The 56,687-nt window shown below is 37.5% G+C and overlaps 3 protein-coding genes and 1 long non-coding RNA gene across 7 annotated transcripts; 2 read left to right on the forward strand and 2 right to left on the reverse strand.

Moving 5' to 3' along the window:
* Nucleotides 1–8,659: 8,659 nt before the first annotated feature.
* Nucleotides 8,660–13,873, reverse strand: LOC131196805 (uncharacterized). Of its 2 annotated transcripts, none has more exons than XR_009154821.1 (3): nucleotides 13,753–13,873; nucleotides 9,077–9,287; nucleotides 8,660–9,003 (listed from the first exon to the last, which is right to left on the reverse strand). It is a non-coding gene; the product is annotated as an uncharacterized LOC131196805 (long non-coding RNA). The 2 variants fall into 2 exon arrangements; XR_009154822.1 differs by lacking the exon at nucleotides 13,753–13,873 and adding an exon at nucleotides 12,334–12,385.
* A 5,839-nt stretch (nucleotides 13,874–19,712) lies between these two features.
* SCRN2 (secernin 2) lies at nucleotides 19,713–36,309 on the forward strand. 2 transcript variants are annotated; one of them, XM_058181992.1, is made up of 9 exons: nucleotides 19,713–19,857; nucleotides 21,441–21,619; nucleotides 22,737–22,918; nucleotides 24,868–25,067; nucleotides 27,818–28,033; nucleotides 28,901–29,066; nucleotides 31,016–31,196; nucleotides 32,356–32,510; nucleotides 36,186–36,309. In XM_058181992.1, exons 2-9 carry the CDS (start codon nucleotides 21,446–21,448, stop codon nucleotides 36,307–36,309), a joined length of 1,398 nt encoding a protein of 465 aa, XP_058037975.1. In that variant the 5' UTR covers nucleotides 19,713–19,857; nucleotides 21,441–21,445. The 2 variants fall into 2 exon arrangements, with proteins under 2 accessions (XP_058037975.1, XP_058037976.1); XM_058181993.1 differs by lacking the exon at nucleotides 19,713–19,857 and adding an exon at nucleotides 20,290–20,411.
* On the reverse strand, nucleotides 36,289–44,665 carry LRRC46 (leucine rich repeat containing 46). Of its 2 annotated transcripts, XR_009154999.1 has the most exons (7): nucleotides 44,355–44,665; nucleotides 40,584–40,683; nucleotides 40,231–40,339; nucleotides 39,323–39,369; nucleotides 37,499–37,679; nucleotides 36,831–36,900; nucleotides 36,347–36,412 (listed from the first exon to the last, which is right to left on the reverse strand). XR_009154999.1 is itself a non-coding variant. In XM_058181995.1 (6 exons), the coding sequence occupies exons 1-6, from the start codon at nucleotides 44,362–44,364 to the stop codon at nucleotides 36,381–36,383; spliced, it is 408 nt and encodes a 135-aa protein (XP_058037978.1). In that variant the 5' UTR covers nucleotides 44,365–44,665; the 3' UTR covers nucleotides 36,289–36,380. The 2 variants fall into 2 exon arrangements, 1 of the variants encoding a protein (XP_058037978.1); XM_058181995.1 differs by lacking the exon at nucleotides 36,831–36,900 and having other exon boundaries at nucleotides 36,289–36,412; nucleotides 37,570–37,679.
* A 437-nt stretch (nucleotides 44,666–45,102) lies between these two features.
* On the forward strand, nucleotides 45,103–52,036 carry MRPL10 (mitochondrial ribosomal protein L10). The gene is made up of 5 exons (XM_058181994.1): nucleotides 45,103–45,262; nucleotides 46,624–46,793; nucleotides 48,271–48,435; nucleotides 49,185–49,329; nucleotides 51,002–52,036. The coding sequence occupies exons 1-5, from the start codon at nucleotides 45,220–45,222 to the stop codon at nucleotides 51,229–51,231; spliced, it is 753 nt and encodes a 250-aa protein (XP_058037977.1). The 5' UTR covers nucleotides 45,103–45,219; the 3' UTR covers nucleotides 51,232–52,036.
* The last annotated feature ends 4,651 nt before the right edge of the window (nucleotides 52,037–56,687 follow it).

Genomic DNA, 56,687 nt, shown 5'->3' on the forward strand with positions numbered 1-56,687 from the left:
ACTTAAATTCTCTGCAGAGAGATAGAGTACATTAGATAGGTGTCCAGAGATGGGTGAGACAAGTGTTCCTATCAGTGGAAGAATTCACTGACAACAAATTTGGCAGAGCTGCAACATTGCAAAGACAAGAATAGCTTCCTGAGAGCATCACTGTGTCCACAGTGATGTATCCAAGGTGCTGCAATGCCAATTCCATCCCTTAGTTTAATAGATTGTGAGAATAATCTTGAAGAACAAGAGGAACACAAGCAAGATAATGATCAGATAAACTACACATGTCCAAAGCAGAAATGTAATCTGAAAAAAATATCTCTGATATGATCCTTCCTAGTTCACTTGTAGATAAAGGTAGGAAGTGGGGAGTAGTTTTCAGACATACAAGATTCTGTTACTGTAACCCCGTAATAAAAATAGTTTTAATATTCATAATTTTGCTTTCCCAAGTTTGATTTACCTCAAAGGGCCAAGACTTAAATACGTACAAGCAACATTGGGATTGAAAGTCTGAAAATGTGAAGCTTGTTTTCCAACATTACATTATATGTTTCATCATCTGGGCATCTTTGTGGTTAAGAAAGGACACCTATACTTCAGTGACAAAGGAAAAGTCACTTGGTACGTCCTTAAAAACACAGTTTTCTTTTAACAATACTTTGATATTTTAAACACAGAGTAAATATTGTATATAAGCTGGCTAATATGATATTTAAAAATCACCAAATGATTACATAAATATATACATGAGGGTGGGTGGGTATAGGTGTACAATCCTCAAAAAAAGATTTAAAAATAAATACACATTCATCCATGAAGTCCCATAGACATATTAATAATTCTAAGCCAAACAATACTTTTTAGCCACAATTACATTTTTTTTAATGTAATTTCACATTGCTAAAAGATATGCAGCTGTCATGATGTGTCCATGTCTACAAAAATCAGAACAGTGCAAGCAAAGATTTCCCTGTGACAGTCTATGGAAACAAAAGTTGGACTCTAAAGAAATAGGGTAGAAAGGGTACAGGTTGTTTTCGACTTACAACCACAAACGATCCCAAAATTTCTGTTAATGGAGACATTTGTTAAGTGTGTTTTGCCCCATTTTATGACCTTTCTTGCCACAGTTGATAAGTGAATCACTGTGATTGATAAATTATAGCACAGTTGTTAAGTGAATCTGGCTTCCCCATTGACTTCGCTTGTCAAAAGGTTGCAAAATGTGATCATATGACCTTGGGAAACCATAACCATTATAAATATGAATCAGTTGCCAAGCATCTGAATTTTGATCTTATGATCATGGGGACGCTACAAAGGTGGTAATTGTGAAAAATGGTCATAAGTATCTTTTTTCAGTGCCATTGTAACTTTGAACCAGGGGTGAAATGCTTCCAGTTCGCACTGATTCAGATGAACCTGTAGCGGCAATGGCGGGTGGTTCGAAGAACTGATAGTGGTGGCAGCATCTGGCTCCTCCCACCCACCCAGACATCATTACTTCCTGATTTTAACCAGGAAGTAACCTGTTTTTTACTCTCTGCACATGCGCAGAAGGCTTTGAGAATCTGCAGAGGGTCCAAAATTGCACCTGATGTGTGCGAGCGAACAAAGTGAGTTCCGAACCTATAGGGAAGGTAAGTAGATTTCACCCTTGCTTTGAACAATCACTAAATGAACTGTTGTAAGTCAAAGACTACCTGTATTCATGCAGTTAAATTTTGGAGAAGATTCCTGAGGATACCATAGACAGCCAAGCAATCAAAGAAATGGATTATTGAACAAATCAACCCAGAATTCTCACATGTGCCACAAGTGATAGATCCAATTAACCTAATTCATATACATTATGTGAAGAATAGAGTCTAGGAGAAGATTTTAATGCTGGGAAAGGTAGAAGTTTTCCTTAGAAAAGGATGACCAAACAAGGTAGATGAACTCAGTTACGTGGGGATGAGTGCACTAGAAAGAAAAAGTCAGGGCTAGTTCATCATGAAGAAAACCTATGTATGTAAATGCTAAAAGTTGATACTGTCATTATGAATTTATTGACATAAAATTGAGTTAATAGTAGAAGCTTTGCTTGGAATTCCATTTCTGCAAAACTGAAATTTATTATAGTGGTTACATTCATTCATACATAAACTAAGCCATTATATTTGTTTTCACAAATGCCAAACCAACAAATCCTATACAACTTTATTATTAATGTTACTTAAGAAATTACAATGAATGGCCTTGTAATACAGGTAGTCTTCACCTTACAACCATTCATTTTGTGATTGTTCAAAGTTACAATGGCATTAAAAAAAGTGCCTTATGGCCGTTTTCCACACTTATGACCATAGCGCATCTCCATAGTCATGGGATCCAAATTTGGATGCTTGGCAACTGGTTCATATTTATGACAGTAGCAATGTCCCTGGGTCATGTGATCACCTCTTGCGAACATCTGACAAAGTCAATGAGGAAGCTGGATTCATTTAACAACCATGTAACTAACAACTGCAATGATTCACTTAACAACTATGGCAAGAGAGGTCATAAAATGGGGCAAAACACACTTAACAACTGTCTCACATAGCAACAGAAATTTTGGCCTCAATTGTGGTTGTAACTTGAGGGCTGCCTGTATGAGGGCTAATCCACACAACACACTGAGCCATGAACCAAAATTTATGCACTGTGGTTTTGGGACACAATTACACTAAGCCAAAATCAAATAAACCTCATGATGGCTCACTGCAAAATATAAACTCAAGCAATTTTTTTCATGGTTTCTGAGAATATTTGGGAACAAGGGAACAGTGTTTTGAACTAGCTTCTGTGGAACTAGAATTACAAAGGTTTCCAACATTTTCTTGATGCTTTGGAATCCACAGATGCAAGCTTTGTTTCATACTCATCTTCAAAGCTCAGTATGATTATTTAACTTGTCATCCAACTTGAACCAACGGAGAATGGTCAAACTGGTTTGATGTCATACCACTATGGCAAAGCATTAAAAGACAGAAGTTTTGCTGTATGGGATATGATGATCATGATGACTTTACTATGCTAACTCATTCCCACCCCCACAAAAAAGTCTTCATAATAGGGAAAAAAAATACTCAGAAAAACAATTTTAATGCAGCATCTAAAGCTAAAAATGATGCTAAAATAGGAGACTATGCCATGGAAGAGCACTTTCTTTTAATTATAGAAGTGGGATGGGTGGCTGCTTTGGTGGAGATGGCTCCAAAATACACTGTATATGCACAAAATTACACTCGTTAATATGTTTCTCCAAAAAAGGAAGTAATTTTTGGGGTTTTTTAGTTGAAAAATACTAAAGAACATTTGTAAATCTTTTTTGAAAATTCCTGCTATTACAAGACATTCTTGACTATAGAACTTTTTGGAATGCACCATTGCCCCGTATGAATCTATGTGAAAGTATGAGTTCACATAATATGATCAAAATGTGGTTACTTGTTTGAGAGTTAGGATATTGTGTAAACTGAATCACTATTGATTATACATTATGATTATGGTGTAACCTGAAGGATCCTAGATGACTGTAGTTCAATCAGACAAGTCATAGTTAAGCATTCAACAACTTGATATGATACATAAACACAACCAATGGCTGTGTATGCACAAACTAGCCCATTGTTAACTAATAAGTATTTATTAAACTAATTCAGTTGCTTGAATTCTCATGGAATATTACTAAAAACTTGAGGACATTGGTTAGGCTTGCTAATTATATTGAGCAATGAACTAGTGAATGATATTTCAGCTGAGCATCTTGGGTAAATCCAGCCAATAAAATGTCATCCAGACTTAATGTCAACCCACCAAAGGCATAAGTCACAAGTCATTTTGAACCCCTCCATTTCATTAAGTCTACTTCAAAGATGATAGTGAGGATCAAGTTCAGGGAAGGATACTAGAAACCTATGGGTTCCACTGTAACTATTTGGTGTAAAATGAAATTGACTATGATGGGCAAATCATTTTTCCCAACTTCCTTCACCCTGACAAAATTTCTAATTAATAATTTTCTCAAGCTTCTTGGGGAAAATACCTAAAAATACTTTGAAAATTTGCATAGGAGGGATAGGACTATTATACCTGGTCAGCGAACATTTAGATGACTTAGGTATTAGCAAACTAATGGTTTTAATTAGCAAATTAATACCCAGATTTTGTAGCCTTAGAAGGTCTTTGGATGATATATAGTCGTGATGACGAACCTATGGCATAAGTGCCCAAAGTGGTACGCGCAGCCTTGCCTATTTATGTTCCGGGTTTTTGGCGCACATGCGTGTGCAACAATCAACTGTCTGTGTGCACGGCAGTGCCGAAAACTGGTGTTTGCATGTGCACCAGCCAGCTGATTGTCAGGTGCACATGCACGCCAAAATCTGGAAGTTCAGCTTTTCTGGAGTGTGATCCCTTTGCGCATGCAGCAGTGCTGAAAACTGGCCTGCGCATGTGCACCAGCCCGTTGATCATCAGGCGTGCATGCATGGTAGAATCCAGAAGTTTGGCTTTGCCGGAGTGCGGCCCCGACAAGCCCACGCACTCGCATGATGTTTCCACACAACCTTTTCGGCACTGAGTGCTGAAAAGGTTCTCCATCACTGATATATAGGTTGTCCTTGACTTATAACCACTTGATCAGCAACAGTTTAAAGTTAGATGGCACTGAAAAAGTAACTTATGACTGGTTCTCGCACTTATGACTGTCACAGCATCCCCCGTTCCTTTATCAAAATTCAGATACTTGGCAATTAGCATGTATTTAGGATGGTTACAGTATTCCAGGGTTATGTGATTGCCATTTGTGATTTTCCCAGCCAGTTTCAATAAGCAAAGCCAATGAGAGAAGCCAGATTCACTTAACAACTACAACTAATTGCTTAACAACCGTGGCAAAAAAGTCATAAATTTGGATATGACTAATTTAACAACCTTCTTACTTAATAATGAACATTCAATCATTACATCCATCTACTGTGGATCTTTCATACTTTCTTCTTCATCAAATAGGTTAGGTTTAGTGTTATTGATAATGGTTCAGTTACCTCAGTGAACTTATATAGTTCTACGATAATCACAAGGATACCACATCAATCAATTATATTCATAGCAGGCAAAATCTTTGGGGGCATGAGATTTTAACACTGGTAGACTGCAAAAAAAAAAGAAAAAAAAGCAAGAGCTGAGTGTTTCTGTGACCTTGAATCATTATCAGAGGGAATTTCAGCAGGTAAAGCTTGTCATTCAACTAAATGTGATTTTAATTTCTTGTCTGCAACTCTTAAATTTGGTAGAGCTTGTCCTTTCTTGCATCTGGCTATCCCAGTTAATCATCATATTTTCATTAAAAATGTCAATTTCATATGAAAAGAAAAATGAAATTGACAAAGATCTTGATAATCAATTATTGTGTGAACTTATGGCTGAGATGATTGGTTCAGGGTGCTGAATTAAACTATCTACTTTAGCATTTAGTGCTCTTTTGCAAGTAGACAGAAACTTCTGGAGGCTAATATGTATATTCAAAGCTCTGCAAACATTACTTCAACCAAACCATAAATGTTAATATATTGGCTGTATTTCATACCCTTTAATCATCTCATTATCATATATTGTGGTACTGAACTCAAATTATATAAGGGAATGGTCCCTTCAGGCTACCATAAATTTATTACAAACCAGCAAGCACACATTGAACTGGTTTACGGTATGCTTACTAACTTGGAAGTAAGCCTACTGAATGCAATGGGACCTAGCAGACATAGTATTGTGATGTCTCTTAGACAGCCTGAATTCTAATTTGATGAAGGAATGGGTAAAAGATAAGATAGCTGTATTCACTTTGACATATACCATAAATCATTATGAAGGGAAAATCCCTATTTGAGCAAGACACTTATTTGTTACTTTAAAAAGGGGATAGTGAAACAAAGATAGTGAAAGTGATGACCTGCCTCTCACTAGAGATTTCCTAGGGATTAGTCAATAGGTGCCTGCAACTTGAAGCTACATTCCATCTAATGATCACTATCAAGCGAGGATGTGCAAATCATGTTTGTTCAAGAACACAAAGAAAAAAAATGTCATTTCTTTCCAAAAGAAAATCCATTCACAGGATTTACCATACAAATCATCTTCAAAGTTATCATTTGGAAAGTCTGTTCTGACCTTGAGAATCATCTATTATCACACCCTTTTCCAAGCTCTGTATAATTCCGTTGAAGTGTAACTGGAGATACAATCTCCATTGCCCAATGTATGTGTGGAAGATCTTTTTTCCCCTCTAGCTTGTTATTTCAAAACAAATATAGGGAGGAATCAAAGTAACTCCCTTGATCAGCCGGTTGGGCAGGACCAAAATACTTCCGACCTAGAGCCTATGCTCACTGTTGGCCTGCATTCTTCTCCTAGGCTTTTTTTGTAGACTTAATGGAGGGAAAAAACATTAATGTAGTGACTTAAAATCTTTCCTCTCCTCCCAAACAACTTCAGCTCACTCATTTCAAAATCAAACAACTCCATCAGACCAACTGGTACTATCTTGAACTTTAACTTGCATAAATAAGTCTGATTGATTGAGAACAATGTCTTTATGTGTTTCTTTTAATTCATTTAACAATATATTGGCGTGTCCCAATGCCTGAATTTCCTGAAGAAGGACTGGCTAATACAGAAATGTAGTTCCCATCACCAATCTCTTTCCACTTATGACTGTATGACTATAACTTGTTGCTGGCAATCCTTATGATTTATATTGATATATTGATCATCAATTGTGTTGTAAATGTTGTACCTTGATGAACGTATCTTTTCTTTTATGTACACTGAGAGCATATGCACCAAGACAAATTCCTTGTGTGTCCAATCACACTTGGCCAATAAAATTCTATTCTATTCTATTCTTTTCCCACCCTTATTTTAACTAAATCACCTTTTCCTGAAAAATGGCAAAAACTGTGGTTAAAAAGCACTCAACCAAAAAGCTCTCCATCCCATATGCCTTTAATCAGAGCACTGGCATATTCACAACCAACAGCTAGTTTTAAATAGAAAGGGTTAAAAAAATTCCATACTCCAGATTTATAATGAGATAACTATACTTTGTTATGAAGACTTTTGTGGGCTCTGTATTGTATCATTCAATTGTTTCCCTCTTGTATAGATAGTTCTTGACCTATGACTTAGGGAACATTTGAAGTTACTGCAGACCTCCCAAAGGTATCTACAATCCAGTTCTAAAGTTCCGACAGATGCCTTCCCTGGTGGTTAAGTGCCTCTACACCACTTGCAGCATCCCATGATCATGTGGCTACAATTTACATTTTTGCCAAAAACCAGTATTTATTTCCAGTTTGGGCAAAAAATGCCTCCTAATGAATAATGGGTTCACTTAATGACTGCAGCATTCACTTAACAACTGTTGCAGTTGCTTTATGGCCATAGTGTACGCTTCATGATTGCTGCAAATAAAAATTGTAAATTATATCAGCCACATGATGACCCACTTTACAACAAAACTTACAACCATAATGGGCAGGCTCCACGTCAGTAGTAAGTCAAAGATTATCTGTATTTTCCTTTATACATCTTCGTTTTATATTTAATGCCTTCATTTCTGTTAGTCTGTAAACTTTTTCTTTGAAAAGATAAAAACAATATAAAAAGGCATAAAACGTTAAGTAAAAATAAACTCCACAAAAGAAATCCAGAATTGGTCTGGTGTTGTATCGAATACATAAATAAAACTAAAACATCCGGCTGAAAGAACAGCCATGAAATAAAAATCAAATATATTTAAGAGTAAAACAAGTTATCAAGATCAAGCAGAAGAAAATAATATATAGTATTTTAGCAGGTATAGTCTGAAGAGACTCTTCCATCAAATTGCTACCATATCTAAAAAGCTGTCCACTCCATTCCCAGATGACATTGGTTTGCTGCAAGGTCTGAAACAAAATATCCTACTTATTCAGCTTTGGCTGCCCTGAATCTCATTCCTGAGCCACCTGCATCTCAGTCTTTAAACTTATTTTTATTCCAATTTCTTGAGGACTAGGAAGATTCACCCATGCCCCAAATCATCAAGATTTGAAAGTTGCACAGTTAATGACTGTCCAAGATCTACCAAAAAAATTCCCCCTGGAATAACAAAAACGGGCAGAAACTTGGAAATGAGAGAACTCACAGGAGGCAGAAATAATCAACAAAATATTGACCTGTGCAGAAAAGGACAGGTTAACAATGGAGCTCAGAGATAAAGATGAATCGTAATTCTATGTAACCTGGAATATGTTTTATAAATGGCTAGAGAAAAGGAGGAATGTAGGGATAGAGAATTAGGAACAAAGTGAAAAATGGGGGGGGGGGATAAATAAAATATTATAAGAAATATTAGAAAGGAGTAAACAGGATTTGAATAGATATGAAGGGAATATGTATGTAACTGGAGTGTGATTGAATGTACGAAAAAGTATATATGGAATAAACATGACATTATATTGCAATCTACACAAAAGAAAAAGTGTTAGAAAAGTATGTACCAGACTAGTCGCACCATGTCCAATGTTTTTAAATTGTATATTTAATAAAACTTCTTTGAAAAAAAAAATGGGCAGAATTTTCTCAAAAGGCAAGGCTTCATCATCTATAACAGCTGGAGGTGGAGGTTTCAAAGCATGGCCCAGAAAGCTAATGCTAGAGTGAGTTCCGGCCTGAACCAACCGGTTGTAAAGGAGGGAAACCTGTAGATGAAGCAACAGGGTGTAACACCATCCATATGCCTTGGGTACAATCAGAGGGAGGAGGCTACTGGAATGGGGGAGTGTTGCTCACTATATCTCGCATCCTCCACCCTCTTCCATGGTGCATTTAAAAAAAAAATCAAGTGGACACTTTCTCTGCTGCCAAACAACTTGTTCAAACTTGATTCAAGTGGGTGCAGTCCTCTGTCCAGTCTCCAAGGCAAAATCACAGCAACATCTGAAAGAGAATGTCAATTACAGGCCAGTTGAGAAATGGGTGTGTGTCAACCAGGAAAATCACTCGCACCCACCTGGCAACACTCAGAGGGCATGAGCCAGGAGCTTGGAATTCAGACGCCCAGGAGCAAGGCAGAAGCTTGTTGCTCCATGGATATGTTGCTTCTGGGATGAACCAACTTTGGCTCACTGATTTTTTATATGGTATGATTTTGTTAACAAATATTGTTCTTGCAAGATTGTTTTCCCCCATTTGACCTTCACCGGTTTTCAGCTGCAGGAAATCTGATATTAGAGGAAAGAACAGCACAATTACTGGTTGTCTTAACACAAGAAGGAACAACTCATACAATGCTCCTTGAAATTTAGTTTTTGCAACCCCTTCCTCATTTATTGTCAAAATACTGCCAAATTTTAGCATCAAACTGCGTATTAAGTTGCTTGAAAGGGTTAAGGTAAACACAACAGACTAGAAACAAAAAAAGACTTTGTATGGTTGCTATGCTGCCTTGAATTTTTTAACACATCCCCACTCCTTGCAGATTAATGAAAATTACCCAAGATTGTTTATGTATAAGCATTAGGAATAACTGCATGTATAATTTGCAATTATTTAGGAACTGAATCCTCCCTCCCTCCCTCCCTCCCTCCCTTCCTTCCCTCCGTCCCTCCCTCCCTTCCCTCCCTCTTATCTTTCCTGTTAGTTTGCCTATTTATTTATTTCAGTTTCAATCAATTTCTCAAAGCGGTGTTCAATATTTTTTAAAAAAAACCCACACACAAAAATAATACTATTAAAATCATGATTGAAACCAGTCTCATTAAAATAATTAAAAATAAAAGAAGCAGTGGAAATAGTGTTGCTATTATCTTGTATATTGGAGGGCAGAGCTTCTGTTGGTGCAGGCACCTTTAGAAAGGCATCTCGCACTGATGCAGGGAGATGAGCAGGTTATGGGGGAATACAGGTAGCTAAACCTGTGATCAATTAGGAAAGTGTGTTTTGGAATATTAGCATGACTAATAGAGCCATCAGATCCATTTTATAATATATTAAAATAAGTAATGACTTGTCCATATTTATCTGTCTATATAAAATATTTGCATTTTACTAATCCAAAAATATTGTACAATTATTCCATTATTCTCTAATAAAACATTTTGTTTCCAGGAGAGAAGGGAAATTGGAAAGGATAAATTGTTATAAATGGAGTATGATGGTATCTAGACTCTGTGTCAATCTATGATGAGGAAGAGAATTGCCCAATAAAATCTTTGTTTGGGAGCTTCTGTAAAATATGGAGCGTCTTCTGTATCAAGATAACTTCCAAATAAGGTTTATTATTAAGTAATCTTTCTTTCCTTGCTAGTCAGTTTGCTGATATGGTTCACATATCATGCCAATGGAATTATTCAATTTGATTAATGGCTTAGCCTGTTGTATGAATCAGGGCACTGTGGTTTATTAAACCTTGGTTTCTGTGAACCAGCTTTTTAATATTTTCACAGCGGTTTTCATTTCATTTTATCAATTTCATTTATTTTGAAATTACTGTCTGTCATTAGGTGGACTGTGATGCTGATTGGTAAATTTGACAACCAACAAATGGCATGCAAACATTTCAGAATCAATCTATAGTAGAGTTCCCCAACCATTCCGGCCTTGCAGACCAGGTGGTGGGGGAAGGGAGAGAAGGGATGATTTCATGCAAGCAGTGGGCACGCTTGCATGCCGTTTGTGCAAATGGAGTCTGTGTGCATGTGTTTATCCACTGTTCACATGAGTGGGGATGCGCACACACGCGCATGCCTCTTCTGTGGCCCGGTTCCAAAAGGCTCAAGGGCCAGCTGCCCGAAGGTCGGGGACCCCTGATCAACAATATTTCAAATTGGAAAGGCATCCTATTAAAAATGTGCAGATCCAACTTATGTATGCCTGGCCAATTTTTTTTTTAAAAAAACCTTTTTAAAGCATTTTTTTTTACTACTGGCTCGGGCAAATAGGTAGTAAAAAATGCTTTTAAAAAGTTAAAAAAAAACAGTTCCGACAATTGCACAGCACAACTGTGATCATTGGAACCATTTTTTTTACTTTTTAAAGCATTTTTTTACTACCAGTTCACCTGAACCAGTAGTTTTTATTCGCTACTGGTTCGCCTGAACCGGAGCAAACCGGTAGCATTTCACCCTGGTCTAGTCTGACATGGAAATCCCCTACAATGACTATATGGGCAGTGGGAAAGTATAACTGAAGAGCATTGATGTAATGTTCCACTTTCCCCCAAATTTCCACAAAACATGGTTGAGAGATGTTGGGAGATATATAGAAATGAATGAGAAGTAATTTCTCATTAGCTTTTGTTCAAGGCTCTCAAATGAGTCTAAGATAACAATCTCAAGGTTGAGATATGGATGCTTAGACCAGCATGAAATTTCCCTCCTCTGATGCCAGGAATTGCTGAGAGGGATCGTGATTTATAGTCCTCAAAAAAAGAGAGCATTTGTTGACCTCATCTCTTGGAACATAAGGATGTTTAATTGGCATACATAGCTTATAAAAACTAGGTCTCTATTTCTGGCTTCCCATCCAGCACTGTTCCAAGAGAGCAAGGATAGTGATTCTGGTGCAGAACCTCCTTGCTTGCTTTCACAGGGGGTGACTGGGAATGTACTGAGGTCTATAAATGAATGATATGGCTCATGCAGTCACTCTAAAGATGAAATGAAACCCAAAGCTTCTTCAGTATGTATGAAGACACATTGGTTTGTAATTTGGTCTGCTTTTGCCATTCTCATGCTGCTGTATAGAGTCAGATAACGTTTGTGGTGGTTTGCACTTGGTAACCATTAGCAAATTGTTGTTTCATCTCAGTATAATTCATTAGAGTGGTTGGTTCTGCCCAGCGATGTTCTTCCTGCCTCAGGGGCTGCCATTGTTATGATTTCATGTGATTCTTGGGGCAAAACTTTGCCTGGAAGACTGGAGTGTGTGGCAGTTATTGGGTATGTTAAGCTACAAATACCCATCTCATGTTTTTGGTGCAGCCACCACCTGACTCAGGTTGTAGTTCCCAGAGTTTTCAGGCAATCAAAACCTTCCTGTTAACTGTCAGCAGCATCAGCTTTTTATTCTTTGAAGTTTCTACTTTGAAGTTGTGCTACTTCGACAGGGGGCAGGGTGGAGGGATTTGAACCTTCTGTGCCAATATAAACACAATATAAATAATATACATAATATACATAATATAAACAATATACATAAACAAAATAGAACGAGTCCAGAAATATTTTACTAGAAGAGTTCTTCACTCCTCCTAAAACAACAAAATACCTTATACCGACAGACTTGAAATCCTGGGATTAGAAAATTTACAACTCCGTCGACTTCGACATGACCTGTGTTTAACACACAAAATCATCTATTGCAATATCCTTCCTATAAAAGACTACTTCAGCTTCAATCGCAATATTACAAGAGCAAAAAATAGATTAAATGTCAATCGCTTCAAACTTTATTGCAGAAAATATGACTTCTGTAACAGAGTTATTAATGCTTGGAACTCATTACCTGACTCCATAGTCTCTACTCAAAATCCCAAAATCTTCTACCAAAAGCTGTCTACTATTGACCTCACCCCATTCCTGAGAGGGCTATAAGGGGCGTGCATAAGAGCACAAATGTGCCTACCGTTCCTGTCCTATTGTTCCCTTCATCATATCCAATTAATATAGTTGATGCATAATTTTAATTATATATATATATATATATTCTTCAAGATATGCTGTTTTATCTATGACATTTGTTTGTGTATGTGACAAAAATAATAATAAAAAAAATCTGCCTATCTAAATTCCATAGGACAGCGGAGGGGGACCAACAGGTCTTCTCTCATAGTAATGGCAAGTGTCTTGGGTAGTTTGTAAAACCAGATCAATAAAAGATTTGGCTACTTTGTGCATTGCCATTGGAGTTTCTCTCAAATCATCCAGACTTTTAATATTAGCTTGTTATGAATTTGGCAGGGCATTGAATTTGGCATTAACTAAAAGAGTTAATCAGATTTTTTTCTCCAGAAGGTCATCTGTATACTCTCTTGCTGGAGAGAGAGTGTGGGTGTGTTATCTCTCAGAGACAGAATTGATGAAGTGCCCTTGGAGTGGCAATACTCTCTTGGTCAGATTGACTTAGGAATGGGTTGAGTTTCTGAGCAGAACACATACTTTAGAACAGGGGTCTCCAACCTTGGTCCTTTAAGACTTGTGGACTTCAACTCCCAGAGTCCCTCAGCCAGCAAAGCTGGCTGAGGAACTCTGGGAGTTGAAGTCCACAAGTCTTAAAGGGAGCAAGATTGGAGACCCCTGCTTTAGAAGATTGGAAATGAAGCAGAAATTGCCTCATTTAACATACTAGGAATTGTAAATAAAATTTGTTCTCAGCTTCTGCTACAATTCAGGGGTATCAAACTGACAGCCTGCAGGCCAGATGCATCACGCGCCGGCCACACCCATCCTAGCTCCACAAAGGGAAAAATGTCACAAAACACCACGTGATGGCAACATGACGTGGCTAGTTTGACACGCGTGTGCTAGATAGAAGCCACGTAGCCTACTGTAAATCAATCAGCTGCTTCTCATCAGTGTAACAATTGGCTTTAAGATAATTGTTCATCAGCCTCTATTTACTCTATTATTTAATATTTGTAAAATGATTCGTTTAAACTATACCAATCTAAACTGTAATAGTACTTACAATTTAAATGTCTCTCTCCTTTGGTTACACGCCCACTGGAGATTTGTTTCTTCCCCTTTCTCAGGAGGGTGTTCAGCTCTCTTGGATTGCTGCTTTTTCTTTTCCTAGGTGTAAAGATAAGGTTTCTCTGGCTTCCCTACTGGCTGCTTTTTTGGCAAACTTTATATAGAAGATCTGTATTTTAGCAGAGTTATCATTTGGCTGGTTCTCAATATCTAAGGAGTGCACTTTGATCTTAACTATGGGCAACAAGTCAAAGATAGAACAGTTTGTGCTGTCAGCAGATTTTGCCTAGTTAGAAAGTCAGGTACATTTTCATTCTTTAAGTTTATCAGGTTAGTATTCACACCCTCATCCTGTATTAACTGTGCAGCTGCAGAGCAGATTGCATCAGTATGTGTGTATATGGGAGGGTGGGGAGTTCTTTTCCACTGAAGAGGAGATCTATAATCTCTTGATTTTCAATCTCTGCTTATAAATCTATTCTAAAGCAGGGATCTCCAACCTTGGTCCCTTTAAGACTTGTGGACTTTGCTGGCTGAGGGACTCTGGGAGTTGAAGTCCATAAGTCTTAAAGGGATCAAGGTTGGAGAGCCCTGTTCTAAAGCATCTTATACGACAGAGGAATTTGAGGGAATAGGAATGTTTACAGGAGTCGGCTGCCTGCTTGTTAGGTAGCTGTCGACTTTGTGGAATTGGATCTACCTCCATTGCAGAATGTGTACCATGTCTCCTCCTTCTTTTTCCTATGATGATTAGCAATGTCCTGAGATTTTTTAAGCTCTTTCTTGAGGCTTCCAATATTTATTTATTTATTTATTTATTTATTTATTTATTTATTTATTTATTTATTTTGTCACAACAATATATGTAGGTATCATATAAAAAGATTATATAGTGTAAAAACATATATGAGTAAATATAAGGCGGTATAAGCATATATATAGAAAGAAGAAAAGAAAAACAATAGGACAGGAATGGTAGGCACGTTTGTGCGCTTATGCACGCCCCTTATGGTCCTCTTAGGAATGGGGTGAGGTCAATAGTAGAAAGTTTTTGGATAAAACTTTTAGGATTATGGGAAGAGACCACAGAGTCAGGTAAAGTATTCCAAGCACTGATGATTCTGTTACAGAAGTCATATTTTCTGCAATCTAGATTCAAGCGGTTAACATTAAGTTTAAATCTATTAGTTGCTCTAGTAAGGCAGCAGAAAGTGGTATTTGAAATAAGGCAGCAGAAAGTGGTATTTGAAACAATAGACACAAAAAAAATTCCAAATAATTGTTTTCAAGTATCAGACAGGAAAATAAACTGGTTCAATCCCATTTTGAAGATTTCAAGCTTAAAAACATTGTTTACCAGTCAACACTTCCAAAATGACCAAAGGAGTACATATCAAATGTAAAACAGATGTTTCTATTCAAAAGGGGATCCTTTGGTCTTAAAACAGTTTGAGTTAGAAATTTTTTACATGTTCTACTTTAGACGATCACAGCAACTTAAAACTCCTACTTCAAAATACAAAAGCAGCCACATTTCCTTTCAAGATCCTCCTACTCTGCTGAGTGAGGACCAGAACCTTTGCTTCAGAGTTCTCTCTGGATGGTACATATGAAGCACTAACCAAGATCCTGTTATGAGGACAAAGTGGGATAAAAGAGGACAAAAACCAAGATCTAGCCATGGGGCCATCTCCTTCTTTGTAAACCTGATTGAAACTAATGTTCAAAAATGACATGGCACAGGTGTCACTATCCTGGTGCTTTGTAGTATGTTGGAATCATAACTGTCAGATTTCTTAACTAGCATTCTAAAGCAGAGGTCTCCAACCTTGGCAACTTTTAAGACTTGGGGACTTCAACTCCCAGAATTCCTCAGCCAGCTTTGCTGGCTGAGGGATTCTGAGAGTTGACGTCCACAAGTCTTAAAGTTGCCATGGTTGGAGACCTCTGTTCTAAAGAGCATGTTGAATAAGACTACTTTGCAGTTTGCACACGATGTTAGCAAATGGTTGACTTTGAGGTTTGCTTCAAAAACCATGAAACAGAAATAGGTTAGAATGGGAAGAAAGCTTGGGAAAATGTAATCATTATTTTATTGATCTATCTATCAGTATTTCTTTTCTCTATGACTTAAAGCAATGTCAGTGAATACATGACTTTTCATCCTTACAACACTAATTCTGGATAATTAGGCTGAAAGGTGATAAAGAAAAATCACCTACCAAATTCCATGATCCAATGACTACCATGGTTGAAACTAATCCCCACCCCCCATCCACCCCCAGGAATATGATGGACAAATGAGAAGGTACATCTTGAAGTACCTTTTTCTAACTTCATGCTTTTCAGTTGGATTGGGCTTCAGCTTCTAAAATTGGCACAATTCATCCAACATATCTGAAGCTCACTAGTTGAGACATGGGTGGTTTGAACAAATTAGTGCAAAGTGATGGTTAGAGCACCAGGCTGAGACCAGGGGGCATCCATGGGGTGGCAAAGGGGTGTCTTGACATTACTATGTAAATGACAAATGAATTTATATCAGACATTATGGTATCAATTATTTGTGGAATGATGTCAGGACATATGCATCATCATGTTAATATAATTGTTCCTTGATACTTGTCACTGTTATGGATAGATTCTATGGAACTCACTGCTGGTTGTACACAACATGCCAAGCCCAGATTAACAAAACACATTTTCTGTGTTAACATGCAATGCCCAAATAAATCAAGTTATGATTTATTGTAATAACTTGATTCTCACAATATGCTAAGAAAAGGGCTACATCCCTACAATATTAAACATCCCAAACTATTCAACTTCTCTTTATCCTATCTAACTACTTATCTCCCTTTTAGCCAATCTAAGTGAGTTATGCCACTATTTTTGTGGGGGATATTGATGCAGATATTCTGAATTGTGGCCCCTGTAGAAGTGGTGCCTTCTGATTTCGTGTCAAAGGGAGATTTAGGGGTGATGGCCTGCTCTGCTGTATTGACCACTTGAGGCTATGTCCTGCCACAGTGCCTGGCCCTTCATTTTCAGGCTTTTTTTTCTTTTGCACTGTATCCTTTTGCTCTGTCTTATTTCTCTGATGAATTTTTAAATGGTAGAAGTGGGGAGATCAGGGGAATGGGCCTTTGGGATCCCTGTTGCCCTGCTACCCCAAGATCTAATTCACAGACAGAAGGACTAAAGAGCCATTTTCTCCACTTTTCTTTCTGTATGCACTGAGAATACCCCCACAGTTTAGGTATTGCAGTGTCTATCCCACAGGAATGTGATTTCAACATAAGCTCTGTGTTCTTTTGAAGACCACTGGACACCTGTCACTTTAACACCTGTCAGGTGCTCTTCTTGAAAACTTTGTAATCATGTGTCACAAATAACCCCTTGCAGCTTTGAGACTGGAGCGCCAAAGCCAGAAGGGTATTTTTAACATGACTTCAGAAATCTACCAATTTAACCTTATACCAAAAGAGCAGAGGTCAGCCATATTGTACAGAAAAGTAGCATCCTTGCTGTACAACAGCTCCTCATAGCTTTGGCACTTTTGAGAGCCTTCCAAAAGACTTGCAGACATGGTTACAAGATACAAGGCACTTGTGGCTGAGGCATTGCAACATTTAAGCCCAGTGATGAAGTCATGGCAGTTTTACTATAGAGGAGCTGGTTTGAAAGCAGCTTTTCAGCTGCCGCGATAAAGAGTTGGGAGTTAATCTTTGTATAGTACAGTAGTACTTGACTCAAAACTACAATTGAGCCCAAACTTTCCATTCCTAAGCAAGACAGTTATTAACTGAGTTTTGCCCCATTTTATAACTTTTTTTCCCCAACAGCGAATCATTTGGTTGCTAAGCAAATCTGTTTTCTCCCATTGACTTTGCTTGTCAGAAGCTGGCTGAGAAGGTTACAAATGATGATCACATGATCCCAGGACAGTGCAACTGTCATAAATATGTTTCCAAGGGCAAATTTTTGATCACATGACCATGGGGAGACTACAATGGTCCTAAGTGTGAAAACTGATCATAAGCCATTTTTTTCAGTGCCATTGTAACTTCGGTTATTAAACAAATGTTTTTTATATCTAGGATTACCTGTATATGGCAGCTTTATGAAAACATCAGTTTAGCCTAGAAAAACAGGGCAAAAAACCCCTCATGATTACTCCATGGGGGCTCTTTGGGGTAAATCAGAGGGAGAGAGAAACTGTGTCAGGCTTTCAACATTCTGTTTTGACGCCTCATAATAGTATTCCTCAATCTGATCTACTTGAGTAGATCAGGGCTTAGAAGTAGGGCTTCAATTACTTAGTAATTCTACTTACTTAGTAGAAGTAGGGCTTCAATTCCCAGAATTCCCCAGCCTAAATCTTCAAGGCTGAGAAACACGGCCCTATAACTATAGTTTCAGGAGTTCACGTAGCTTGACATTCACAATATGGAGAGGAGTAATCTTTCTCCTCCTCCTATTTCTAAGATAGATAGAAACCTTACTCTGTTTCATTCCCAAGGAAAAACAGCGGCCGGCAATGCAGCTAAGCTGTTTTCCACCGCTAAGCAATACATATCTCCTTGAAGCAATATAGAAGTGAAGGATGTGAGGGGCAACGCGGTGGTCCATTTGCTACAGGGAGCACATATACATATGTATATATGTATATGTATATATGTATTTATTTTATTTATTTTATTTATTTTATTTATTTTATTTATTTATTTATTTTGTCACAACAATATATGTAACTATCATACAGAAAGGTTATATAGTATATAAAGGTATAAGCATATACATATAGGAAAAAGAAAAGAAAAACAATAGGACAGGAACGGTAGGCACGTTTGTGCGCTTATGCATGCCCCTTATGGTCCTCTTAGGAATGGGGTGAGGTCAATAGTAGAAAGTTTTTGGTTAAAGCTTTTAGGATTATGAGAAGAGACCACAGAGTCAGGTAAAGTATTCCAAGCACTGATGATTCTGTTACAGAAGTCATATTTTCTGCAATCTAGGTTAAAGCGGTTGACATTAAGTTTAAATCTATTAGTTGCTCTAGTATTATTGCAATTAAAGCTGTACATATATATGTCTTTGGTTATGCGGGTTTTCTCCTGCATAAAATTGTAAGTGTCTTGGCGATGTTTCCACGAAGTCTCATTCGTCATCTTCAGGCTGGGTGTTTACAGCTTCGTGCTTGAAGCACGAAGCTGTAAACACCTAGCCTGAAGATGACGAATGAGACTTCGTCGAAACGTCACCAAGACACTTCCAATTTTACATGGGAAAAAACCCGAATAACCAAAGACCTACATACAAACTCCCGCAAAAACCTCAGAAAACACACACACACACACACACACACACACACATGGTGTGCATAAGAGCATAAGGGGCGTGCATAAGAGCACAAATGTGCCTACCGTTCCTGTCCTATTGTTTTCCTTCGTTATATCCAATTAATATAGTTATTTACAGTTATTACTCATACTCATATATATGCTTATATATTGTATAATTATTTCATGCTTATGCTTATATATACTGTGTGACAATAAGTAAATAAATAAATAAAAATAAGTTCTCTTGCCCATAGACCGGAACGGGAGTCAAGTCCAAAGAGAACTTCGTTTGCCGCGGAGCTGCTTAAGAGATCTGACTTCTCAAACATCAAGAACAATTTAAGCTGCAGTGCCAGACTCTGAGCCTGTTGGGTGACTGTAGTTTAGGATATCGGCAAGCATAATTTTCTTTCATTAATATTTTTTCTTTTAATTTTAATAAAAAATTAAAAAAAATAATTAAAAAAATATTTTTTTTAAAAAAAAATATCAGAGCACTAAGCAGCACGTATCGCCTGACCAGTTTGGGAAGGCTCGGTACTGAATATAGTCTGCCGGCGCCACCTGGCGACCCTCTCACGGACTATCTCATTAAAACAAAAAAACAAAAAAACTTTTTGCAACTTCCGGCCAGATCGCAGGACAATTCAGTTTGATGGTCAACGTAGCCAAGTATTTCCTTCACCTGTTTCTGTGACCGTGATAGATCCAGAAAGCCCAAAGAAAGCAGAGTCCCGGAGTTGAAGGGACCTTCGGTGAGTTGAAAACGCTAGAGAGGAATTGGGGCTGGGAGAAAATGTAATCGAGAAGGCGTGGGTGCTGTGGAAGGAACGTGAGGACACGCAGACGTGAAACGACTTTTTGTAATCTTTGCTTGCTTTATCTCAGCAGTTTGCATTGATATGAGGGTGGAATGGAGGGGGAGGCTATCTCCTAATAAACAAGGACCATTATTTCAAAAATAGATGAATGAGCGGCTTTTTCATTGCAAAAAAAGGTTGCAAAAAAAGTTGCAAAAAAAGGAAAGGAATTTGAAAGTCCAAAAAGTATGCTTGCAGAACTGGTATACCTAAGATTAATTACGGTAAACCACTTATATTCCAATTCACTGTTCTCGCGGGACTCCTGAAGGTAAAATAACCATGTGATCCGAGTTCGCGCAAGACAGTAGGCTAAACTGTGATTGGCTCGCTAGTAGCTTGGTTTATGGCGCTAAGGCAGTTTGACAGCCGCAAAATATCAAAGGAAGCCTGGATTATCGTTGCAGGGTAACTTTAAGGAGAGACCTTAGATCTGCTGAACAAAGCAGGTGCGTCGCATTGCAAAGGAATATCCAGTCATATTCTCCACAAGGAAAGGATAAACAATAGAAAGAAGGGAAACAATGCAAACAGTGGGTGAAGGATTTAGGGACCTCAAAGCGATTGTTGTTGTTTGATGCAGTGCACAAAGTCTAAGATGCCCAAGGAACAGGAGGTCTTGGCAGGAGAATGAAGAAAGGTTAAGAAGAAAGATTGAGGCTAAAGACAAATATATAATTTATTCCTGGTACCAAACGAAGAAATTGTGGCAAACCCTATTTAGAAAGATGGTTTTGAAGAGTATTCGAAAGGAAATACTGCCTAATGTAGTTATATAATTTCTTTGTCTATATCTTTTAGTTTAAAGCTCTAGGAATGTAATGAAAACCATGTGGTACAGATAACACAACCCAGTAATAGCTATTTTAAAAATCCTTTCACATAGAAAACTTTCCCCACAATGCAGTCTGGAACATGCTAAGTTAAAGAAGTTGTGGCCAATTAATTCATGACTTCAAAAAGTTCAAGAAGAATTGAGTCACTATTGAAAAGGCCCTGGATGGATATGTAGCTGTTCTAAGTGTAGAATGAGTTGTTCTCCCTACTGTGATATAAAAGTATTTTACTATTTTTGAGTAACGCGTTGTCATTATCCTAGTCTAGACCAGAGGTCTCCAACCTTGGCAACTTTAAGATATATGGACTTCAACTCCCAGAGTTCCTCAGCCAGAAAAGCTGGCTAAGGAACTCTGGGAGTTGAAGTGCACAAGGGCACAAGTCTTCAAGTTACTAAGGTTGGAGACCCCTGGTCTAGAGGCCATTGTCAGTTGTTCTGTTTTGATAGTGATGGTTTCCTTCTTTCAATCAAAACATGGTATGTAAAAATCTGAGACAATCAATTAGTTTTGAGTAATTTTTTATTGGTTGTGGAAGAAGAGTTGGTCCTCCTGTCATGTAGGAAAAAAGGATTTTTATTTTTTAAAAAACCAGAAAATAAAGATTGCAATGTTCACCTTTGTCTCTGTACCTTTATGCAGATACAATGGCCAGCTCTCACCCCCCTGAACCATCCTCCTGCGATTGCTTTGTTTCACTTCCCCCAGCCTCTTTTGCCAAAGAAGTCATTTTTGGCAAGAATTCAGATCGGCCAAAATATGAAGTTCAGGAGGTTGTCTATTTTCCAGCTGGATGTCATGTCAAAGGGACAAAGGTTCAGGTGAGTTGAAGTCAGTCACTGGGAAGAAGGTTGGTTGGAAGGGCTGTTTAGGCCTCATTGGCTCTTAAGTATAGGAATCCAAATAAAAAGCACAGGTTACCATCTTCTGAATAATTAGTTCATTTACCATAGATTGACATGCTTGTCAAGTTTGATGCATGAAATCTCCAAGATGAGGTAAAAATGCAGTACATTCCAAGTGTGCCTCAAAGGTTTGAGGCCAGACCTGGGTAGAACTAAAGCAAGCATGCTCAGGAACTGTCAATGAGTTCAATATGTGTGAATAAAGTCTGTTGCAAAGTCAGCGCTGAGAGCTTCTGCCTCCCAGCATACTCAGCAAGGGTCCACACCCTCCGGCTGGCCAGACATGTTCCCGCCTTGTAGTTACCATCAGGTGAGTGGTATCCCGGATCCCGGAAGGCGAGAGCGGCATCTGCACATGGCACCCAAGGAGTCCAGATCCTCCTTTGGCAGCAGCAGTCCTTCCCTTTGATCATCAGCAAACCGGGCAGAATGCTCAGCTGGTGAATGGGTGGGACATGGCCTCCCGGCTGCCCTACAAACAGTTGTTCGCCACAGCTGGAAGCAGCCTGGGCACCCGACAATAGGTGGTTGGCACAGCCGGAAGTAGCTGCCTCCATAGCCTTGCTTGCCACCCACTCCACTCTCCGCTTGTTGCTCGCTCCACTCTGCCGTCCGTCCAACCTCCCCTCAGGTATGGGGAATCCCAGACTGTGGTTCGACAGTGCGATCAAGAAAAAAAATGAGATCCATCCAGAGCAGTCTTGTAAGAAAACACATCCCATCCTGAAAGGAAAGCTGCATTTAAATATAAAGATAAGCATTGTTGTGTCCAAAGATAGTACATCCTCTTTCCTTGTATTTGTATATCACAGTAAATAGCTGTTTGCCTAATCATGTAAAAAGAGTAAAGGCATCCCCAAATTAGTACAGCTCTTTATGACATATTTTATGACATTTATGAGGTTTTCTTGACCTTAGAGAAGTTTGTAATTTCATTCTCACAAGTAGGACTTTGACTTTCATGCTGTGGTAAATCAGGCTCGGAGATAGAGCAAGAATTAAACCTCTGGAGTTCTGATGTCTTTCTCCATAGTGCACATATATTGAAGTGGACCAGGTAGAAAAAACACATGCAGTGATCCTAAGTCGCCCTGCCTGGCTGTGGGGAGCTGAAATGGGTGCCAATGAACATGGTGTCTGCATTGGCAATGAAGGTGTGTGGAGTCGAGAGCCAGTTGGGGAGGAGGAAGCCTTACTGGGCATGGATCTTGTCAGGTAGGAAGCAATGTGATCTGTTGTGTAACTTGTAGAACCCACACCCAACACCTGCATATTCTCTGCCACTTTATAACTGTGACATTTAGGCTCTTCACCACAATGCTGCATCGTCACTGAACATTATGTAGTAACATTGCCATTGCTTCTGGCCTCTTATCAAGTCAGCATCAGAACTCGAACTGCTTTATTACCGATCTGATAGGAAGACAGGCTCAGGCAAAGGCCACATTCATACAGTAACCATGATATCTGAATAAAGACTGAACTGTAGGTTCAGAAGAGTAAGTTTGTATTTCGGGGTCAATTTCCCATCTTTGCTTCTCCAGGCAAATTATTTATTTTCTAGTCTTGCCATTTGGCCTTTCAGTAGAATAAGTTTTTTCAACTAGCTGCATCCTCTTAACAGCCATATTGTGAAATTTTCTCTACCCTAAAAGATTGAAGTATGGAGGAGTGGCAGGAGTGGCAGGCTAGCAGTGAATTTATGATCGTCAAGTATATTCCTGCATACCTCAAGGTATGCCTTTTGCTTCTTTAAGGATTGAGATATTTTTCAAAACATCGGGAACAGATTTTAATCTTTGGCTGATTCCTTCCCTTCCCTAAATTTGATTTTAAAATATATGAATTTTCTTGAACTTTATGCCCCACGCAAGCATCTTCATGTCTTCCTGGATTAAGAGGCTTTGTTTGACATCACTCATGCTTTAATCACCCTCTGGTTGATGTTGCAACATCTCCTTGAAGATCATCTGGAAGCTGCACTTGGCCCAGAATGCAGGGTGTAGATAGTTATGGATGCAATTGAGTACATCCACGTAATATCACTATTTGTCAGCTGCTTGCTGTAGGTTTCCAGGTGCAATTCAAAGTGTGGAGTTTCATCTATAAAACTTACATGGCACAAAATTAAGTTATTTGCAGGGTTACCTTTCTTCAATTATTTTTGCTTGTCTGTGGGCTGACACCATCCCATATATTTAATAAGATAGGCACACTTCAGGTCCTTTCCTTGAATCAATGAGGAGGTGTGCCTTTTTTAGTTGTTGAAACACCCTCTGAAATGATCTCCCCAACCTGTTAGCTTTTAGAAAAGCCAGGATGATAGGTGATCCTGCCTTCTTGGGTATGATGTATATTGAGGAGAGATTTTTTTTTTTAAATCAAGAAATAAGGCAGAGCAAATTTAATAAGAAGCTCTATGGTTGTATTCATGAGGTCACTGACAGTTAATTTCAATTTGAAGACTAAAGCCATATGGATTTTGGAAGGTGTTTTAAGATGTAGTGGGTTGCTATAGAATGCAGGGAAATCTCTATTCCTCAACAATGGGAACTAAGAAAAGTTTAAAATACTGTTGCTGTCTTAATTTATTGATCAAATTTATACCCCAATGACATTCTATCCTGATCCTATCTTCCTCCTTCCCCCCAAAAGACCCTTTACCATATATACCGTATATACTCGAGTATAAGCCGAGTTTTTCAGCACGTTTTTTGTGCTGAAAAACGTCCCCTCGGCTTATACTCGGGTCTATACGGCTTATACTCGAGTTTTTTTTTTTTTTTAAGCCCCTCGGCTTATACTCGAGTATATACGGCTTATACTCGAGTTTTTTTTTTCTTTTTCACATTTTACGGACGGAAGCCCTGCCGGTGCAGTGAGAGGCGGGCGGGGAGCCGCCAGCCTTCTCAGCTGAGGGAGGGAGGGTTTCCCCAACCGGTAGGTGCCTCATTTCCCACCCTCGGCTTATACTCGAGTCCCCAGTTTACCCCAGTTTTTGGGGTAAAATTGGGGACCTCGGCTTATACTCGGATCGGCTTATATTCGAGTATATACGGTATATTGAAGTAACAGATTGCTTTTTAGAAATAACAATTAATACATTAATTAAACAATTGCTAAACACACTTGAAATGTTAATAGCAATGACGGCTATATTTCAGACTGGGTCTGGAGAGGGGCAGTAGTGCCAGTGAAGCAGTCCAAGTCATAACAGCTCTTCTGGAAAGCTATGGTCAAGGGGGCAGCTGCAAGGAGGTGCCAACTCCTTTTGTCTACCATAATACCTTTCTCCTGGCGGACCGCACTGAAGCCTGGGTGTTGGAAACAGCGGGACGGTTTTGGGTGGCCCAGAGGATCCAAGGTGGGCATTTAGTTTACTTGTGTTTTTTTTAAATAAAGAATGTACTATGACATATTAGAAGAATGCAAAGGATTTTGAGTTTAAAATAGATATTTCAATCTCATCAGATGTATCCTAATTTTGTCCTAAGCTTGCTACTAGTGATTTGAATGCCAAAGAGCTCCATTTCAAGTTGGTTTAACCATGAATTATAGCTGTTTTAAGTGTAGAACATTTCCAGTAAGGTTAGGAAGCAGAGATGTGCAAACTCCATCTACCACCTTATTTGACATGAAACAAATATAAATTTAATAACAATATAAGAGAAAAACTATTTTGACTCTAAACTTCTTGCTTATGTGAGAGAAAGTTCCACTTCATTCGATGGCCTTATTTCTAAGTAGCCATGCATAAATTTAGGTTGTAAAATGATTGCCTGCTCTTTGCCAAAACAGGCTTTTTCAGCTGTAATTTGACATTCATTTCCTAGGTTAAAAAGTTCTTCCTGGGCCAGGGGTCTTTTTAAGCTGGTTGAAAATTGAGAATCATACAGAATCCTGTTTATGCAGTCCCAGGGATCAATCTGACAAAATTACAAACATTCCTCAGCATAGTTGCCAAATTTGTACTGTGACTTCCTGCATTTCAAGAAGGAAAATTATTTAAGATTTAAAACTTACGGGAAAATCCAAATACCCCTTCACACAGAGATGAAAACAAAAAATTCTTTTCCCATATGTGGTATGTCATCTATCTATTTCTTATCCTTGTTCTACTTTGATCCCCTCCAAGGTTTGCTTCTGTATCCCACCAGCAAAATGTTAACCTCCTCAGTTGAAAACATGTTTGTATGAGCTTCCTGGCAAGCTACCATAAAGATAAATTAAGATCCCCATCTCTTTTGTCAGTTACCTCCTCCTTTGATTATAAAGGATGCTGTATGTGGGATCTTCCCTGGGAGATTCCATTATTTTGTAAGAATGCTCTTTCAAGAATTAGCATTGATTGATTTATATTCTTCATAAATATTTTTCTGCTCTCTTTTGGGACTTTCTGCTACTTGAACTTGAGATTTCAATGTGGATTTCTGGTAGAATATAAGAGAAAACAACTCTTCCTATCCATATAAGCTGCTTAGACATTTCTTCAGGCTTAAGCCAAAATGTTATTGGTGTCCAGCTCTCATTAGTTTTACAGATTGTTGATCTGGAAGATTAGGGAATGGCAATTATAGGTAGTCCTCGACCTATGATCATTTGTTTAAAACAGTTTGAAGTTACAACTGCCTCACAAAAAATGAGTTACAATCTAGCCTCAAAATTACGACTGTCAGATCCCTTCCTCCATGGTCACTAGGTCACAATTTGGGTGCTTGACAATCCATCCACATTTACAATGCTTTCAGCAGCATGCAGTCATGCGATTGCTATTTTCAACCTTCCCACCGGGGTGTGGTAGAAGGTAGTCCAGATTCTCAAGAGAGAGGGGCTGCATTCCAGAGGAGGAAGAGACAATAAAGTTTAGATCATGGGTGTTAAATTCACCATGTCACGTTGCCGTCATGTGACATTTTGCAATGTTTTTCCCATTTGCGGAGCTGAGGTGGGTGTGGCCTAAGCATGATGCATCTGACCCATGGCCCATCAGTTTGATACCCCTGGTTTAGATAGTTGGGAGGAGGAGGGTCAAAACAGCTCCCTAATAATTTTCAGGGAGATCTTTAATGATTCAAATACTTTGCTTTAATTTGGCAAGATTTCTGCCTATAGTTGAGAAACAGTAAAAGGAAACTGCTTAGAAGAAACTCAGCATGTCTTTCTTGATTTTTGAAACTTGATACTGGGTTCTGACAAGCAAAATCAATTGGGGAAACCTAATTTGTTTAAAGACCATGGTACAAATGTTGTAAAATTAGGTCCGGTCACATGATGGCTCGCCAACAACTGCATCACTTAGCAACTGTAATTCCAGTCCTGGTTGTAAGTTGAGGACTACGTGTATTCCAAGTGAAGCTATTGACAAATGAATAATGGCAATTATGCCATGGAGCCCTAGTGGTGCAGTGGTTAAAGATCAGTATTGCAGGCTGACTCTGCCCATAGCCTGTAGTTCGGTCCTTACAGGGCTCAAGATTGAATCAGTCTTCCATCCTTCCATGGTCATAAAATGAGAATTCAGATTGTTAGGGGCAATATGCAAATAATGCTTATATTTTACACCACCCAGACAGTGCTGCAAAGCACTATGGGGCAGTATGTAAGTCTAAATGCTAAATTCTATTACTATCATCTAAAACCAGCTTAACTAATGAAGTAATTTAAGCATATTTTAAAGAGTTACTTATTCTTTCTTCCCAATACTTATAAAACTTCAGATGTCAGAGATCCACTGTAGAAGAGGTATTTCTAGCTGTGAGAGAGCTGTGGTGGCTCAGTGATTAGAATGCAGTTTGCAGGCTAATTCTGCTGAATGCTAGTAGTTCGATTCTCACCAGCTCAAGACTGATTCACCCTTCCATCCTTCCAAGATTGGTAAAATGAGGACTCAGATTGTTGGGAACAATATTCTGTAAGCCGCTTAGAGAGGGCTGTAAAGCACCATAGTGGTATATAAGTGCTATTTCTATTTCTTCTGTGTGAGATGAGGGGAAAAGAGAATGCCTTTTCTAAAAAGGACTATCAGAACTTATCGTATAAAAAAAAGACTCTGCCAGCAATAGAGAAAATTCTAACCTTTTAGTAAACAGTATTATCTTTCCTCCAACCACACAGAAGGTGCCCGGAACATTTCAAACCAGTTAACTATTGGTACCGACATTACCAGTGAACACACGGGTCTAAGACAACATGCTCAAGAACAAGGATGGTGGAATGGTCAAGGAGAGTTCAATTTCACAGAAGTGTTTTCACTCATCCATCAGCCTGTCCGCATGGAGGCAGCCAAAGCTCGGTATTGTGCTGGCCAGAAGCTGCTGCATCAACACTCAGGTGGGCTTTCAAAATATATGAAGAGAAGGACATTGGAGGTCAAACTCATATGGAAATGAGGATCTGAAGGAATGGTGTTGCTTAGGGATTTCTTCAAGCAACATTTCCTAAGCTTCTCCTTCAATGCTTCAACTCCTAGAATGCTGATTGAATCAGTCTAGGTCAGGGGTCACCAACCTTTCGGACCTCAGGGACCACTAAATTCATAATTTTAAATCCCACTGACCACTAATATGAATTTTTTAAAAAGATAAATAGTATTTAGTGCAATATAAAAAATGCAAATAATTTTTCTGCGGACCACCAAAATTTTCTTGCGGACCACTGGTGATCACTGGTCTAGGTGGTTCGAAGGCAGCTTCTAGTACTCTCCACATGTGTGAAATTTCAATTCAAAGAATTCCCAGCATAACCAATTCCGGGGGTTGATGTCCAACACATCCGATGGACACCATGTTCACGGAAAGGTGCTTCAGCAACATTTAATTCACTCAATCCCAGTTCAGCAAAACACTGGGATAGTGCAGAGCATTTTTCCCCCCTAATTTCTACCTTCCAGCTTCCATTTTCAATATTGGCTACTGTGAATGGTAATCCTGGGAGTTGAAGTCTTTCTTGTTTGGACGTCTTTTGAAGTCCATTGCCGTTGGAGGAGGTTGTTGTTGTTGTTGTTGTTTTGTTTTTTTCCCAGTTTTGCAGTTTTGCAATTGTTCTCCAAATCTACCATGGTGCCTTTACAAGTGGTACCTTCTTTTCAGGATATCTATGAATTCTAACAAATCTAAAAAATATTTTAAAAATTAAAATGATGGGACAATTGATGATCTTTCTCCTTTGGTTTTCATGTAACATTCTTTATCATTATAGGACAGATTACTGCTGAGACAATTATATCCATTTTAAGTGACAAAGCCAGTGGGATCTGTGTTGATTCTGAAGGTTTCTCTACCACAGGAAGTATGGTATCCATCCTTCCTCAAGATCCCCTTCTACCTTGTGTCCATTTTTTCACTGCCACCCCGGACCCTTCTAGGTGAGCAGCAGTTTTGTTTAATGAGTCTTCAACTGCACATATAGGGCAAAGCCAGATTTTCCTCCCATTCATCAGATGTAAAACATTAGGCCACCATAAATTCTGTTGCCATTACTGCAGATTAACTTTCTGTCTTGTTAGGAAAGCTAACAAATGAGGCTTTTCCTTCTGTTTTAATGTGGTGCAAATTAAGGAAAGTGATTGGTGGATTCTGTAACCTTTGTTCCTTTCCACCTCATGTCACTAGCTAGTGGAAACCACAGTCCTCCTGTTTAACATGGGATAAGCTGGAGATGAGTGAGCATAGCCATGTACTTAGAATAGCTAGTGTAGCCACCAGTCGATCTACCCAACTAAGAGATTGTAGGCATGGAGATGTTCTGTGCCTGTTATTTATCTGGCTATTTCTAGTGTGAGGCTTTTACTCTTCTGAATGAGCATTAAGCCTGTGTCCAAAAATAGCTGGCTGACAGATTTCACCCATGAATACCAGATGTGGCAGGAATAAGCAGCACTTTATTGATAGTTGCAGCCAAAATCCTATAATGGACTTATTGGTAACAAAACAGTTGGAAGACCCCAGGATTTGTTTTTGTATTGTAGTTTTTGTATTTTTTTTTACCCCAGTTTATATTGTTCTTCTAGGCAGCACAGGACTTGCATTCTCTCTTAAGAGAGCTAGCCCTCTGTTTTTAAAATCCATATTTTAAAAACAGTTCTTAATAGTGTTAAACCTGTGTATATTATGAGGTTGCATAAAGTCCAGCAACTGGTCAGAAAATACATAGGCAAATCCTGTTATCCATAGAAGGCAATGCTCCAAAACTGGAGAGGGCAAGAGTTATTTCCCCAATAACCTGAAGTGGGCAGATGAAGGTGGGCAGATCCCAGTCTCCTATCAGGAATCACACTGTCAATGAAATGTGCAAAATTATGCCAGGAGAAGAGGAGACTGCTACTTTATAATTGGGACAACATTTATCTGCCTCCATGGTGGGCTGAAGATGACACAGTGTCAGCATGTTATATATAACATGTTATTGGGACATGTTTGTGACTTTGTTAATATCAGACATCTGATAGCAATTAGGACTGGAAACAGTGGTGGGATTCAAGTAATTTTAACAACCGGTTCTCTGCCCTAATGATTTCTTCGAACAACCAGTTTGCCAAACTGCTCAGAAAGTTAACAACCGGTTCTCCTGAAGTGGTGTGAACTGGCTGAATCCCACCACTGACTGGAAACAATGCATCAAAGAAATGAGTATCTCTTAGCTCAGATTTGTAAGATTTCTTAGGAAAAAATGTGACATCAAATGAATTTGAGTAAGTATTTTTACTTTCAAATGAGACATATTTCCAAAGGCAATTTAAACCAGCTAGTGTCTGATTTTCTTTCTTGTGCTGTTTTGATGCAGTGAAGAGATGCCGGCCTCTTTTGATGCACCTATGGATTATTTGAAAATTTTGTTAACCTTCTTATCACTGTTTAAAACAATTTCCCAGTAACATGAGAATGAACCTAAGCTGCTTCTTGTCAACCTCAGTTTTTCATAACCCTCCCCTTGAAGTTTAGTAAATGCAAAATATATCTGAACACGTTTGAGCAGCATGTTCTTCATTACTTCTGGCTGCAGTTGAAAGGAATCAGGCAAATGTAGGAGCAGATGCTGTTCATCTTTTCTAGCCTTAAGCCATATTTTTGTACTTCAGATTGCATGCTACACATGTGTGAAAAAGAACAATCTTTCATATGACGTTTTGGTTACATAGCTCTAGTCATGCACTATAACCCAAGGACTGCCTGGATTATACTGTTGTTTTAGTCTTTCCCCTCTGTTCTTTCTCCCTGTTCACACTTTTTGGATTTTAAAATTTTAAATTAAATTAATAGTAGAGCCTGATTTTTTAATATCACACTAATGGCTTCCTTTTTCTCTTCTTGGCAGGTCTATCTTCAAACCATTTGTCTTTGTTCCCAATGTTACTCCCTTCCCTCAGGTGAAGTCACCAAGTTTTGGTGAAAAAGACCCAATTAGGGAGACTCCAAGATTTCAAAGTCAAGTGGACCGTCGACACAATCTCTACAAGCAACATCAGCTAGCCTTGGAAGTCACGGATTGTAATCAGGTGAATTTCCACTTATTTCGTGCAGCCCTCACAACTTTAAACTGTTAGGCTTTACCTCTCCTAGAACGCACTATGGATGGAATTAGCGGGAAATCAAACATTAGTTAGAAAGAAAAGGTAAGAGCTGATGGGTTGTGAAACAGAGAGATCCAGAATGTTCCTCTCTCTATTGGGTGCATTTTTTAAGCAGAGACTAGGTTGGCATTCTGATAATTGCATTATGCTTTGTAGAACTAGCATTGATTTTTGACCAAATGATAGATGGGATGACATCAGGGGTGAATTATTTATTATTATTGGCCATGCCCATTCAGTCACCTGACCATCAAGCCACACCCACCAATTAAGCCACACCCACAGAACTGGTAGGGAAAAATTTTGGAATTGACATCCCATCTATGTTTTTGATAATTTGCTTCAAATAGCTTGGAGAATTGATTTGGAAGTGCTGGTGGAACATACCGATATGTGGGCCTTTTTATAGTTGCCTTAAAGACCAGCAAATTTACTTTGACATAAGCAGTCGGATATTTTAGTTGCAATAGCCAATCCATAGACACAATGCCTTCTGGTCCTGGTTAGGATAACTTGCTAGCTGTTCCTAGAGAACTGCCTCTATCTCATTGTCTATTTGCAGCTGAAGCTGCCCTTATATGGCTTTAGAAACTTTACAGGAACTATCTCTAAAATTGCTCTTTTTAAAAAAATAATAATCTGAAAACCCCTTAATGTTTTCATTAGGAAGTATCATCAGTTAAAACAAATCAGAATTAGAGCTAAGTAAGTTTAACTTTAAGTTTAGCTTACTTAACTTACTTTACCTCTTGTTAAAGTTCTGAACATTAGATCTGCAGAAGGGAATACATGAGCAACTTAGAAGTAGAGATGATGATGAATTAAAGTCTTGTAATTTGCTTAGTATTGCTTTTCCATATATTGTCTATTATTTTTAGTTTGTTCACCTTCCATTCTGTTTTACGTGAGATTTTAAATTAGTATGGGTGTGAGGATTTGGCCCCACTTCCTGTAACACGTTGCTTTTAGATTTGCTTTTGGAGTTCATCTGCTCCCATTTTCATCAGGTAAAGCAAGGCTGTAATTAAAAACAGCATCTTAATAGTCTCTGTTCGTATACCATCTTTTCTCTCTTCATTCTCAGCTTGAACAGCAGAAGCTGCAGGAGGCTATGAAAACATTTCAGCAGCAAATTCTGGAAAGTGTGAAAAATGTGTCAACAGGCTCTGTCACTGTGAAACCCCAGGATCTGGCTGGACTCTTTTGCAATTATGTGGATGCAGAACTCAAACTGTATAGGTGATGTAGACTTAATGGCCAGCTGGGTTGAGTCTTAATCCTTGTGCTACTGACAGATTGTCTGAATTTTTCTTCTTTTTAGGGTTTCTAATAAAGGGTTTTGAGCCAGTCTAACAGCAGATCATGATCTCTGGGTGACATGTCAGTAATAGTGAAGAGCTGAATTTATTCCCTTAGTTGTTGTATAGATGAAACTGGAGCAAAGCTAGGGTTTCTTTATTTTATGAATTTGTTTCCTTGCTGAAAGGAATATTTGTTTTCAGGTGGCTCTCAGCTCTTGAGCTTTAGCTGACTTCTGTTACTGTTCTCAGCATTTCAAATAAGCTTAAATTTATTTAAATATACTATGTTTACCCCTAACTCAAAGGTACAGTATTTCATTTATAAACAAGTTAAAAAGCACTAGCTCTAACACAAATCCTTGAAGAACTTCACCTCCCATTTATTCCTACTCATTTCTTTCTGCCTTTAGTTTGCAGTCCATAAAAGGGCAGATCCTCTTACTTCACATCTGCTAAATTTACTCAGTTTTTCATAAGTGTTGTTGAAACTGTCAGCTTTAGAAGGTTTGTGAAACAGGTTTTATCTGTGGAATCTCTGCAGATTTTCCTTCAGCAAGATTTTTTCTGTGTGTCAAATTATTGCTTAATTGTTTTTGTTTAATTACATGTCTACCAATTTGCCTTGAACAGATGTTACATGACAAACATATAATTTATGGGATCTCCCTGGGTTCCTTTTAAAGATTAGTATCGCATTAGATTACCTTCCAGTCCTTTGACCATGTGGTTGATCTAAGGAAAAAGTTACTATTGCCTTTATGTTGCTGGGGAATGGAAGAATGAAAACTATAATGGTAATGCTCTTAGATTGCAATTATGTACTAAGTTCTGGAAATTACAGCCATTGGCCTGAATACAAGATTTCTGTCTGGTGCCATGGATTTTAATTATTTGGGAATTTTAAGGACACATTTATTGCAACATAAGTTTTATTAATTTTTTACAAAGTAGTGGTGGTTTTTTGTATCCTCATTTTGGGTTTGTGTTATAATTAAAAAGTGGGTTAGGATAGGAAAAATTAAAAGATATATAATATAACTAAAAACAGAACATTTATTGCAGATAAACCAATAGAAGCATTTAGCTCTAGTTATGTGAGACTTCCTTGGAGTTTGTCCACTAAAGTAGCCTTTTGAATTCCTATGAATAATCTGTATGACATCTGGGGATTTATAAATATCAGGGATGGGAATAGCAATTAGAGTATCAGTTTTGGGAGGCTAAGGTCATTGGAATCTTTAGGAGACAAGCAGAGGAATGACATTGTATGCATTACAACATAAATGTGTACATTAAATGAATTATTTATGTCTTGTGTGTAATGACATGAAAGTGCATGTGATGTCACTGTGGCTCTTACAACTGATGCTGCAGGAGATGGGATCATGTTGCAAAGAAATAGGACTAGGGAAAAAAACCTAACATCCCCTTTAAAAAAATCAAAGCCCCCCCCTCCCCCAGCTACTCATTAAATGTCAAAATAATGTTTTGGTCTTATTTGGACATACATTTTAATTATAATATATGGTATGTTAAACCACAATGATCACGTAACATTTATACCAAAATGAAACAAACTACTTTATTAGCATAGTACACTACAGCTTTCTAAAGGATTAATCTATGGTGGTGTATTCAATAAACCATTATAAAGAAATCCTAATTTAGCGATAAATGTGAAATAGTTTAGAACTACAAAGAAACAAAAGTTTTTTGCTGGTTCGACTTACAAACTCATTTTTCTGAAAAGAAACTTTGGGGCAGAGTTACTTTCTCAGTTAAAGTATATAATCTCATACCAGACATTTCAGAGTTAAATGCAGAGATTTTATGGCTGTCTGTAGGTTTAGGTGCACTCTAATTTGCCTCTAGTATACACATGAAACTTGACTAATTTGGAAAGAAAGAGACAAATTCATGTAACCCCATGCAAACATTTGGGTTCAGATATATCTAAACAATTTTTGTTCCTAACCAAGTTTTGCTAGTAGATTTAGAATTTCCTAAAGATTTCTAGATGCAGTTTTATAATTCAATATTTTTCTTGGGGTCTTTTGATGTCTCAAAGATAAATCAGTATTCATCATTATACAAATTACACAATGTAAGCCGCCCTGAGTCTTCGGAGAAGGGCGGGATATAAATGTAAAAAAAATATATATTAAGAAGCACAGAAAAGCCATTATATTTCACTAGAAAGAAAATTTCAGAGGGATGAGTATACCTTCTATTAATTTCCCTGCTCCTCCCTTTTTCCTCAGTAGAAGTGTTTCTTGCAATTTGCTGTGTAGACCCCACATTTTTCTAGTTTTCTGGCTGGCAATCATATTCCCCCTACCTCCTTTAACAGTTTATAATATCTTGTTTCTTTAAAAAAAAATAGACAATGCTTCACAACTGAAAGGAAGTATATTTGTTTGATTAAATAAAAGAATTACGTAAGTAAAATAATGTTTCAACAAAATATCATTTTCTTATGTTCTTGTTTGCAGCTTTAGCTGCACTAGATATTTTTCCTTTTGATATTTTCTGCTGAGTCTGAGTTGTTCCTTCATTTTTTTCCTTTGGAATATTCAGTCCTGCATCAACTGCTGGATTCACTGTTCTTTGTTGTGGATTCAAAACCATATGATTCGCAGTTTGAGGTAAATCGTTTAGAACTGAAGATCTTGATTCTGGTAAACTTAGGGGTTCAGTTCCAGCTTCACTGGTGTTGAACACAAGCTGCCTCAGATTCTGTCGTTGACTCAGCTCTTCCAGACGGGCTTCGTGTTCCCTCATTGCTATCTCTCTCCGCTGGGCTGAGCGGCTACTGAATTCATTATGGAGATCAATGAAAAAGTCTAGCAAAAAAAGAGAATTACAATGAAGTTTCAATCACCATAATCCATTCATTAAAAAATTAGCTGTTTTCAGAAAATTTGCATAGAAGTTGGAGAATACAAATCATAGAATTGGAGAATACAAATTACTTTTGTTAACATGGATACAAATAAGCCAGAGGGTCAGGCTCAAGATAAAACTAAAAGCACAGAAGCTAAAATCTAAAAGTACAGAAAGTTTCCTCTTTGAATGCTGACTTGTTCAGTTTTGGGTTATAACTGGGGCATCTATTAGAGAAATCATGGAAGTCTGAGTAAATATCAACTCAGCCAAGAAGTTGTTCAAAGTCCCCATTGTCTTTTATTTTAAGAATAACAGTTTTAATCAAAATATTAAAGATAATATAATTAAAATACATTTAATCTTACCAGTTTTAAAACAAAGATTAATATCTACCAGATCTTTTTTTTTTCAAGTCTACTTTGGGAATAAAAGAGGTTCTTTGGTGAAGATAAATGTCACTACAATTGATAATAACAAGGACTCTATTTGTAATGATTATACTTCTTTACTGTGCATAATATTTATTCCCTGTATATTTTTGCTTTTAACCAGTGTTTCCATGATTTCCCCCTTTGTTTTATTTTTCCATTGTTCTTTTGAGGTAAGTTAGGTTGAAAATGAATGACCCTAAGATTATTAGGAAACATCAAGGGAATCTGTATTTCTTGATGTCTTCAATATTAACAATATTCACGAAGTTATCTTCAGAAGTATTTTTTCATTGCAGAACTGAAAATCTTTGCTTCCACATTGATACAACATCCGAAATCTGTCCCGGCAATTGGAATACCTTTTTCTGTGGTCAGCGGCTGAAACAGCTCTGGACAGTCCTCATAGTCACTCTCTTCTGAGCTATTTTCCTCCTCTTCATTATTTTGGAGTATGACTTTCTGCTTTGGGATGCTTTTGTGGTCCAGTTCTATCAGATGGGGCAGAGCTGCCAACACACATTCTCTAGAAATGGAAATACAAGGCTGATGAAGTTGAAAATAAAAGTTCATCGCTGTGCTCTGTTCTTTGGTAATTAATGAAAGTGGGAGGCAAGATCTTTTACATTTAATTATTCATTTTTTTGTTTTGATTTAAATGAAAGTGATGTTATAGTTGCACTGTGTTTCTGAACATTGGCAAAGTGTGGACTTCAACTCCCAGAGTTACCCAGCCAACTATCCTGCCTCCTTTCCCATGTTCTTAATGGATTCAGAACAACCCTGTTTGCCTTATTCTATGAATTTGCAATGGCCTTAGGGATGAGGTGCTACCTTCCTGAACTTAATACCTTCCAGATAGCAGATAGTAAATGCTGGCTGGGATAAAGGAAGTTCCAAATTCAGCTTGAAGGACAAGAAATGATTTGTTTTCCTGGTTTTACCTGTAGCCTTTTTGATTCATGCATTTATTTCCAGTCAGGTCAAGGATTGCAAGGTTCAGGGGCAGCTCATCTATATAAACCAGAAGGTATAAATAAGGAAGCTGGTGGGAGTGCAAATGGATACAGATGGTTACAGAATTTTTTGGAGATGCAGGGGACTGGTTCATGTTTTCATGAAGTATGATCAAACTCAAAATGCAACTATTATTAATTTGCTAAATAAATACCTCACATATCTGGTTTAATATTATGAAGTGAAAGGCTGAATTTCAATAATATAGTGTTCTATAGTATAGCTTCATATAATATTTTCACAACCCATGGAGGAATATAAGTACTGATCAACATTGTTTGATCCAATTTTTCTAGTTGTAGAGCAGACCTGGTCATTTTACAGCCCCTGAGCAACATTCAGGCCTTTGACTGTCCCTGTCCAGCCTATGTGAGATTAGTTGAAAATTAGAAATCAAATGTCAGTAAGTGTGCAATATGCACAAGAGTGAGCAGAATTAGATTCAGCCTTTTGGTTCAGCTCTCCGCAGTAGCCTCAGTTTCTCATGTGACCCCCTTGGGAATATTAATTCCCGACCCCTTTAGTAGCTCATAATTCAGATGATTGATAATTAATAATTAATTAATACTTATTGAGAGAGATATTTCCAACATACCAGGAAAACACAAGTTTAAGGATGGCTGGTGTAGATAGCAAAGATGAACAGAGGAATAGACATAGACTAACCTATGTCTAAAGTATCAATGCAATTCTGTGAAAGATCCAAAAATTTCAACTTGAGGAGAGGTTGGAGGTTCTCTACTTTGTTGATATAATTCCCAGATAATGACAGAAACCTGGAAGCATGTGAGAAGGCAAGACACTGAAGTTATAAAATCCTTAAGACAAACAATAGTAAGACACTGCCTTTCAGAAAAAGGGAAATATACTGAAGCTATGATGCACTAAAGGGCGATGACATCATAAAACATGCAATCTATTTCTCACCACCAGAGAGAGTTACAATCCAACTCTCAAAGCCAAGTGAGTGTTTCATTACCTGTCAGGGCTGGGAATCAACTGCAAATTTTTTATTCTCATTTCTAAATTCCTCTGATTTTAAAATTGGTCGAGTTCTCACTGAAGTGAATGATTACATGAATGAAATATAGATGTAAAAAATTAACAAGTCAAAATAAAGTATAACCATGTTAGTGTTCTATACTGAATACTTTTTAATTTAGGGATGATCCCATCTGTAGATATATTACACATCAGGCATAGGGCTTTTATTCTTGACATAAATAAGCCTAGGGAAGAGTGGGTAGCTTTTGGGCACTGAAGCTTATTCTACTTCAAGTTGTTACACACAAGACCCAAAACTCTCAGTGATTTAGCTGCAGGTTATTTCTCTAAAACTGTTAACACAAAAATGAATTACCTGATTTAGTTGACAGGACAAGCAGGTGGTACTATATAATATGTGGACATAGTTATGCCTACATTTATACATGATTATTTATTAAAATTTTATGACATCCATTTCCCCTGCAAGGTGACTCCGGGTGGCTTATAGATTATAAATCATGTAGAAAAATAACTATACAGATTAAAATTTAAAAAACTATAATGAACTATAATGAAACCAGAAGACAGGATACTCCAGCAGTGAGTATCCTCCTTAGGGCCTCAAGTCAACCAGCAACATCAATTTAATACCTTTCCAGAAAGCCAAAAGGCTGAGAATGTTCTCGCCTCTGATGGTAGTCTTCCACAGAAATTGGGCCATGATAGAAAAGACTATTCCTGCCTGCTGGATTTTCTTAGCAGATGGGATCCATAGCAGGCTTCTTCCATTGGCACAAGTGGGACAGGCTAGTCCCATTGGGAGAGATTGCTCCTCAAATATTCTGGACCCATGCCATATAGGGCTTTAAAAGTAACAACCAACATCTTGAATTGGTTCCAGAACCAAATTGGTAATGCAGCTCACACAATAATGGTATTATATGTGAGGCCTAGAAGTTTCCAGGCGCCACTACTTTCTGCACCTGCTGCAGTTTCTTAAGGCTAGCCCCATTAGTTGCAGTAATTCAGCTGAGAAATGACTAGGGTATAACTGATCATGCACATGGCCTCATAATCCAGGTAAGGGAACTGGTACACAATGCAAAATTGTGCAAAGGCCTTCCTAGCTATGACTGCTGCCTGCTCTTTGAGCAGGAGTCATGAGACTAGGAAGACCCCCAAGTTGTGTCCCGGGTCTGTCTGGGATAGTGTAATCCCATCCAGAGTTAATGATAAACAACGTGATTTGTTTGAAGTACTGGTATTTCATCCATTGTTATCATTAGATGTATATATTTTACCATAATTTATTTTATCATAGCCACTTGTACTAAATGGACATTGAATTGTTTTATTTCCATATAAACTAAGGAAGATATTTCCAGCTTCCCTTTTTAATGATTTAAATCATGTAAATTAAAAATATACTTACTTCAAGTTTGGAAAGCAGTTTAAGTTTTCAATTTTCTTTATTTGATTCTAAAAATGAAAATAGCACAAGTCACAGCATGTTATTAAATGCAGGAAGGGCATTGGGAAAAAATAATTCACTGTATATAAATATATGTGTGTGGACTTTGAAAATGAGTCTTTCTTCTAGCTATTAGGTCTCTGTGGAGTCCTTGAGACACATACTGTTTTACCAATAAAAGCAAAAGGGCTGTCATCGCAAACACCTGAAAAACTGAAGTAAGAAAGTTGGACATGTATATCTATTTGTGGACATCTGTGCTGCCTATTTTCCTGATGCATTTTCCTGCTGTAGCCTTATAAAACATTGTAAAAAATACTATTAAGAATGGCAGATTATCTTTATTTTGGAAAGACCACACCCAATCTGCATCCAAGGAAAATATTTTGCCCTTTGTGGCAATAGATAAATATCAGATTTAGTATTTGCTTTAAAAATAAAAATAAAATTAGTACCAAACCAAATTCTAATTCATCCTGTCAAGAGATCTAGATTCCTCTTTTATGAATTCTGCTAAATATTATTTTTGTGTACATCTTCAATAGTCAAACAACAAAGAAGATAGGCAAAACACCAAGCACATAAATCATATTAAAACAGTGATCTGTCACTACTTCCAGGATTTTTGTGTGTGTGTATGTGTAGTGATACTTTCAGACCCTGAAATCTTGAAATATTTTTAAAATAGGTTTTTTTAACTTAGTGCTCCAATTATAATAGACGGTTGCTATCATTCCCAACTTTTTTCAAAGGGAGTTGGGATGCAGCTGATGGTACATGCTTCAAATGTCAAAAAGAGAGAGAGAAAAACATTGCCTTTCAAAGATAGCACTGCATTCAGTAGCAAAGAATGTGGCAGAGTATATTACCTGTTGTAAATAGATGCTGTGGACATGTTTTAATTCTGGCAGGTTGGCAATGCAGCTAATTCTCTCCCTATCTAGCCGTAGGACCTGTACAGAAGTCAAGGCTTCAGATCTGGAATTGGAAAGATGTTTTTCAGCCACAAACATACCTCTTCTCCATTCCACTGTCCTCCCCCTGCCAAAGTATTACTAGCATCTGAAAGGAAGTTTTGTATCAATTTAAATCAGGGGTCTCCAACCTTGGCAACTTTAAGCCTGGAGGACTTCAACTCCCAGAATTCTGGGAGTTGAAGCCTCCAGGCTTAAAGTTGCCAAGGTTGGAGACCCCTGATTTAAACAATAGCTGGAATACTTACATCTTCTCTGGGTCCTCTTTCTTCACTGATACAGGCAGGTTCCTCTGGACAATAAGAGATTTTGTCAAGCACAGGCCTTCGCTAGGGGGTTGTAAATTTGCTGAAAAGAAGTAAACAAAGGGTTTTGAGTTTATCTAGGTTTAAATCAGCATACCAGCTACACTGTATGACACAACTGTCATGATAAAAGCAAATCTTGTTTTTGTGAAGGTTCATAAGGAAGATTCTAGAAAAAAAGAACTCTGAAAGAAAATAAAAGATAATATATTTCCAGAATATAGCAGGAAGGAAGAGGAAGATTCTTAATTTTATATAGAATATTGTTTCCCGGCTACATCTCTATTTATAGATTGTATTATATAGTTTATTTGCCAAAATTTTGTTATTCTTACTGCTGAAAAAAACTACCTGAGACATGATTATTTTTAATAAGAGTTAATCAGATTTAATCATACTTAAAGTAAACCTATTGAAATGAATGTCACAAATCAACTGTAATTAGTGTAAATCCCACTGATTTCAATGTCCATATTAAGAGAATAACTCTTGCAGGAAGTATTTAATGGATGAGTAATTTATCTACCAAACAACAATAAAATGATTTTTAAAAGTCATTATGTAGTCCTCAATTTATAGCAGTTCATTTAATGCCTGTTCAAAATTGCACTAAAAAAATGGTCACATGTTAAAAATTCAGATTCTTGGAAACTGACTTATATTTATGACAGTTGCAGTGTTGTGTTATCCTCCTTTGTGACTGGGGAAGCCAGATATACTTGGTGAATGTTACTATCTTAACAACTGCAGGGATTCACTTAACAACTGTGGCAAGAAAGGTCGTAAAATGGGGCAAAGGTCAATTAACTGTCTCACTTAGCAACAGAAAGTTTGGGTTCAGTTGTGGTTATAACTCAAGGACTACCTGTAAATGTTATTCCCCCCCCCAAAAAAATACAGAAAAGTGAAAACAATAATAAAAAAATAAAAATAAAAAATGGCAGTAATGTTCTGATTTACCACCAGTTTACCAGGTATTGTACTTAGGAACTGAGGGTGCAGCAACACAAGGGAACAACAATCAATGACTTAATAGCCAGTCTTCAACGGTCCAATCAACAACTAAAAGCCACACACAACCAAGTACCACATAATTACTACACAGAACACTCCAGTGCGCACATCCTGGAGATTGAGAAATCTCTGAAGAGGGGCTTCAGCCTGAGTCCAAAAGCTTGGAAGAACAAACCTTTAGTACTGGTGACTGACTCGGATTGGATTCTGCAACATTACCCTGGGACATGTATTTATTCATGAGTAAAGTCTAATTTGTTTAGTTTTATCCATGCCATAAGGGAAATAAACATATAAAGGAACTATCCCTCATTTAGTTGGAAACAGTATTTTGATCACTGTGAAGGTTGATAATAATTATTGTTTCAGTTCTACATTGGACTAATTAGGTCAGCTTTTAGATTTAATGAATGTGGATTTTTTTTTTGTTTACATTTATATCCCGCCCTTCTCCGAAGACTCAGGGCGGCTTACAGTGTATAAGGCAATAGTCTCATTCTATTTGTATATTTACAAAGTCAACTTATTGCCCCCCCAACAATCTGGGTCCTCATTTTACCTACCTTATAAAGGATGGAAGGCTGAGTCAACCTTGGACCTGGTGGGACTAGAACCTGCAGTAATTGCAGGCAGCTGTGTTTTAATAACAGGCTTCTTACAGCCTGAGCCACACCGCGGCCCTATATTTAATATTTAATTTGAGTGGAGACACTATGTAGTCTTGATTTTGTTTCTTAGTGTGAATTGGTACAGAAAAGGGTCCTGGAACTCATATGACTTGCATAATGAAGTTTGCATAATTTCCTAATCAAAACCAGGTGTCTATTCATTTAAAAATGTTGAAAGATCTGAATTTTTTTTTCTTACTTTGAATCAAATGTGAACCATTCAGATTTCTGATTGGTGAATGAAGTTTGCAGCCATACATGTACTGTTCAATGAAAATATGTTAATATGTTTATTGTCATTTTTTTTGTAGGCCACCCAGAGTTTGAGTTAAATAGCCTTATAAATCCAAACAGTCAAAATCTGGATTGAACAATCCCTTTTATTCTTGAATCTTAGCAAGACCCCCTAAGTAGAATCTCAGGCTTTTAGCTACATGGGATTTTTGTGTCCTCTCATGAAGTCTGTTGTGTAGTAAGATCACAATGCGATTAGATGGCATTATTGTTCACAGATTTAGGCTTTTAAGGACATTAACTATTCCTTAACTCTCCATTCTCCTGCCATACTAGATAGATCAACAATTGTCATTTCCATTACAATACAATGCTAGCAATCTAGCAACTATTCAAGATCTTGGATCTTTTACAAATACTAATTATAGAGAACTTTTTTTCCCCTCTTGGATCCAGGCATTAGCAAAGGACTCCTTCTTGTAACAAATCCCCTATGACAAGTGTCAGCAACCGTGGCTCCAGAGCCACATGCTGCTCTTTGGCCCCTCTGCTGTGGCTCCCTGTCCCATCACTGGCTGGCCCCACCCCTCGCACTCCCCTCCCAATCACTCCTTGTTGGCCTTGGAAATTTGAGATATACAGAGAGGGGGGGAGAGGCATAGAGAGGTACAGAGAGGGGGAGAGAGAAAGAGAGAGAAGAGTTTTGTGGTTCCTGGTATTTTTTAACAACTGGTTCTCTGTCCTAATGATCAGCTGGGTAGGCATGGCTAGGGGAGTCATGTGACTGGGTGAGCGTGAGTGATGTGGAGTTACCCATGCCTACCCAGGTTTTGTGGCTCCCAGTATTTTTTTTTCCTGTGGAAAACAGGTCCAAATGGCTCTCAGTGTTTAAGATTGCAGACCCCTGCCCTATGATTTGTTCCTTATTCAAATCAAAACAACACACATTGTAATTCAGTGTTGAAATGTTTATTTAATGCACAAGTCAAGAGCCTTCAGTCCCATGCTGGAAGTGCAACACTCTTTTTACAGTCAGGTATTAATATAGGGAAAGATTGAGGGCAAAAGAAGAAGGGAACGACAGAGAATGAGGTGGCTGGATGGAGTCACTGAAGCAGTAGGTGTGAGCTTAAATGGATTCCAGAGGATGGAAGAGGACAGGAAGGCCTGGAGGAACATTGTCCATAGGATTGCGATAGGCCGGACACGACTTCGCAACTAACAACAACATCAATATACTGACCATAAGTTATTATAAAAGACAGTACTTCATTTCAGAAAACTGAACTTTAGATTTATTTATTTTCTTGGTTTTACTCTTGAATTTTCTTTTGTAAAGCAAAGTTATACACAATTAATTTTTTTATCCTTGAGATTTAGAAAAAAAAATTGTTCTCTTTTCAAGTTTATTTTTTCTCCAAGAAAATATGGTCACTATAGATATAAACAATTAGTTTGCAAATGACTAATTCTAAAATTCTCAATTTTTATTTTCTTAAGACATAGTCTGATTTCTCACTTTCTAATTGGCACACCTTATTTCCCTTGCTTCTTATTCCTTTCTTACCTAAAAGTGACTCTTTTGCTCCTCTACAGCTGTGAAAATGTTAACTTTTTATTTTACTGTTTTATTGGATTGCTGTTGTCACTCAGAGTCATTTTCTGTGAAATGGGTGGCCATGTGAATTGGATTGATAACTAAATAAACAAACTTTCAAAAATGGCAATGCAGTAGTTCAGTTCTCTAAATTTTCATTACCTTGAATTTTTAAGATAACCTTCAAAGTGGAGGACTTACCTCCTGGCATGACTGATGAATCCTCCTGATGCCCAAAAATGACAATCTGTCTCCTAGAAACGAGACTGGGAAGCTTTTCTGCAACAGCTATAGTTTCAGATTCAGAATCTTCATGGCAACGGTCTACAGCTAGCAGAGGGAGGAAGCAAGAATTACTATAACAATCCCTTGTGTTTACTTAGCAACCAAAGAATACAGCTATAGCAGCATTCAAAAGTCTTTGTGTGCCCCCCCCCCCAAAAAAAAAACTTAGTCTGGGAGATTCAGATGTTTATAAGGTAGCAGCAGCTTGGAAGGACAATTTGTAAAGATTCCTTACGGTATGGATATCCACCCAAGGACTAGTGGTGTGATCTTGGCAACATCTATGGCAGTATTTCTCAACCGCAGCCACTTTTAAGATGGATGGACTTCAACTCCCAGAATTCCTCAACCACCATGCTGTGACTGAGGTACTCTGGGAGTTGAAGTCCACACATCTTAACCTGGCTGATGTTAAAAAAAAAATAGGGTGAAACGGGCTTATCTCATCTTCTTTAAAAAAAACAAACGAACTGCTGAAGTGTGGTACCTCTGCCTCTTTCTACGGGTGCCACTAGCGATCGTTAGGGTTACCCTATCTGCAGAAGGCAAAGACAAGTTGTGCGGTCTTTCTATATCTCTTTCCAGTCCTGAAGTACTCAGAGAGGGAGAGAAACTTGAGGAAGGGTTGATCACGAGACGACTTCTCGAGCCTCCTTTGTTGCTAAGGAGACAAAGGATCTTTCTTTTGAAGGAAAAGAAAAGGGCTGAGGGAAAAGGGCTCCCTTCCCCTTTAAATCTCCACTCCCGTGATGCTCTGCTCTGGCATTCACGTTTTTAGAAAATGGCTGCTGTTGGCGGTTGGGGGAAAAGGATCTGTAAAACCGGTAAGGGAAAATGAAAAATCGGAGGGCTTTTCCGCCTCCGGAAATTATTATCCGTTATTGTGGCTTGTAAATCACTTTATCTGTTTATATGCGGTGAATGCTTATCTTCTTCTGTGTCGGCAAGAGATCTAGCGGGCCCCCCTGTTGAAATTCAGCTCGAATCGTTCTTTCTTTGACGATCTTGCGCCCATATCGCAAAAATCCTAACTTTTTGTAAATTTTGGGCTGACGCAGTTTTGGCCTATTCAACTATTCATACCTCAGTAAAGCAGAGGGAGCGGGGTAACAAGGAGCTTTCGACATTGGCCTGCCTCCTGTAATTGGTAGGAATATTGCGCTCAGACCTTTTTTTTGGGGGGGGGGCTGAGAGAATCGGGTTTTGTTTTTCCAAGCAGGTTTTATTTAATATTGGGAAATACTTAAATAATTACGTAGATGGCATTATGTATAATGCTTATAGGGTGCACTAGTTATGGACAAAGTATCCAAAATAAAAGTTTTTTAATTGTAAAAGATACTTTGAATTTTCTTTTTATGGCAGTTAACACTTAAGACCTTTGCAGCATCCCCATGGTGAAGTGATCAAAATTCAGACACTTGTCAACTGATTCATATTTATGACTGTTGCAAGTGTCCCAGGGTCACGTGACCACTTTTTGTGACCTGACAAGCAAAGTCAATGGGGAAGCCAGATTCACCTAACAATTGTGTTACTAATTTAACAACTGCATGTTTTATTTAAAAACTGGCAAGAAAGGTTGTAAATTGGGGCAAAATTCACTTAACATATGTCTCGTTTAACAACAGACATTTTGAGCGCAATTGTGATCACAAGTTTAGAATTACCTGTATTTGTTTTCTAAGGCAATTATAAACCTTAAAAGGGAAGTACAAGTGGCATATCTAAAATCATAATGGATTTATTTAAAAGTGGTATGATGTTTGTTATTCTTTGTATAAATAATTCCTGAAAGTGTTCTTTATTGAAGATACTTCAGGATAACAGAAGCAAAATCTTTTAGTTGGATTTTTAGGCAAATTCTAATCAGTACTATTAATCAGTCCAAAATTTAATACTCATGATACCTACTCATTACTAAGCCTAAATATCTTACAGAAGGCTTCAGTGTGAGGAGTTATTATTTTCAAGAGTATTCTTGATGGCTTTATGATTAAAAAATGTTCTTAATTATTTATATAAATTGATCTGTACATTGCTGGACTCTTAGTTCTCTGTAGTACTAGGATCCTTTGATTCTTATGAAGTTGTTGTCTTGAAAATGGTGGTCACATAAAAGCCCACTTGCCTATATTTGGAATTTGTACTGTAGTCTAACTCTCCTGTTGCTCTATTGGTCTAGGCTGGCTGCCCACCTTGCAGCTTATTCGTCATGGCTCCAAATCTGTCACACGTCACTGGAAACCGTTGCACATTATGAGGCAAAAGCTGATGGCAGTGACTGAGTACATCCCACCAAAACCTCTGGATGCAGAGACCTGTATGAAACCCCGTGTCATTCTTCCTAAAGAAGTAATAACATTGTTCTATTTCAGGATGGTTGGAATGATATAAAAATTCATTTGTGATTAAAATTCTTGAAATGCTTTTTATACTTTGCCCTTCATAGTTCTGCCAATTGTGGAAGGGTTCATATCATTTCAGTTCTATAATAGATAGCCACATTATTCTAATAATGACTTAAGTATTTGATGCTATGCTCCCTCCTGACCTTTGGGAGATAGTTAATTTGTGCTGCTCTTCAACTGTAAAGCCATAAAGAACTTCCCTTCATATCCTTGGTTATGCTCCACTAAAATCAGAAACCAGTTGTGGCTATTTTACTCAGTTATCTGAATTTAAATACTTTCCTCATCCTAGATTTATATTTTAGCTATCTTTCTTATTATATTCAGGAAAGCATTTGCTTGACTTAGATAAGAATTAATTGAATAGATCACTGTTGGCTTTCTCTTTGTTTATTCCATTTTTTAAATTGATTTTTTTATTTATATAAAATTGGACCTTGTCATACATGGCTTTATCATTTAAGATATAATTAGAATTGTGGATCAGAGATGAATAATAGAAATAACCCTATAAAGCCAATAGCACTATTGGCATTCAGATAATTTGCTGAAGCTAACTTGTGCTGATGGCTCATCAAAGATACCCATTTTTGAACAATTATAAAGTTATACAACTGCCTTGGCTAACAGCTAAATTATTCTAGTATTGTAAAGTAGAATTCGGTAAACTGAACATCTCAATTTTACTTGTATTTTGACTTTGGAAGAAAAACTGAATTTGTCTTTGCTCAACAACAAAAGCATCTTCTTATCATATTACCATCCAGATAGAAATTCTGCTTTCCTTTGTGATGGAATGACAGATAATTCCTGCTGAATTGAACAACTTGATTTGTATTTGTTTGGTTTAATATTACGTGATTACACAAAGTTTGAATTTTCCCACCTCCAAAATAGTGGTAGAATGTTCTTGGATATGTTGTTTATTTAATTTTCAAATGGCAATAACTCTAATGGAACTTGTTTAAATCAAGCTTGTGGGCCTTGCTTAAGTTTGGACAGAATTTGAAGTAACATACACTTAAGTAGATTGATAGCTTTAATTTAACTGGTATCACAGAGAAAAAAAGCTAATTAAGTATAAAATAAAGATTCTAATTTGCTTCTGAAAAAGTATGAATGATCATTATAATTAGAGGAACATTTTATTTTATTTTTATTGGTATCCTGCTTTTATTATTTTTACAAATAACTCAAGTTAGCAAACCCATTCAACATAAATTCCTCCTCTAATTTTCTCCACAACAACAACCCTGTGAGATGAGTTGGGCTGAGAGAGAGTAACAATTTTATCTTGGTGAATAAATCAGAATTTATGTTTCTGAAATCAATTGATATTTTGTAGCTAGGGAATATAATTTTTTAGAGTTTTTATTGTCTGTATTTTCAAGACTGCAAATCCTTTTTTTTTCCTCATGTAGGAGACTGGCTATGAAAGACTGCTATTGCGTCAAGTGAAACAAACATTTCTTGAGAATAAAATGATTATTGTGTGCCAATACAATTATATTCCTGGAAATGATATGGTATTATTTAAGCATCGGCTACGAAAGTATAATATCCATGTCAAATTTTTCCCCAATGAGGTACATTTTTCTGTATTAATAGACTTTCAGAAATGTAGTGCTGTATAATAAAGGTTTTTTTCTTTCTCTGCTTCCTTTGATTTTTAAAAATAAAATCTATTTAGACTTAAATATTTTGCCTTCCTAGAAGGATCAGCCAATGAATTCTAATTTTTAAAGAAGTTTTTATAGAAGCAATGTTCCAACAGAACTTATCTTCTTTTTTGCCTAATACATTGTCCATGACTTATCAGGTTATTAATTAACTGATCAATAGCTAGCACAGATTATATGGTTGTACAATTTTATATCTCAATTCTTGATGCTTTGTTGTTCTTGGTGCCTTCCTCATCTTGACTTAAGTTTTTTTTTCTCTTGAAGTTAGTATGATTTTATTGGTAAAAGGTCCTATTTGCCATTTAAAAGTTCACATGCAAAGGCAGAAGGGTTATAATTTCAGCATATTTTATTTCTGTGAGTGAAAAGTAGACTTTTGTTATAGCTTTGTGATACCATTATGAAATTTTATGTGGTGACGTGTGATCCATCACTGATTTGCTAGAGTGGAATAGAGAGAGGCTTTGCTTGTTTTTTTTCTTCAACTCTTCCCCCAATCTCCTTCACAAAGTAGGATACTTTAATATAACAGGTAAACCTATTTGGGGATCTCTGGGGGAAATATGACCCCTTCCCTGTTTTGCTGTAACCTCTGTAATTTTTTCACTGTAAGGCTGATACATCTAATATAATCCTTTTCTCCACTTTTCCAGATCATGATTCCCTTTCTTTCAGAATCAAAATACAAGAATCTCCTCCCTCTTTTTGTGGAACGCAACCTTCTAATTGTCAGTATGGAAACAAAGGCTCGGGAAACACTTCAAGTCCTGAAGCGTGTGCCACAGATTAATATGTTAGGTAAGGGATGAGGTCAGCAGAGATACTGGATGCCATAGTTTTTACTGAGAGGTCTTAGAACTTTTTTTAATTAACAAAAAAGTTTTGTTTAGATTAGCAATCAATAGGGGGATGGGTAGGATAAGCATCTTTCTCCAATCTAGACATTTCTCATGTTTGTGAATTTTAACTCTCAAGAGTTCTCACCACTGTTTGCAATGTAGGTGTCTGGAAGTATCCAAGGTGGAGAATGTTCCTATGATAGAATTAGATAACTAACTGGAAAAGAAGTTGTAGAAGAGGCAACTGTTAAGTACAGTTGAAGTACCTGAAAGAGACATGATTCACAACTTAGTTTATAGCCATAGGACAGGATATTTTTTTAAAAAAAAAAATAGGTGGTGGAAGCTACTTATTAAAAAAAATATCCGCAGAACTCCTGATCTAGAAGGGTGGAGGTTGTTGAGAAACCCTACCTTTTCTTGCGCATCTTAATGACTAAGGGGAAAACCTGTCCACAAAAGACTAAGCCTCCCCTCCTCCTCTTAGTCTCTAAGAGAAAATTGAATGCAAGAGACTAAGGCTGAAAAATTATCCTTAGTTCTCTATAGTATAACCTTCTCAGAAGAAATTAGGGGAAAATATTCATTTATTCCTTACTTACAGAGTTTCCCCACCCCCCTTTGGTCTCTTGTGAAGAGGGGTTTTGTTCTTTGTTCTCTTAATCCTTTGGAAGTAAGGTTCCAATGGGACCTTTCAAGTATTCGAAAGCTGTAATAGAATGCCTTTTTACTTCTGGGTATGTGGATGTACATAGTGCTGCGCAGTGGAAAACTAATTGCCTATTTTAGGGCAAATGCAGTTGTGTGACCAATTTTACTTATTTAATATGTTACTAGATTATTTTTTAGGTAAAACTTTTGGTGCATTCTGTTTTCTTCTGGCCATATTTAGTCACCACCTCAGTCTTTTTATAAATCTGAATCTGTTTGGGGGGAAATGTTAAATTTAAATTCTACACTATTTAAAGCAAACAAACTTTTGTGATTTCTTGTGTCATCCTTTCAGAGATATTTCCTTACCAGATTTTTTCAATTTCTTCAACCATGACAACTTGCCATAAGAAGTTGTGGGTACTTCATCATTGAAGGTTTTTAAGAAGAGACTGGACAGTCACTTGTCTGAGATGGTATAGGGTCTCCTGCTTGAGCAGGGAGTTGGACTAGAGGACCTCCAAGGTCCTTTCCTAGCTCTATTCTGATTGATTGATTGATTGATTGATAGCTTCTAATGTACTGCCTTCACTAGAAAAGTTGAAATACATTCTTTATCTGCCTTTAAGTTAGCCCATGTTGAATTGTATGATACAGTGAAGCATCAGTAGAGGAAATCTTTTATGACATTTTGTATTTTGTCATAAATTGTCTTATGAACAATTACATGAAAATTTACAGGAGATGCTGCAATTTACATGAAAAATGTCTTATGAAATTTGCCAAATTTCAATTCCACGGAAGTCATGGATCCTGGATTTTGGACATTTTTTTAAGTTGACAATTTAAAATACCTTGGTTCAAAACATTTTGCCCTATAGTGTTCTGTTTTGCCCAATTAACAGTTACAGGAACGAGAGTTTTAGTAATATATAGATTTCTATACTAACTTGAATGTTTTTGTTTCATTTTTTTTCCAGGAGCTTGCATCGACAATGTCATCCTAAGCAAGCAAGGCTTTGTAAATTATTCCAAGCTGCCATCTATAGTAACTGCCCAGGGAGAAACTGCAGGTGTATTCTCACTCATGACATCCCACACTAGCAGACTTCTGCATCGTGGCTCTGTTCATCTCAGTTCATTGCTGGACCAATATGTTCAACAGGAAAATGAAAAAGTTGAAGGAAAAGCAGATAGGAACATCAGCTAAACTGGAAGCAATTTAATTCTTCAATGTAAAATTGTCATGTTTACTTTGTTGCATGCCCATGGATTAGTGGGAGCGGTTAATTAGTATGATTGATAAAAGTTCTGGCTATCAGTTAGACCACGTGGAGAAAAAAAATGCTGCAGAACTAGACTATGAACAAGGAATCTTATTGACTGTGTCAAAAATATTATATATTTGTAGACTTTTACTTTATGTGGAGGACATAGGTATTATCATTTAAATTAAATATGTTCAGGTGCAGTACATTGTTTAAATATGAATAAAATTGTATTAATAATTTGCATAATTGTCTGCTTTAGGTTGGGCAAGAAATAGTCTTTAATAGGAACTTAGGTATTTATTTTAGACTGTTTATAAATCATAACATCAAAATAGATTGGTTTGACAAAGTAAGTTAAGTTTTAAGAACTGAACTAACAACAATAGAAGAACTTCAGACAGATCCAAGATGAAATCATATTGAAAACATGTAAAATAACAACAAAATATTTACTCTGGCACCAAACAGCTTATAATTTTTGTCAGTGTTTTTAAGAACCTAGGATGAATAATAAATTTATTTATTCTGTGATGCCAACCAGCTGTTCTTAAAAGGACAGATGTCTTTCCCACAAGGTCCACTACTAATATAATAAATGAATAGAAATTACAACAGTTCTAATGAGAAATAGGTTGTTTTGTATCACTTTCAGAGTTTAGTTATCTGGATTGGGATTCTAACTGTTAGGTTCCATTAAATTGTACAGTGTAGTTAGGATTAGAAAATAGAGTTAGAATTATTTTTTTTTAAAAGTTGAAATAGATTGCTAAATGAGAAAACCTTTTTGATATGAGCATCTTGAATATATAAGAAAGAACATAGAAAAAAGATACATAATTTTTGTTACAGTACAAAATGTATTTGAATGGAAATTATTCATTGCTTTTCATCTTTTAAATGTGTTTATGTAGGATAAATATTCTTATTTGATTAAATAAGTATTAAAATACTACAGAAATGTGGATTCATATTAGTTGTAAGTAGTGGGTTTTATCTTAAATTAAGCATGTATAGTTCAAGTTTTAACTAGAAAAATATGCTTCTTTGCAAGATATTTTATAAACAAAAATATCTTCAGTTATCTAAGTGAAATATTTTCAATATCAAGTTCAATTATGTGCTAAGAAAGTTTTTAAATTTAGTAATTCAAAAACCTTCCTAGATAATGCAGCTTGAATAAAATATTTTATTCTGTTTTAATAGCATATTTTCTCAGGAAAATTCAAGATACGATATAAAGTTTGTGTCTTTATATCATGTGTTGTATGACATTAATTATTGAGTTGGATCACCCACCATGCTAAGCCCATTTTCTGAATAAATGACAACTAGCTGGGATTCTTGTTTTTCCTTTGCTAAGATTCCTTGTGACCCCATGGACCATAGCACACCGGGCTCTTCTATCTTACACTGTCTCCTGGAGTCTGTTCAAACCCATGCTCACTGTGTCAGTGATACTAACCATCTCGTTCTTTGCCATTCCTTTCTTCTTTTGCCTTCCAATCTTTCCCAACATTAGCGTAATTTCCAATGAATCCTCTTTTCTCATTTGATAGCCCAAGTATTGGAGCTTCAGCTTCAGTATCTGTCCTTCCAAAGAATAATCGGGGTTGATTTCCTTTAGGATTGACTGATTTGATCTTGCAGTCCAAGAGACTCTCAAAAGTGTTCTCTAACACAACAATTCAAAAGCATCCATTCTTCAGCTCTCAGCCTTCCTTTTGGTCCAATTCTCACAGCCATACATTACTCCTGGGAAAACCATAGCTTTGACTATAAAGACTTTTGTCGGCTTTTTGATATGCTGTTTGCCATAGCTTTCCTCCCAAGGAGCAAGCATCTTAATTTCATGGCTCCAGTTGCCATCTGCAACAATCTTGTAGTCCAAGAAAATAAAATCTGTCACTGCCTCCATTTCTTTCCCCTTCAACTTGCCAGGAAATGGTGGGGCTTGATGCCATAATCTTAGTTTTTTTTAAACTTGAGTTTCAAGCCAAGATTGAAACTCAAGATTAAAACACACTTCTTTCATCCTCATCAAGGGGCTCTTTATTTCCTTTTCACTTTCTGCCATTAGACTGATATTGTCTGCATATCTGAGGTTGTTGATATTTCTCCTAGCAATCTTAATTCCGGTTTGTGATTCATCCAGCACAACATTTTGCTTGATATACTCTGCTTATAAATTAAATAAGCAGGGTGACAATATAGCTTTGTGATACTATTTTCCCTATTTTGAACCAATCAGTCTGGCTCTAACTTGCTTCTTGACCCACATGCACATTTCTCAGAAGATAGGTAAGGTGGGTAGATAGGTACTCCCATCTCTAAGAACCTACCACTATTTGTTGTGATCTACACAGTCTATGTTTTAGCATAGTCTGTGAAGGCAGAAGTAGATGTTTTTTCTGGAACTCCCTTAGTTTCTCCATAATCCAGTGATGTTGGCAATTTGATCTCTAGTCTGCCTCTGAAAGGTGGTACTTCTAATAGGTTTTGGTTCACATATTGCTGAAGCTTATTTTGACCTTGTTAGCATGCGAAATGAGTGTAATTAGGATAATTTGAACATTCTTTGTCCTTCCCCTTCTTTGGGATTGGAATGGAAACTGACCTTTTCTAACCTTGTGGCCACTCTTGAGTTTTCCAAATTTGCTGGCATATTGAGTGTAGCACTTTAAGCATCATCTGTTAAGATTTTAAATAGCTAAGCTAAAATACAGTCATCTCGCTAATTTTGTTGTTGGTAATGCTTCCTAAGGTCCATTTGAATTCACACTCCAGAATGTCTTGCTCAAGGATCATATGGTGCTCAGGGATATTAAGATCATTATCACATTGTTATTTGTATTTATATTGTGTTCCTTAGTCATTGTTTATTATTTTACTTCTGTTTATACACTTTTTCATTTTTGTAAAGCAGCCTAGAATAGCCCCATGATGAGATAGGTGGCAAATAAATTTAGCAAATAAATAAATACTTACAAACTTGATGCAACCATTTCTGCAGGTTAAAACAGTCAATTTTTTTTAAAAAAATCTCCCTGTTGCATAATGAGATGAGGAAAAGGAAGCATGACATTTGGAATATTTTTCCTCCTTAAAATAACTGCTGTGGGTTACAAGAGGGAACTGGAAGGGTGACTCATATTGGATCCCTCACCTTCTAAACCAATATTTTTGGCTTAGATTGAAGCAATTGTAGGTTGTTATTTTTCTTCGATAGCCTGTAGCTGGAGTCAGTCTTTTTTGAACTTGATCTTTATTTTGATGGTTTCTCCCTCAATGGAAAATTTTGTTCCATTTTTTCCTCTTTTTCAATAAAAATAATTTTATTTATAAGTAATTACTTATTATATAAAATAATGACATTAAAACCCTATCTTTTATCTCAGCCGTGAAAATATGCCTTAATTTTTATATATTGTTAAATTTATTTGCTACTCTACATAGCTTTCAACAATAAAAGGAAGAAATGAAAAGTGTATAAAGAAAACAAGTAAAATAATAAACAATGAGAAAGAATAACAGGAATACATACATTTTTCTTTTTATGACTCTTTAATTCCTTGTTTAGGAGTGGAGTTGGCGACTGAAAAGAACCCTTCCTGACCTTACCTAGAGTTTGCAGCAGATATTTTCTCTTTGTACCCTGATGGAGAAACAACAGCAAAAAGTTGGGTGGATGGAGAGCAGAGGGCAAGCAGGGAGGTGGATTGTGCCATAAATCCAGCAGCCACTTCCAACATGGAACTTCCTTATTTCATCCCCCTGCCAACTGGCAGAGCCAAGTCTTTGGGCTCCTGCAGAAGGGTAGAAAGGTGGGAACAGATCTTGCCTTAGAGGGTAGGATGTTCCAAAGGGCAGGCACAGCCACAAAGAAGGCTCTTCTGGATCCCAGTAGTTGGGAGTTCTTTTACCAATGGGGTCTGCAATAGGCCTTCTCTGCCAGCATGAGTAGGATGGGCTTGTCGGAGCAGGGACGAGTTCATCAGGTAGCCTGGATCACTTAAGGGTTTTAACCAACACCTCAAACTGTAGGGTCATAAACAACACCTAGAACTTGGAAGCAGACTGGTAGCCAGAGAAGTTCATGAAGCAGAGATATAATATGTATTTTGTCCTCTTGCTCTCTGCTCTTGACCTACCCATCTTAGAGGCCCCAAAGACGGCTCTCACTGCCATACTTTGTACCAACTGAAGCTTCCAAATAGATTTCAAGGATAGTCCCACGTAGAGCTGTTGTATTAATCCAGATGAGATGACTAAGGCTTGAGTAATGAGCGCAAGGAGTCATGATCAAGGAAAGTTCATAGCTGGTACACAAATGAGAGTTGTGCAAAATCTCTCTTTGTCACACCTACCACCTGCTCTTCAAGCAGGAGACATAAGTTCAGGAAAATCCGTAAGTTGCAAATTGGGTCTGAATGAGGTAGTATAACCATGTCCAGAACTAAAATATGGCTCCTGAAACTCTATGCAGTCAAAGCTACCCAGTCTTTCCAGCGTTCAGTCAGAATGTTTACAGCTCTTTATAGCCTCCAGGCATCATGAGTGGGCAGAGACATCATCACTTGTGTATGTGTGTAGTCATTATATGTAGAGATATAGAACTGAGTATGATATCTCAACTGATGGTGACAGGTGATCTCACCTAATAGCTTAAGGTAGATATTAAAAAAGGACAGAATATGGTGTCCTGCGGGATGCTACAAGTGAGCAGTCGGGGGCTGGATCCTATTAACACTGATTGAATCTGACCTTGGAGGAGTTGAACCAATGCAAAACAGAGCTTCCCAGCCTCAGCTTGTGTAGCTGGTCTAAAAGGATACCAGGATTGATAATATCAAAGACTGCTGAGAGGTCAAGGAGAACAGGTATGGTTGCACTATCATTCCACTCCCACCACTCGCTCTTCAGTGTATCCAGGGCTGGCCTCTTGACCGAAAAGGGTCCAGGAAATCTGCTTCATCCAGGACTCCCTGAAGCTTATCAGCAGCCACCTTTTCTACTACCTTCCCTCCCAAAAAGGGAAGATGGGAGATTGCATGAAAGTTGTCCAGGCAGGAGGGGTTGAGTGACTTTTTTAAAGAGAGGACAAACTAGGGCCTTCTTAAAAGGTCCCAGGAATGTATCCTTTTGCAATAAAGAATGCATGAACCCATCTGCTGGTCACCCTCCAGGAGGCTTTCACCAGCCAGGAGGGACAAGGGTCTAATTGACTGGTAGTTACATTGAGAGAATAGAGGATCCTGTCCACTTCCTTAGGTCCAAACTGGGACAAACTGTTCCCAAATTATTGGGCATTTCATAACAACCAGTCAAAGGTTCTCAGCAGGGAAGAATCCAAGCTATTTTATTTAACAGATTAACAGGGACCTAATAGGGACCTTGG

The sequence above is a fragment of the Ahaetulla prasina genome, chromosome 4, assembly GCF_028640845.1.
Source record: "Ahaetulla prasina isolate Xishuangbanna chromosome 4, ASM2864084v1, whole genome shotgun sequence".
Lineage (NCBI taxonomy): Eukaryota > Metazoa > Chordata > Lepidosauria > Squamata > Colubridae > Ahaetulla > Ahaetulla prasina.

Excerpts from the sequence above, each read along its gene's own strand:
- SCRN2 (XM_058181992.1), top strand. The coding sequence starts at position 21,446 with ATGGCCAGCTCTCACCCCCCTGAACCATCCTCCTGCGATTGCTTTGTT. Across the intron at positions 28,034-28,900 it reads GCTGCTGCATCAACACTCAG|GACAGATTACTGCTGAGACA; the intron begins GTGGGCTTTCAA and ends TTATCATTATAG. Across the intron at positions 29,067-31,015 it reads GCCACCCCGGACCCTTCTAG|GTCTATCTTCAAACCATTTG; the intron begins GTGAGCAGCAGT and ends TCTTCTTGGCAG.
- MRPL10 (XM_058181994.1), top strand. The coding sequence starts at position 45,220 with ATGGCTGCTGTTGGCGGTTGGGGGAAAAGGATCTGTAAAACCG. Across the intron at positions 46,794-48,270 it reads GTGTCATTCTTCCTAAAGAA|GAGACTGGCTATGAAAGACT; the intron begins GTAATAACATTG and ends TTCCTCATGTAG. Across the intron at positions 49,330-51,001 it reads GCCACAGATTAATATGTTAG|GAGCTTGCATCGACAATGTC; the intron begins GTAAGGGATGAG and ends TTTTTTTTCCAG.
- LRRC46 (XM_058181995.1), bottom strand. Across the intron at positions 40,340-40,583 it reads AAAGAGGACCCAGAGAAGAT|ATCTGAAGCCTTGACTTCTG; the intron begins GTAAGTATTCCA and ends TTCCAATTCCAG. Across the intron at positions 36,413-37,569 it reads CATTGATACTTTAGACATAG|AGAATGTGTGTTGGCAGCTC; the intron begins GTTAGTCTATGT and ends TTCCATTTCTAG.